Source organism: Amphibalanus amphitrite, unplaced genomic scaffold (assembly GCF_019059575.1).
Source record: "Amphibalanus amphitrite isolate SeventyFive unplaced genomic scaffold, NRLGWU_Aamphi_draft 000772F_arrow, whole genome shotgun sequence".
NCBI classification, from domain to species: domain Eukaryota; kingdom Metazoa; phylum Arthropoda; class Thecostraca; order Balanomorpha; family Balanidae; genus Amphibalanus; species Amphibalanus amphitrite.
The window spans coordinates 232208-301510 of NW_024882266.1; the positions used below are offsets into that span (position 1 = coordinate 232208).

At 48.0% G+C, this 69303-nt stretch overlaps 7 protein-coding genes across 16 annotated transcripts; 5 read left to right on the plus strand and 2 right to left on the minus strand.

The window, feature by feature from the left end:
* The first annotated feature begins 1056 nt into the window (after positions 1–1056).
* On the plus strand, positions 1057–8694 carry LOC122365918. Of its 2 annotated transcripts, none has more exons than XM_043337547.1 (6): positions 1057–1239; positions 3352–3584; positions 4274–4480; positions 4896–4987; positions 5694–5766; positions 7735–8694. In XM_043337547.1, exons 2-5 carry the CDS (start codon positions 3354–3356, stop codon positions 5728–5730), a joined length of 567 nt encoding a protein of 188 aa, XP_043193482.1. In that variant the 5' UTR covers positions 1057–1239; positions 3352–3353; the 3' UTR covers positions 5731–5766; positions 7735–8694. The 2 variants fall into 2 exon arrangements, with proteins under 2 accessions (XP_043193482.1, XP_043193483.1); XM_043337548.1 differs by lacking the exon at positions 1057–1239 and adding an exon at positions 1946–2082.
* Positions 8695–15413: 6719 nt separating this feature from the next.
* LOC122365919 (protein C1orf43 homolog) lies at positions 15414–22216 on the minus strand. Of its 5 annotated transcripts, none has more exons than XM_043337549.1 (5): positions 22128–22216; positions 21049–21296; positions 20485–20623; positions 17391–17607; positions 15414–16022 (listed from the first exon to the last, which is right to left on the minus strand). In XM_043337549.1, exons 2-5 carry the CDS (start codon positions 21211–21213, stop codon positions 15875–15877), a joined length of 669 nt encoding a protein of 222 aa, XP_043193484.1. In that variant the 5' UTR covers positions 21214–21296; positions 22128–22216; the 3' UTR covers positions 15414–15874. The 5 variants fall into 5 exon arrangements, with proteins under 5 accessions (XP_043193484.1, XP_043193485.1, XP_043193486.1 ...); XM_043337550.1 differs by having other exon boundaries at positions 22136–22199; XM_043337551.1 differs by having other exon boundaries at positions 22166–22189.
* Positions 22217–25957: 3741 nt separating this feature from the next.
* On the plus strand, positions 25958–28253 carry LOC122365906 (probable assembly chaperone of rpl4). Of its 2 annotated transcripts, none has more exons than XM_043337522.1 (2): positions 25958–26140; positions 26932–28253. In XM_043337522.1, exon 2 carries the CDS (start codon positions 26972–26974, stop codon positions 28052–28054), a length of 1083 nt encoding a protein of 360 aa, XP_043193457.1. In that variant the 5' UTR covers positions 25958–26140; positions 26932–26971; the 3' UTR covers positions 28055–28253. The 2 variants fall into 2 exon arrangements, with proteins under 2 accessions (XP_043193457.1, XP_043193458.1); XM_043337523.1 differs by having other exon boundaries at positions 26048–26126; positions 26925–28253.
* LOC122365907 (dynactin subunit 6-like) lies at positions 26011–33429 on the plus strand. Of its 2 annotated transcripts, none has more exons than XM_043337524.1 (2): positions 26011–26130; positions 32079–33429. In XM_043337524.1, exon 2 carries the CDS (start codon positions 32086–32088, stop codon positions 32629–32631), a length of 546 nt encoding a protein of 181 aa, XP_043193459.1. In that variant the 5' UTR covers positions 26011–26130; positions 32079–32085; the 3' UTR covers positions 32632–33429. The 2 variants fall into 2 exon arrangements, with proteins under 2 accessions (XP_043193459.1, XP_043193460.1); XM_043337525.1 differs by lacking the exon at positions 26011–26130 and adding an exon at positions 30901–30991 and having other exon boundaries at positions 32082–33429.
* Positions 33430–33559: 130 nt separating this feature from the next.
* On the minus strand, positions 33560–49394 carry LOC122365905 (probable peroxisomal acyl-coenzyme A oxidase 1). Its single transcript, XM_043337521.1, has 13 exons — positions 49199–49394; positions 44637–44800; positions 44332–44479; positions 43660–43828; positions 42842–43085; positions 42289–42413; positions 41842–42002; positions 41341–41503; positions 40484–40674; positions 39793–40042; positions 35752–35898; positions 34986–35149; positions 33560–34691 (listed from the first exon to the last, which is right to left on the minus strand). The coding sequence occupies exons 2-13, from the start codon at positions 44773–44775 to the stop codon at positions 34607–34609; spliced, it is 1986 nt and encodes a 661-aa protein (XP_043193456.1). The 5' UTR covers positions 44776–44800; positions 49199–49394; the 3' UTR covers positions 33560–34606.
* Positions 49395–49796: 402 nt separating this feature from the next.
* LOC122365913 (vacuolar protein sorting-associated protein VTA1 homolog) lies at positions 49797–55549 on the plus strand. 2 transcript variants are annotated; one of them, XM_043337533.1, is made up of 5 exons: positions 49797–50057; positions 52477–52577; positions 52916–53034; positions 53394–53572; positions 54209–55549. In XM_043337533.1, exons 1-5 carry the CDS (start codon positions 49952–49954, stop codon positions 54616–54618), a joined length of 915 nt encoding a protein of 304 aa, XP_043193468.1. In that variant the 5' UTR covers positions 49797–49951; the 3' UTR covers positions 54619–55549. The 2 variants fall into 2 exon arrangements, with proteins under 2 accessions (XP_043193468.1, XP_043193467.1); XM_043337532.1 differs by having other exon boundaries at positions 49806–50057; positions 52916–53082.
* Positions 55550–58326: 2777 nt separating this feature from the next.
* On the plus strand, positions 58327–63355 carry LOC122365912 (polycomb protein EED-like). Of its 2 annotated transcripts, none has more exons than XM_043337531.1 (7): positions 58327–58632; positions 59799–60143; positions 60309–60485; positions 60783–60946; positions 61676–61906; positions 62435–62587; positions 62878–63355. In XM_043337531.1, exons 2-7 carry the CDS (start codon positions 59816–59818, stop codon positions 63073–63075), a joined length of 1251 nt encoding a protein of 416 aa, XP_043193466.1. In that variant the 5' UTR covers positions 58327–58632; positions 59799–59815; the 3' UTR covers positions 63076–63355. The 2 variants fall into 2 exon arrangements, with proteins under 2 accessions (XP_043193466.1, XP_043193465.1); XM_043337530.1 differs by lacking the exon at positions 58327–58632 and adding an exon at positions 59293–59508.
* Positions 63356–69303: the final 5948 nt, after the last annotated feature.

Genomic DNA, 69303 nt, shown 5'->3' on the forward strand with positions numbered 1-69303 from the left:
ATCAGGCTACGCCCAGGCAACACCTTTCGAGACATGGCTGCTAATTCTAGAATCGAATACGTACAGTTGATAACATATGTAATGATGTTCCATTTCTGACAGGCCATCGGTAGCCTGGAATGGTAGGCTGTGCCGCATCACACGGGCTTAGGGATACATCTTGTTCATGTGACCTTTATACGCTCGCCATGCATATATGTATGTAGACATTCCTCATTTCGTGATAAGCGGCGCAACATAGCGCTCTAGTCAACTGATGGCTTGTGAAGGAAGGATCATCACTCTTAAGTCATCAGTCAACTGTGCAGAAAATGAAATATGGGTGGAACTTTGTGCTGAGCTGGCGGTGCCCGGGCACAACAAATCCGCCGCCGCTATTGCAGTGATCTTGACCTCCGCCGTCTGTTGCGGCTCCAATGCCAAGTCGACGTGAAATTGGGAGGGCTCGGGCAACCCCAGCTCGGCACAAACTTCCACTTATGCCTACAGTAATGTGTGGGGAAGTTGTATAGTTCTGTGTCTATATTTGTAATGTGTGGAAATTCTGTGCGGTAGATATGAGAAAAACGTAGCGTAAATTCAGGTCACAAAATGTAACGAATCATCGCGTGGTGCATGGCTGACAGAGCTAAAGCTACAACAATGGAAGGCATCTTAAAAACAACCACTGGACAGGCCTGACTTTTCCATAGCATCACGATTTCCACCGAATAACGGCTTGACTGTGGTCGCAGCGCGAATCACACACATTCCATTAAACCCCACTCACGGGTAACTTCCCTGTCCATGTCGCAGTAATGTGCGTGTCAAACGGGCCTTGGACGACTAGCGGTCATCGGCAGCGACACCATTCGCCTGCAGCTCTCCCTTCTAGCGTGACCCTTCGAGGAAACTAGCACCGATACCACCGTTACATACCTTTCCCAACGGGCGCGGCAGTTCATCAACGGCACTGACAAATGCCGTTAGTTCGATCGGTGCATTTTCAAGAGAAACAAACAGTCGTCGCTTTTCCCCCGGAGCCCCGAGTGCAGCCGCGGCTGGCCGAAGAAGAGTGACCAGTGACCACGGCCCGAGTCGTTACATCATGCGCGCTCGCGTATAAATGCGGCGGGCGCCGGCGGTGGGCATCAGTGCACGCTCAGTGACAGACGAGAGAGAACAGACGCCGACAGCACTCGTACCGAGCGGACTATTGGACCCTGAGGAGAGCGGCACAGCAACAGAAGGCCCATCAAGGTGAGTGAGGGCACCTGGTAACGGCTCCGCCTCACACCGACCGCAGGTGTCGGGTCAGTGTCAGACGGGGACTGGTATCCGTCTGAGCTCACGTTAACAACAGCACACACTGAGGAAGTCGAGAATATACATAGTGCTGTAAATTTGGCTGCGAGCCAGCCGCACTGTCAGTCATGACATATATGTCAAATAGTAAATACTGAGAAATTATGCTGAGACAATCGGCGTTAGATCATGGTGGTTTAATAGCTGGGTTCGATACATATCTCGAACGAGCACAATGTTTGATGTTTTAGCGCAGTGTCTTGCTCTAAATGGAAACACAGTGACAGATCTTGAATAAGAGCGCTGGAGGACAGAAAAAGCCGTTATATTTTGACTTGTTTATAAAGTAGATCGCCGACTGCGGCCAAGGAACCCACGGCCACCGCTGTCACAAAATCCCAAATGTTATGACGTGCGAACGGGTCATTTATCTAAAACGCCACGGTCAATCAGTGGAACCAGTGTAAAACAAACGTCTGTGGCGATAGCATGCCAGCGCCGACCGCGGAAGACAGGGTCGTGGAGCACACTCGTGCCATCAGTCACCAAAAGAAGTGACAGCTACACGTCCCAGCGGTGTCAGGACGAGCGGTGCCCGTCCATGTCCGGTGCTGTGCGGGCGGGGGCGGGGGCGGGGGCGGCTGCGCGGCCGCCGGTGCTCAGCGCTCGGTCGAGCTCGACTCGGGGTCGCTCCGGAGGCGCCGGCCGGCGCGGAGGCACAGCGGCGAGCGCGGAGAGTGAGGAGTGTGAGGAGTGGAGCTGTGTCTGAGTGAGGTGGTGCCGGCCCGGGGGTTTGAGGTGGGTACCACCACGGCTGGTCGTTTGTCCACCCAGTGTTCCACCGTCTCTCAATAATAATTTGAGCCAGGCAAAATAATGGGCTGCAGAGCGACTCGCTTCCGCGTGACTTCGAAAAAAAAAAATGTCACGAAGTTTTTAGCCAGGGACGTCATGATGAGTGAAGCATGTATAAATTTATCAAGCAGCACATTTATAATAATGACCATGTTAACAAGGTTTGATAAGCAGCCGAAATGAAGTGGCTGCGTGCGCGCATGAAGCGCGCACGTTGTTTCAATTAATCTTGCACAGCGGATATCCCACACAGCAAAGGATAAGTTAAGACGGCGGTACTGGAAATAGAAGCGGCGCTTTTACCCTAATCACGTCACGAGCACACTAATTTGCAGTAGTGCTGGGAATAATCAGGGCAGAGTTTGCAACAAAGTTCGCACGTTACCCATTGCAGACAAAAACTGCAAAAAGTATGGCATGTAGAGGACGGTTTGTTTGATAATATCAACACGCTCATTGTCCCTGCGCTCAGACAACGGTCGTCCATTAGTCTAAACAACCCAACTTTATCGCACTAATTCTGAAAATTATTGTCAGAGCGCTAACGAAGCCGTCCTCTTCCCAAACTTTGGCCAGCTGTGTTGCCCGTGCAAAGTGCTCACGCTGCAGGTAATTAATGCGACTGTATATAGTGAAATTGTGTGGAAGCGAGCCCACTGTAAATTCTGCGTACTGTTGACTGTCAGAAGTAAATCGGTATCTGTTTATATAACAGCGCAAAAAGTAATGACCTAGAGGCCCGGGATGTGGTATAAAAATCAACCTTTAGATCAAAGGGTCGAAACAAAAAATGGTATCAGCTACAAATAAGCTTTAAAAAAATAAACCAAATAATTCAAAGCATGAGGTCTAACAAGATCAGAAAATAACCGGACGTATGCAGCTTTGCAATCTTGGTGTTGAAGTATTTTCCTGGCCAACCAATGTTATGATTGAAGGGCGGGACAATAACATGGAGCAATATTGTTCGCCTACGGGCCGGTTTTCACTTGGCATCTCATCACACCGAACCATTAATCCAGCCAGAGTACCGGCAATAGCATGTCGATGGTGGCACTATTTTAAGTCAACAAATAGTCCGACCCCTAGCCATTCTTTCAGCAATAAAACGTGAACAGCCAATAGCGCTGGCAATGACCGGGCGCAGTCGTCTGCATGTGATGAGTTAGCCCAACCCTGCTCTGACTGAAGGTTCGCGCCCTTGTGTTGCAGTAATGCAGACAGTTGCACTGTTGGCGGCAGCGGCAGCGGTAGCGGTCGTGCTGAGGCCCGGCGAGGCTAGCCCCCTGCGGCCGGACGCCGCTGCCGGCCCGGAGCCGGTGTCCATCGAGCACATACCGTCCACCACCACGGCGAGCGGAGGAGAGCGGCGGCCGGCCCCGGCGGACCGGCTGCGGGCCGACACCAGCACCAGCGGCACCAGCGACACCAGCGGCGTGACACAGGTGAGCCCAGCGGCACGGAGCAGACGGGACGGCAGAACGAGCGGTGGAATTAACCGATCAACGTGATATGAAAGGCGAAATATCGAATGTGTTCAATCACAGACCGACCCATTGATTTGTCTCCGATTGTCGTATTCATTGATAAACGAATCTAAAACATATTACAAAGGAAAGCACGGAATGTAAGACATGACATAAAGCAGCACTTAATGCATCCTTAGAAAAATCAAGAGCGATCGATTCGATCCTATAAGAAGTGAAGGATGAGTAACAGGCCTAGCTCATCTACAATCTTCTCGAGGCGACCTTTCAGAAAATATCTTGTTTATTTCCCAAACCAGCCAATTATCAGGGTTGGTAATCAGAGTCTGGTGCCATGTGCCGGCTTTCCCCGTCCGCCCATGGCTGACCAACAATATCCCGGCTGCTGGCAATTAGTGCGTCGAATCAATCGGTTCGCCGCGCTGGTTCATCAATTACCGTCCCTGGTAGAGTAGGTGGTAAGGAGAACCGCGCCCGCCCGCTCTCGGCCTGTGTTCGGCCTCTCCGGGCCTGTGCTCGGCCTCTCCGGGCCTGTGTTCGGCTTCTCCGGGCCTGTGTTCGGCCGCTCCGGGCCTGAGCCTGGCGCTAAACAGCCGCCGGGTGACCCGGAGGACACCCCTGTGACCCTCTCCTTCCTTCCTCGGCAGGTCGGCAGCACCGTGCACAAGCGGGAGGCGCTGCCGTCGCCGTCTGCGGCGCTGGTGATGCGTCTGACGCGCCGGAGCGCTGGTACCCACTCACAGCAGAAGAGGGAGGCGTCGCCTGTGACGGGCGCCAGTCTGTCCATCAACAACCCCATCCGGGTGCTGCGAAACCGCCTCACGCTGCAGATGTACCGCCGCTGGAGGAACAAGGTCAGTCTCACTCACTGAACACGCTGAGCTAATTCACTTAGGAGATCTCAAGAGAAACGCATCTCTCATACGTTCCGTTATTTACTTATAAGACTTTCTTGAAAACTCGACTGATTAGTTGCGGGGGTTTCAAAATGCAGAGGGATTGCATGTTTAAGAGGGATCCTGTAATGTGCCAGTCTAGCCAGCAAACTCGTATTGACTAGAGATGACATGGCAAAATATGAGGAGAGTCTGTCTAAACTAAAACTTACGACAACGAGAGAGACAGCGTCGAAAGTTGGAGCGGATAGTATGATGTATGTAGCGTGATCGGGCGTCGCACACGCTGCGAAAACTTGCTCTTATCTCATCTCATCGATCTCATCGATCACATCGAACGTGTATGCTGACGAAGTATGTCCCCCATTCTCAGGTCATGGAGAACTCTGCCTTCCTGCACTCGATGGGGAAGCGCAGCACGAGAGAACAGCTGGAGCGCCGCGATCGGGGTCTCTCAGATAACAGGCAAGTGTCCGCCGTTCACTGTTCGGTGTCGGACCCTGTGTCCGCGGATGGAGTCAGAGGGATCCATGCAGCCTCGTCACCGCACGGCGGGAGGCAGGGTTCAAATGGGCGCGATAAAGACGGCTGGTGGCTGAATCCACAAACATTAGCGCTTTGTCTTCGGGAGGTTCATCCAGTATGGCAGAGTCGATCATATAACAAAGGAACAACGAAAGACTAAAACTAGCCTTCGCCAATTACCACCGACTAAGTGGAATCCCAAATCGCACAACCAACGATCAACGCACAACTTGATTACAAACGTCCCACAATGCGTGATGTGCCACCCGATAGCCGATACCACTTTGGAGAGAAAACAGTTTCGGGCGCTGCAGCAAAAGGCAGACCCGATGCCATGCTATCGCTCGTCGAAACCGCATATCGTGACAGGACAGATCGACCGATGCGTTCGGCTGTTTTGATATTAATATTATTAATGGCTTGGGAGGTCTCGCATGACCGAATCCCCACTGCAATGCAAATATCGTCGTGGTCGTACCGTTGTTCGAAGCGAGGATTGAAGCCCGAGCCGATAGCAGCTCAGAAAATCGAGATGCTGCGACACAGCGGAATGACAAAGCTTTGAGACTTACGTGTTGCAAAGACGTTCAAATGTGATTGTTGACGTACCTGCCTTTTTGTAATGCTGTGTATTTGTTTCTTACAGGTTTTCCGAGGATGTGAAACAATGGCTGCTCTCCTGACTGTGTCTTTGAAGACAGTAGCAAGCTGAAATGAAGGTGAGATGACATTTTGTCATTTACCCGAGATTAAATTAGCCCATGATTTTATCCTGAAATAAGGCCCTCGGTTGATGGTTAAATAAAAAAGGAATACCTAGAACCAATAAATCTAACGGCCTCCAAATTCTTGGCATACGACTAGTCTAATTGGAGCTTTTAAGGAAATGAATTCCGGCTGTTATACAGCGTGCGTCATCATTCTTATCAAAACATGACAAACATGGCAACGTCATTAGTATAGTTGTAAACAGCAGACTTGTGACAGCTCAAGAAAAAAGTGAGCTCGCTCAGCTCAACTCCGTCTTATCCGCTCCCGCTCAGCTCCCGCTCAGTTTAACGCGGCTCAGCTCAGCTCACGTTCCGCTCAAACCGGCTGCGCTCCGCTCACGCTCAGCTCAGCTCAGCTCAGTTTCCGCTCAGCTCAGCTCAGCTCAGTTTCCGCTCAGCTCAGCTCAGCTCAACTCAGTTCCCGTTCAGCTCAGCTCAGTTTCCGCTCAATTCAGCTCAGCTCAGTTTCCGCTCAGAAAAAAATGTACCGACGAAAAAATGCACGGACGAAAAATTAAAAAATGTACAGACAAAAAAATGCGAGACGAAAAAAAGTCGGACGAAAATCTGCGGACGAAAAATTGTCCGACGAAAATCTTCTAGACGAAAAAAAAACGTCATGGAATCATCTCAACTAGGCGGTGTTTCACGGCCGGGAGCAGCACGCCCACGCGGCCATCCGCTCTTGGCACCCTGCCAGGAGCTGACGTTACATTTTGGGGTAGTGTTGGAACTTGGAGATAAGAGTTTGTTTATATCTCCATGGAAACCCCATTTGACACGTGTGATAGCAGCGTGCTGTTATCAGTGAAACCTATAACACCACCCTGATCTCAACCAAGGCAATGTCAACACTATTAGAATTCATAGTCGGCGTGTGAATAAGGGAGCTTTTCCCATATAATGGACATCATAAGGTGAGAGTCCCAGTTAGCGCCTCTGCCCCACCCCACTTTCAATAGGATATGGTTGCTTAGCCCACATTCAACCAACGAAGAGGAACTTTATTTGCTAATTCCTAATTGTAAATATTTTATGCAGAGGTAAGAACCCTTATTGATAAAATTAATTTAAATAACTGCTTAAATGACAAAGTGAAGAATGCGGAATTGTACATTGCGGAGCAGAGTGTCAAGGCGAAGCATCAAAGCCTGACAGTAGGTATTCATCTTGCAGTCAGACTTGAAACTTGAGACTGGCTGTATTAGCCTGTAAATTGGCCAAGACCCTGGTCTTCCAATTTCCATGCAATCTGGGTGAAAGAAACTAAGCTTGATTAGTGATTACTATTGATTTCTTTAGAGTTTTGATATTTTTAAGTGCGATCACGAGGGCAGTGTAATTGCTCACTCCATAGCTAGCTCATAGCTGAAGCATCAAAGCCTGAGTTAATTTCCAAGCATGAACTGAAAAGAATTAGAACTGGATCAGCTCAGCTCAGCTAAATCAGCTCAGCTCAATCAGCTCAGCTCAGCTCGCTCAGCTCAGCTCAGCTCAATCAGCTCAGCTCAGCTCAGCTCGCTCAGCTCAATCAGCTCAGCTCAGCTCGCTCAGCTCAGCTCAATCAGCTCAGCTCAGCTCAGCTCAGCTCAGCTCAGCTCAATCAGCTCAGCTCAGCTCAGCTCAAGCTCATTCAGCTCAGCTCAGACAGCAGCTCAGCTCAATGCATTACTGAGCTGGCTCAGCTCACAGCTCAACAATTTGGCAAAATGTTGAGCCGGCTCATGAGCTGAGCTGATTTTTGAGCCGGCTCAACTGAGCTGATCACAAGTCTGGTAAACAGCAATTAACTTGCCCAGTAATCTTATCGGTCCCACCGAGGAAATGTTTACTGCCGATCTACAGCCACCACAATTTTGGCCATGTCATACGCAATGCCACAGAACCCCACTAACTGGCCTACTTTCTCCGTTGCAGGCAGGAAGTTGATGATCTCAGCCAAAACGGTCCTCCGGCCGCTGGGCATCGCTGTCCCCCGCGGCTACAGACGACACCGCCTGCGCACGCCGGGGTCGGGCGAGGCAGCCTCAGCACGAGGCCGACCGGCGGGTGGGCTGGTCCCGCCCTCCCTCGCGCCCCGGTACGTCCCCGGTACGCCCCCGGGTACGCCCGGTACGCCCCGGCACGCAGTGGTCGTCTCAGGACCGGCTGGTCGGCGCCCGGCGCACCTCACCGCTGACACCAAATCTTTCACCGGCGGACAGCGTGCTTCAGCTGTCGCTGGACGGTCAGAATCTCGGCGCATCCTTCGCTGCTATCCTGCGCAAGTCGCTTCATTCCCAGTTCGATGTGCACCTATTTATCTGCCATTGTTTTTGTTATTGTTGCGTTGGAGCTCGGTCTCATCTGCCCTCGATGGCAGACTATAGGGATGATGTTTGATAATACCTTGTTTTTAAGGTAGCATGGAATAGGAACCGAAATGATTGTCTGATGCTCATGAGGTCTTAACAATTTGCAACTAATAGAGTCACGATGATGCGATTTAGTACCGTGCTCAACATTGAAATGCATTTACCTATATCAGAACCGAATAGGCTTCTAACGTGCCATATGTTTTATGTAGGTATGTCTCGTGATCGTCGCAATAGGTATTTTTAAGATTGCGGCCTGAAGCCAAAACAATTACTGATATTAGACCATGCCACAAATAATGAAATAAAATATTAAGCATAATATAATGACGTTAGCTCCATATTTTTCATTGTTGTAGTGCTAGCCTACCTACTGCGAACAAATCATATTTATACCATCGTTCATTTGTGCATGCATTTGTTTGCAGCATATTGTATTTATTATATGATTTGTTTGAAGAACAGCCACTGTTCAGAACTGTGGTTTCTGTGCTACATTTTGAGCTGGAATATATGTTATTGTGTGAGAATTTCTTTGCAATTTTGCATCGATTGGTTGGCTATAAGAAAACACGATACACACACAATACTAGTCCCAAACACAGGAGCAAAGTAAATACACACTGCAAACGAATCTGCGCTTGATCATAGTTGTGCTCATGCCTTTAGGTATATTCAAGAAGATTAGAAGAAACAAGGGAATAAATAGAAATGGAGTTAATACTCCTAAGCCTTTCCATTCCAATACATTTAAAACGACTGAGGGACTGACTTTCTAAAAAAGGAATAATTCCATGAAGGTTCAAAAGGAATAACTTCATGTAGGTCCATTCTTACCAAAACGCATCGCAAATGTTTGACGAACAGTTATTCTGATGCAATACGTTTATATAAAAAATATTGCAAGGCAATGCCAGTCATCGCACTGCTAACGCACATCGCCACAGTGCGGGAGTACCGGTCACGGAAGGCCGCTCAATAAACAGAGGACGACTCTCCAAGCCTCCCGTATCAGTGAGCGTTGATGACTGGTGGACGGTACGGACCAGATGGTACCGGACGGCACCAGTCACCGGCACCAGTCACCAGCACCACTGCACCGGCCTGGTGCACCGACCAGCGGGACCGGCACCCATGGTCACCCCACCACCGACTTAAGGACACGATCGGTGTAACGGGAGTCTGTATAAATGGCAAATAAAACATTAATGAGTGGATGTGCTAACACGAGGTCTTCTGAGAAACTGGGGATTAATTACGGACGCCACTAACACCCAGAGTGAATGTAAAAATGGCAATTTCAAGTTGAAGCTTACAGTCTAGCAAACGGTTCAACGCATAACAAAGGTCAAGCTCGTCAAAATTAACAGTATGAATAATCTCGTAAGTGATTGAGTAAGACAGCACAAAAACGTCGAATTTGAGGTTTCAGCTGTAAATCAAACTATCGCTACTTCACAGCAGCGGCAAGCCTTCGAATCAAGCTCACTTGTGTCCGCCCTCGCTCACTGCTGCATAAGCGTAGGAACCATGGGTGCAAGGGTGCAGCTGCACCCACAATATTTCTCCAGTGGGTGCAGACAATGTATTCTGCACCCACAACAATCTGAACCAAAAGCCCCTTTTCTCATCAACACTACTTTCCATGCAGCACGGCAAATTCAGGATGTGTTGCCCACTATCCATCTTTCGAAGCATTTGCTTTTGTGATGGTCTCCAAAACTTACATTTGTGCTGAAGAAAGAAAAGGAAATGGAGCATGTGATTGAACACATACCAAGCCGATGACCCACTGTCAAAATCTTTAGCCCGATATCTTCGAAAATGGCTAAGTTGGCCGCTTTTACTTTTTGCGGTAGTCAATATTGACAAATTAACCCTCGCATGTGTGCGGCGTTTCCAGCTTCTAATGTGTAGGGGGAGGGGGCGGGGGCTGATCGAGCTAGAGCTTCGCGGAAAAAAAACGAGGGTGTTGCCCGTGTCGAGAGGAAGCCGATGATACCCAATTTTAAGGTCATAGGTCATTGGTTGACCTTCCAGGTCAGGTCAATAAAGTCGGGAAAATCAGACCTGCTAGAACTGCGTAAAGTGAAGCTGTTATCGTTTTTTTTTCGGGGAGATGGTCACGAATATCATGTTAGTTTTGATCACAGATGATTTCTTCATGCATTTGGCCAGATCGGGTCAGGTCAGGTCAGGTCAACCATTAGGCGTCCTACCGGCTATCCATATAAGGTGTCAACTACCACTGACGGCGTCGTAGCATGTTACGAAGGCACTAAAACTACTTCGTAAACGTTCAAATGGATGCTAAATTCGAAATCAGCCCGAAAAACTACCCTGGAAACATGTAATACTCGAAAAAGTGAACCGAGGTCATCAAAGGTCAATGACCTGACCTGACCGTCAGGTGACCTTCACACCCACCGTGATGCATGGGACGAACATCATTTCACATGTTTGGACGTCTACAATCACAAAAAGACTGGAAACGCGCGGATAATGTGAGCTGACATAAGCCAAATCGCGAATCCGGCCGAACATGGTCTCGAGAATCAGGTCACAGGTCAAATGTCTTTTGGGTCAGGTCATGAAATTTTCAAAGTAGGTGTAAAACTGATCAACTCGAGGGTACTAAAAGTTTCGTCGCGATCGGCCGCTTTTTGCGCGAGTTATTTGCGAAAAACCATGGGGGGCTCATCAGAACCCCCTACACATGCGAGGGAATTAATGCTTCCAAATGCACTTATCGGTCGGTACCTTTTCGACATGGTATACAGTGTACAGTCTCCTCAAAGCTCGCAACGAGCCTTCGCTCGGGTGTCCCTCCCTACCCCCCCCCCCCCCCCGCTTCACCGGCCATGGCTGGATTTCTGCAACCATGCACCCACAATGTTCCAGCCGTTCCTACGCCCATGCACTGCTGACATAGCCTGGCAGCCCTAAAGGCCAAAGAGCCACTCCTGGTGAAAATAGACTCACCAATGACACTAAAATAATCAATAAATACGGTTAACGTTCCAACACACACTTGGATTGATGGACGTAAAGCCATTATCTAATTCTAAAAATCGGCCAAGACCCTTACAAAATAATAGGTACATTCTAGCACGAAAATAGCACAGAAAAAAAGCAAAGTCGAACTGCTCAGGGACAGCCTACTGCCTGAAAACCACCGGCATGTCGCAGACACACAGACCACAACAAAAGACTGCCGATAAACAACATTTCGTGTGAGAAGAATCTAAGGCGAAAGCTTTTAGGAGCATCAATATGCACGCTAAGCCCCGGTCGAGCGAATGGGGGTAAGGAAAACAGGCCAAATGGACTGCAGAAAAGACCAGGCATTAGCACACTGAACAGGTGACGGAACCTGGAGACCGGGAAAACGGGACACGAATAAACAGACGTGCAAAAGACATTGAACTTTAACTAGAGGCTATTTCTATCAATTCCATTGTTACTACTTTCAACACAAACGCATTAAACTAGTGGCTGAAGAAATTTCACGATTTTTCAATTATCGTTTACCTACGTGTATGCTAATTTATTTGGTATCATTCGCAGCAAGCACTGCTTAGCGTGGCACCTGGGCGCACATCCGCTCACTCACCCATTCAGGCGAAATTTCTATACAAAAAAAAAAAAAAAAAATACAACCGTCACGAGCAGGAAGCATGCCTCGCTGACTGAGCATGCCCAGAGGAACGTCTCTCGCGGTAACACGGACGCCGACACGCTAACGAGTACTTCCTGGTGCGAGGAACAAAGTAAATAAGCGACACATCCCAGAGGAGCAAGAATGATAACAGAACGTGCCCTGATCTCGCATACCCGAGGATGATGTGTCAGGCGAAAGGTTTCGAGCTGATGAAATACCTAGATAATAAAAAATTATTTAAAAAGAAATAATGAGAAACCAAAGTGGCAAAGGATCCTTACTAACAAGCAACAACCGTCCACTGTCCAGTGTATTTCATGCCATCCTGACAATGATGATCACAGCGAAACGATCACAAGCATCCAATGGAGTGCAACCGCCGGGGTAGAGGCTTTAAACTATTTTACACCCAATGACCAAAATTTTACCACATGGCGTAGCATGATGCGTAAAACAATAAACGAACACCTCTTTGCTGTACTGAAAAGTCATGATCGACTTTTTCAAATAAATCATGTGGGAATGGTTGAATCCAAAGAAGTATGGAAATTCATTTGCTAATTGTGGCTAACTACGCAGTAAGCCTAACCAAACAGGGTACTGAATAGTTACCATGCCAACCGTCCCAAAAGTAGGAACCAATACGCGTATTGCCTGTACGCCACTTGACGCAAGTCACTGCTAAACTCAACTTTTTTAGCATCACTGTTATGCATGCTCATAAGCATAATGACCACCTTTCCATCTCAGCGGTTCCACAACGCAAAGCGTTGCGATGCCATCGATCGCGTTAACACGTCTGCCTTTCTCGTGGGACTGCATAGATCTTGTGAGTTTATTCAGACTCTAATCCAAACAGCGGTTAATCATCCCCGTCCCAGGGCTCATAAAAGCGCGGTGCAGCGTATCACCGGGTGGGCAAAAGTCGGCCCTGCCTCGCCCTGTCCTTCCACGGCACGTAATTTCTCAGTCGGGTCGATGACCAATGGAGGGAGAACTTGTGATGCAAATTTCATCCCCGCATGCCCGGGGCATGAATCAAATTCGGCCCCGCTAGCCAAGTTCCAACACGGCTATGAATTGCGAGATCAAGTAAGCCGAAACAAAAAATAATGGCATACTGGGCTGGGTCCGGCTAGTATGCAGTTTTTTGCATTTCTTTTAACGTCTTGTGTAAGTGAGTCTTTGTTTACACTTCTTCGCACACACATCCGCAATGGTTGTGCTGGGTCGTCAGTTGGACAGGGCGGATCTCAAGGTTCCCAGAAAGCAAAAACAATAAGCTGCCTAAGTTCCTCTTACCTCATTGTATCCAACTCGGTGTGGGTTGACACGTAATCGCACCGTACAATCAAAACAGAATTGATCCAAACACCACCAATTCACTAAACGTACCACAACAATGAACGCAAATTACAACCAATGTTTGCAACGTTACTACCGTGCTTCCTACAAGTCTCCCACGACACCGAACGCTTCGAAGGGCCGTCACCGGAAACAACATCCCAGAGGAGTCATCCGACGGCTCCGTTCCACAACTCCGCCAGGTAAGTTAATGTCAAAAGCGGGATTTGTTCAAATGTCAAACGTCCGGGTCACGTAAACCTATATAGGATTCATCAGCGGTATATAATCCAGTATGTAATCAAACACCTTGCTCGCCAATAAGCTCGCGCTGGGAGCGGACGAGGGCTGGATTGACATCGGATTAGGTACTGCAAAAATGGACTCAAGAGTAGGCTAAAACGCGGACTGAGAGGGGATTGAAAACCTCAGACGTACATCCTACGCTTTCCATCACTTACGACGACTAAAACAGACAAGAATACGCGGGCTGAGAGGGTGCTGGAGTGGAGGACTGGAGGCAGCCAATGGACATCTTGTATAGGCATCGCTACAAGTCAGGCCTCAGTTAACGGTGGTACTTCAACGCCAGATTTCCATAACACATCGCTATTTTCACATGAGTTTATTTGTTCATTTATCATGCAACGCTCACAAACATCTCGCATGTGAAAAAAAAAACAGATCGGCATGATGAAATCAACTTAAATATATGTTCTCTTCTAGAGAGTGATATACAAATAAATAATAAATTGACTAGTGGTTATCATTCGTGATTCGTCATTCATTGCGACATTGTCCCAATTATGTTTTACCCTCACCGTATCATTTTGATTCCCTATTACACTATGTCCAATAAGAGTCCTTAGCTGAGGATCCGTGCAACTAACCCACTTCCCTACCATTCACCCAGCTGTAACAACATTCCTCCAGGCACACCGCAAGTCACCCATCCCGAACGACCCCTCAGATCTACAGATGAGCCCAGTTTACATCATTAACCCTATTAGTGGCAGGCTCCTGGCTACCCCATATTAGTGGCAGGGGGGGGGGCTGTTTACGACCCCCCCCCCTTGATATCTCGAGATCTAACCGGCCGATTTTCAAAATTCAAACGGCATTCGATTTAGCTCAACGAGATCTACATTTCTAAAAAAAATAAAATGAAAAAATGTCAATAGGGGGGTAGAGGGGGGTAAAAACGGGCAAATTGCAGATACATTTTAGACTGTTTATCACGGCCAGGTTTCTGAACCAATCTTAACGCAACTTTTGCCGATCGATAGAGAATGAACCAGGAATTCACATGGATCCTAAAAATATGCATTTTCAAAAATCATAGGCGGATACAGATCATTGAGATTGGGGGTACACAAAAAGTATAGTAAATAAGGTTTTTGTCGGTACTGTTTCTAAAAAGGGTGGCAATGGTCTTGTTATGTTACAATTTTCTTATGAGAGAACGACTAAAATTGTATTGGTCATGCATAGGCGGTGTCAGGGCACCTATGTTGGGAGGTAAAAAATAACCCCCCTTTTTGGACGCCTGGATCCGCCTATTATAGCAAAAACGTGTCAAAAGAGGATGCACAATAACTTTGTATATGTTATCACATGATACCTTTCATTCACTGTTCGTAAAACTGGTGCAGCATCGTGATCTTCGCCCAAATGACTCGCTTCACGAATAGGACCCCCCAATTCCCAGTGCTCTGGAGCCGCCCCTGGTAAAGTTATGAACTTGAAATTTTCAGGGAATGTGCCCAATTTAGTTTTAGGAAGTCAGAAAATTTCAGCATCGTAGCTTCAGCGGTTTCGGAGATATTCCCGAAAAACCTGAGGAGTGGATAAAAACAACCCCCCCCCCCTGCCACTAATAGGGTTAAAGCGTTCATGAGTTGGTCGCGGTCGGCGCAGCCGCCCTGCCTGGCACGCGTGTCACGTGCTGTATCCTAAAACGAGCGGGCGGATCCGACGCGGAGGGACACCAGGAAATCCTGACGGGCGGAATCGCGGCGGACCCGCGAACGCGCGGCCCCGGCACCTCGGCACCTCATACACTCCGCCCTTCAGCCCCACGGCGAGTGCGCAGTCACGCGCCAACCAAAATATGGCCGTGTTAAAACGGAGAACAGCGACACATCACGCGCCGTACGCTAGATGAGTTATGCTGACTTATTGCGAAACGCAACTACACGATGTGTTTACTACTGGCGAATCACTGGAAAGAAGTAAAAACAATCTGGAACGTTGGCGAAATGATTTTGAAACATGCTATGATATCATCGCACTGACTTATAAACACAAATGGCGGAAAATTTTGACCTTGAATAAAGGGTTGGAATTTCGGGCAACAGCAAATGGCGAATAAACATATTGGGTTAACCAATGACGCATTGACCGTAAAGTTTGAAGAAGCAACGGCACGACAGCCAAACAGAAATTGAGAAAAGGTCAGTCGTAAACATACGCCCACCCGTCATCGAGCGTTTACCTACAGCAATCACAGTAAGCTGCACCTTCGCCAAAGCTACTCATTCTGTCTGCATCCAAGCACAGATCACAGTACACACCTCGCCTCGCAGCGGCCCCGGGCTCTCAGTTTCTTCACCTAGCACAGTCTGGCGACGATAGCCGACACTAGCGCTGTACCAGACAGACGTCAGGCCGCGGCGCTGCAGTGTAACTGTATAACCCGTTAGACGGGGGTCTCTGAGCCCCTTTTGTTGACGGAGAGCGAGTGGGGCCGTCGGTGCCCGGCGCCACGGACCTCTGTGAGCTCCGGGTCGGTCCTGGTCCGCGGAGTGGAGCGCTGCGAACTGCCAATGTTGCTGTGCGAGTGCAGGCTGCGGGGGAGGGAAGGGGTGGTTAGGTGTGGCACGGCGAACCAACGAAACGGAAAACCCAACGAACGGGCAAAAGAAGCGGGTTGTATGTACGTCTGAATACGATAACTATTAAACAGTGCTTCGAGAAATATGACTTACTAGGTAAACACTAAAATGTCAACATCTTTGAGCTTGCTAACGCTAGCAAACCGAAATATCACTGTAGTATGCAACCAGCTTATACTGAATCGTTAGTAGCTGGTTATTAGCAGTTTTCAGAACACAACGGCACCTCAGCTCAGTCTTACCAAGTGGCTTAAATACGATTTGGCAGCAGCAATTGAAGCTACCGAGAACCGGCTATAAAAGTTATACCGGCATTTATATAAATTTTAGCATGGCAGTGCCATGCTAAAATTGATAAAACACCTACTGTTTGTAAGAAAACCGGTATCATTAAAGGTGTAATTTCAAATGGTTTGATCGGCAAAACAAGCCACTTGGTGAGACTGAGCACAGCTGCGAACACACACCATTTTCTTACGGCTTACCTTGTATTTGTTCGCGCAGTATCAAAAGCCAGCGTCTCCAAAGCACCTTCACCGTACAAACCAAACAAATATATGCAAAAAAAAAAAATACATACAAAACTTTCAACAAAAAGCAAATGCCATCCATCCGTAAGCCAAGACATTCCGTAAGTCCCGAAATATTGTACATCAACTACCATTCAAAATAAATTCTGGTTACGTAAGCTCAATAACACGGCGTAAAACCAAAGTAAACCAAAGCGTCATCTTCATTCCCGCAGAAGTGCATCACGTGTACCAGTACCAGTGAGGGCTCAACCAGCAACCTATGCATCAGTCATGCGGTAAATGTCCAGCAAGTCCAAAACCACCACCAGCGGCCCACACAGCAAGCATCCACACCACTGCCAAACGAGCCAGCAAGTCATCTGCCAGCCTGGCTGACTTGTCCAGCTGCATTCCGACCAAAGGCCGCCGTCCACCGGTTGAGTATGCGCTGAATTTAACATTGCAGTCTATTGGCGGCGCGCCAATGCGGTTCCGCGCCGAATGCGCGATGAATCGTATTGAGTCGAATATTCGGCGGCTGTTGGGCGTCAAATTTTGCGCTGACGACTCAAGATTACTCCTGACGAAGTGAAATACTTACTTTTCAGCGCGCTATAGGTATTGGACGATTACACGCAACATGCGCGCCAAACCAGTGGACGGCGGTCTTTACCCGTACGGCAGGTCTGCTGGTATGGCTGAGCCATCCCGCAGCAGGCCTGCTGGTCGCACGGACCTTTCCAGCAGCACGGCTTGGCCAGATCCCATTCCCTCTGACCTGTCCAGCATGTCCCCCATTTGCACTCACCTGTCCAGCAACACGGCGTGTCGGCTGGCCAGCTGCTCGTACTGCCGCTGCCCGAACTCAGCCGGATCGTACCGCGCCAGCTCGTAGTGGTCACAGAACTCATGTATGACCCGCGGACCGGCGCGCGACAGGAGGGTGCCGCACAGCGACATCAGGAAGCGGCGAACCGTGTCGGTGGGAGGCCGGCGCACGCCGCTCCACTCTGCCACCTCCAGCTCTGGAGAGCAGGGGGAAGGGTCAGATCAGGTTAGGAATGCAAACCTGCCGTCGTGAGGAAAAAAGCCGTATCTGGGGCACTTTTTCGAATTGAAAATTGTTCAGGAGAGGCAAAAACGCGTTTTTTGTTATAAAATTCGTAAACTTTGCTCAATAACGAATCAAAACATAGTGCAGTGATCGGATATAAATTTTACATCCAATGAAAGTGGTTATAAAAGGGAAATTATTTTAACCTAAAAGCAAAAGGCGAAAAACTTTTTTGCTTCCAATTCAACCCCGAGTTTGCGGAATCTTTCTTTCACGAAAAAAGCCGTATCGTGGAAGAAAGCCGCATCGTACGATACACCTGAGCAATACTGTCAATGAAAAAGCCGTATGTCTGATACATTGGTTAACCGATCGGGAATAAAGCCGTATCGCCATTTTTGTTTAACCATATGTCGTCAAAAAGCAGTATCATCGGTGCATTTCTATTGACAGCATATTAGTTCATAAAAGTACTAAAGCAGTTTCGCTGCTGGTTCCGTTCCACTGGTTCAGGTCTCGAGTATGGATATTTAATTGAACGTTCGATACAAAAACAAACATGATACCCATTTTAAAACTACATCATACATGCATAATCGCATTATTGTCGTAACTTTATTGGATTCTGATTGCGCGGGGTGCCATCAAAAGGCAGCTTGACCAACCGACCAGGGACGTAGCCAGGGGGGGGGGGGCACAGGGGCCATGCCCCCTCTAAAGGCGAAAAATAAAATAAAATTTAATAAGCTGCACCACACCCCAAAAGATAGTGGGCCAAATCCGAGGAGTTCTCCTTTTCTGGAGGGGCACGACACTAGGCCGCGACCTGTGGCCCCTCCCTGAGCAAAATCCTGGCTACGTGCCTGCAACCGACAAGGGGAATCACGAATGCTGTCTTTGTACGGTGCTTCAATTTTCGATTACACTGGACTCCAGAGTTTCTTAAATTCTGAGCCACTGATATATTCGGAGATGAGTGTGCCGGTCTGCCGCTGCGCCGGAGCCACGGCGACAATGTCGAGAGAACCGAGATAGTGTATTTTCCCATTGTCGATCTGCAGACCTCAAAGCACTTCAAGGGGGCAAGAGACGATGAGTGGGAATGTTGCTGATTAGCTGGACACAAGGTTCCCGGAAAAGGGACGCTGTCACGTGGTGTGCAGCTACAAGCACGGAACCGCCCGGCTCCTGAATCAAAATAGAGGATGCAAGAACTTCAGGAATTCCCGTAAAGAAACTGCATCTACAAAGTCTGTGCGAAACATCTAGGGCGACAGCACTGTGCCGCGGCTGAGGGTGTAAGCAAATGCCGCCTCATTGTCGGAGATCGCTAGACTGCTGAGAGCTCCACACGTCTGCGGGAACGCCCTTTAGAGTGCGCACCCTCAAAAGGCCCCCCAATGTGCACTCGTATTCACAGGGCTCTGATTATATACTGTAACAGAGCACAGGGCTATTCAGTACGTCTTGCTGCATCCTCCACCGGCCACAGCTGTGCTAGTAGGCTCTGGGCAGCTGCCCGTAAAATATGACAATGTTGTGGGTGCTTGTGTGGGTGCTACAAGAAAGCCTAAATTTCCAATATGATTTAGCATCATGGGTATGAGGGAGACGGAAAGAAGACGGTAAAGTCATTGACCAGGAATGGAAGTGACAGGGGATGACGGTCCCAAAGATACATGGGCGTGGTCACAATTATCACAATGAATGTGACGAGGTTGGCAATAGCAATCGACCTTTCACGGTATTCAACTATATCTTCAACGGTTTTACGACAAAGATTGTAGGTCGTCGTACTAAGCTCGCCGGCTGCGAGCTGCATGTCTGTGATTATTACCGGGTCGAACTTAACATGATGCTATTTTGGTTGTAGGGTGGGGTGGGGACAGGGAGGCCAAATTAATCATGGGGGAGGCTAGGTCGGGTATTTTTTATTGGGATTTTAAACGAAGCTGGGGAAAAGAACGGTCGGATTATACTGGCGCTCCCGGCTGGTTAGCACATACAAATTCTGAATGCCCGGCACCCTGCTGACACCACCGAGTTGGCAAAGTTCTGTTGGCTTCAAACTTCTCAAGTTCACTCCCTATTTTATTTCAATTAAAATACCCCTATAAATGGTCACATATTGCTACGATCACGTAGCATGTTTGTGTAAATGTTCAACTGTTCCGTCCAGGATATGCCGAAGCCATGCTTAATGAGTAGATACGGCTTTCTTCCAAACTGCCTGGACCAACGATTCGGCTCATATTTCACAGGCCACCATCAAATAAAGGCCGTATCTACAAGATACGGCTTTCTTCCTGACTTATCAGTTCCACATTCTTTGTTTGAAATTTTGTATAAATGCCGTATCTGCCGAATTTAAGGATACGGCCTTCTTCCTGCATGTTTTGCTATCCCTGATGTAACAAATCCGTTTTTGAATTTTTATATTATATATAATATTTTCATTTTTGAGTGTACACACATTTGAGCAGTACCATTAAACGCATCATGAAAAGAGCTTTCCAACGATATCAAAAACGAAAAATCGATAAAAATGCGACTTACGGCTTTTTTTCCTCCCGACGGCAGAAACGATCAGGTTGGGCGCAAACGTTACTTGATTGGATATACCCAAACAGTACTGAATACTGATGCCACTGCGAACACGATGACTCGCAGTAACGAATACATGAATCATTTCACATGAGCTGCGAACAATCATCCCTTTCCCATCAGCATACAAGAAAAAGAAGAGCTTTTATACCGGACATTGCTACCCTGCTACCCTTCCCCGTCCCTCTGTCGTTCGTCCGTCGCGGCGGCCACCAGCGCCCCTGGCGGCCGGAGAGCGAATTACCGAGTCGACGCGCGTCGTCCACAGCCTTCATGCGATAGTAGAACGGCTCACTGGGCGACACGGCTGGACAGAGCAGCAGCGGCTCCGACACCACGTCGGCGGTGCGGTCCAGGCGCCGCTCGATCTCGCGCTTCAACGTCTGAGGAATGCGGACAGAGAGGGCATGTGTGTGTGTTGTTGGAAATATTGGGTGGGCGCTAGAGCACAGGTAGGCTATCAAGCGCCCTTGGACAGAGAGGGCACAATCGGTCAGATGTGTGTATGGGGATAGATATCCTAATTGAATAACCGTGTGAATAGGTGAGTGCTGGTATCAGTTATTGAGAAATGCCTTAGGAATAGGCTTGAATACTATGTGAGCTGTGAAACAGGCATATACCTGAGGTAAATATAGGTATAAATACACCCATGATTATATAGATGAGGCTACAGGTTAATATAAATATGTAAAATGAAACCCAAAAACCAACTATGTTTAAACTTTAATCTAGCCAACGACTGTGCTTTTGATATCTAAATAAAAAACACCTAGAAAAACTGTAACAACTTAAAATATTGTCTTACCTTCTTGGCATCTACTCCAACTGGTACATGAGGACCTTTTTGATTTTTCAAAGCAAACCTCTGAATTTGCCTTTTTCCAAAAATAAACACAACCAAGAATGCCAGAACACCCCCAGCAATAAAAATAACAACCAAAACTCCAGGAAGCTCCTTGGTGTCTGCCATACTTTATTCAGCTTGATCCTGACACTTCAGATATAATTTCTTTTATAACCTGGCATATTGAGTGTCATGTCAATTGCCATCACCTATGAACAAAAAGAAATGTAGGGCTGGTTAGCTTTCATTTCAGTTGTATAGCTGGGTACATTGACATTTGACAGGCATGAAGGGTGTAAGTTGCATCAAATGGGCATTGCCTGTGTGTGGCTTATCTTTAATACAATACAATACAATACAATACAATGCAATACAATGCAAAATGTGGCATGATAATGACAACATTAACATTCTACTTAAATGATGCACACTTCCCTAAAATACCTCTCAGTAGATACCTACACAAGGCACTAGGCAGAGCCTGTCTGTACACAGGGGAAGTTATGAGGGTACCTATAATGTTCAAGCATAAGTTATGGACGGGTGATCTATCACAACGGAGGATGTGGCTGCCGCCACTAGGAGTTAGGACACTATAACACTCAGCAGTAGTTCAGACTGCTACCAATTAACATAGTGGAGCTTCCTGCTCTGGTCAACAGATAAAACCAGTCACAGTCAGCAGCAGGTTGAGGTAGGAAGGTAGGAATGCACCAAATCTGGCAGAGCTGCAGTGCACGGAGACCATATGCAGAAATAATCGATGGGCATAAAATCATTATTATTTGCAGAATGTTGTCTCACCTTGATCTGCACATTGCACATTGTTATTCGCAGTTCAAAATCGATTTAAAATCTCTATTAATCGTCAGCTTTTCTATATAGCTGATACCTAACTTATTTTAATTTCACAAACTTGAACTGAATTTCTAGTTGCCATACCCAAAAATGTGTGACTGGTGTCTGTCAAAGCATAAACAATTAACACATTAATGGAAACGCCACCTGTAAGGCTCCTGTATAATCAAGCTTTATCTCACATTTTTACCAAGAAAATCCCAAAATAAATCCATCTTTCCTTGCATCTGTCACTATACATATATTCAGACTGCTCCGAATCTGACGCGTCTGTTACATTTACTTTAGGATACGCAACCGAAGTCGTGACGTCACGATAAGTGGCTGGGGCATAATCAGCTGACGGCCCCGTGCTAAAGCAATGGGGCAATATTTTGCCGATCTTTCCCAAGAAAACTGGACCTAGTTAGATAGTTTTAGTAGCTGAATTTAGGACAACGATGTATGATCTATTTTTCTATGAAAAAATATTGCAAAATCTAACAACGCAAAGCACAAAATTGCGTGAAAACCTAATTGGCGGCGAAGTTGACGCAGAAATACAAAACATTTTAGATCAAGAGGTTTAAAATAATGGATTTAAAATAAAAAAGATTTTCAAAATAACTTATATGGTGAATTTTTTCCTTTGCTTTTTACAAACAAATTTTTTTATCCAGCTCAAACTCAAATATGTCAAACCTTACGCATCAAAATCCTCCCGACGCGGTCACAGTTCGCATCTCAAGGTTATGTATTTGGTGCGTCAAGTTCGCCGCCCGTAACAATTTCGCGAAATTCGGTCCTTTCCGCTTTGAAACATAGCATTTTTTTGGGCGTAGAAAAATAGAATATACTCAGTTTACCTAGAAACTGGCCCCCAAACTATCTAACTAGGTCCAGTTTGTTCTAAAAATGCTGATAAAATTTCGTCCCATTGCTTTAACACAGGGCCGTCAGCTGATTATGCCCCAGCCAGTAGTCATGTCGTCACACTTCGGTTGCGTATGGTGGGCGATTTTGATTATCATAAACGAAATAAATGACGTAGTTGATAAAAGAAATAAAACAATTATTTTCTATGAAAAAGAAAAATGGTACCTGATTTTTTAAAATATTTTGAGAACTATTACGAATATTTAATCGTTTTTCGCAAAGCTTTTAGCACAGATTCTTTTCCTTCGTGATTTATCACCAACTTCATAATATCTTTAGTCGAAAGCTTATGACGTCATTTTTTTTCCATTCAAGAGGATAAAATGCTTTGAAGTAGTTTGCTTCACCTTGACGTGATGCACAGGAGCCCCGTTTACATAGGAGTTGCCAGATTCACATGCCAGCTCGATCTACTTTCAGGTGTTCGGCCTCCGCCATGTCGACAAATGCTGCGCAGCAAATACAAAATCCAGAAATGTGGTAATGGAGTTCTGGCTACCAAATAGAAAAAGCCTGCCAAGTTTATGATGCTCTTCATGTTATGTAGTTTTGATAATAAACGACGCATGGGCTTCAAATGAATTGTATGTCGTACATTTGGGCATCATATGAGTGGAATATTGCCAAGTTTTTACCGAACATTTAAGCATAAGACTAAGTTGTTTCCATGAAAGCGATGAAAATAAAGCTGATTGTTGAGTTCGATGCACTCCTTGCAGCTTATATTTAGCGGATTGCATTTATTCTTATTCTACATTCATTTATAGAAAGATCAAATATGTAACACCCCTTTTCCCGCTTACCTTCAACCTCTGAGCAGTGACATTTTCTTGATCGATTCAAAAGGCATGGAAACACCAAGCAGAAACTGAGTGCGTAAGATATTTGGTAGCAAGTATCACATACGCTCTAAATGACTTTCTTAGCAGATTCGAGAGTCAGTAATTACCTATTTAATCACGTTGCGCTCATTCATCATGTCAAACAAATACCTAAACCGATTGGTAGCGTCATCTAGGCGATCATAAGTACCAAACTGCTAGTTGAAGACTTCTATTATAGATGGCACTGCTAGACAAGCCAGAGCATAAGCCAGAGGATTTTTACCACCGCCGTGAAAAATTCCTAACCAAAGGCGCACTCCGGTCCCCTCAACATAAAACTCTCGATATTTCTCTGACCAATCACCTTTCCGTGCTTCTATCCTCAGGATACTGAAATCCTTCTCCTCCACGCCGCAACCCCCTCCGGGCTGGACAGGCAACTTTATCTCATGCGGGCTGCTCCCTTGGAGCGGCACCGCTGCTCCTGAGGGAGCGCACCCCGTAGCCGGGTGCAGTGAGTGCCTTGGGGCTGGGTGGCCTGTCCTCTGGACGGGCTCAGCCCCGGCGACTCACTAGGGTGCCTGCCCAGACCAATGTCTCCCCCTAATTCCTATCATCCTTCCGGCTCTGCAATGGTCTTGTCGACCGAAAGGGCCTAACCCAACAAAACAAAAAACAAACAATCTGACCAATCAGAGAAAGCCTTGCTCGGCGCTGATTTGCTAATCAGAAAATGACGTCATTAGGGAGTCACGGCGTTCAAGCTATTTTGTGGCGGCTCAGGTGATCCACTTAATTTTGATGTTTTTAGAAAAGTCTGATGAATGCTTTTATATTTTCAGAAAAGAACCCTTAATATTGTTGTTGATAAACCCAACTTCGCTATTTTTGCTAAAAGTAATAAGACAGGAAATCATCTGTTGGTGGGTCTTCACGCTAAATCTACCACCCCCAACTACGTCATCATCGTTCATAAGCATGCTGTACTTGGTCATAACTTCGTTGCCCAGCACTAGTTAGCCTTGATTTCCGCCAATCAGAGTGCAGAGCTGTCTGCCGAGAGACAGCAGTACTCGATATTAGTGGTGGGCCAAATACTTGTTTTCTAAGATGTTTTTCTTTAGAGCCTTTTATATCTTACTTTTGTTTATATTATATATCGCTTTATATTTTGTTTTTGTAAAGAATATCTGCATATATTGTGATTTATTTAGCTTGATTTAGCTAATATGGCAAAGTGTTTACGAAGGGGTGCAGGGAGATATGGCAGCAGATATGGTGCTTGCAAATAGTCTTTGTACGCATGAAATAGTACCCTTTTTTCGAGCCGAAAATAACCTATTTATTGCAACTTATTGATGTATTATGCCTGAATTCCGAGAAAGTGCTCTTCGTAGCATTGAATACAGTCACTTGTGTAGTTGCAAAAGGTCACTGGCCAGTTTTGTGATATCTCTAAGCCAGCTAGGGAAATATCTAAATGCTATGTAAACAGGGTTAGGGTGTCATTGGGGATCCATTGGATCTTGATTGGATCCAGGGTTACCGCTGCTAGGGAAATTTCCCTTTTCTATGGAAATCAGCGAAGATCTAGGGATATATGGATTTCACACGAAATCTAGGGAAATGCCACCAGCCCGAAAAATTGTTGTTTTTGCCTGCAGTTCTGCGTTGTTCCATTTCGGGTGCGGCTAATTTTTTACATCGAAGTTTTTGTTTTGGCGCAATTTATACAATGTCTAGCGCATATCACTCCCATTCGGTCAAACTGACGGTGCAAAATAATGCATCGACTCGTCTCTTACGCCAGCACTACCGCTACCCATACGGCAGTTTCCCGCGTCCTGCAACACACCACAATTTGCGATATATCACGCAATTATATTATACCACATACAGTAATTTGTTATATGCCAGCAATTTCATCAGAATCTCTTACGTTAACGTAACAGATTGTAGTTAATCGCTGTTTTAGGACGCCGACTATAACCATAAGCGGCGGAACGGGGAAGGCACCGGAGCACCGTGCCCCCTTTGATTTTGGCATTTTAACATTAGCCCTATGGGTGTTGCATGGAAAGATGGGACCAAAAGTCGTCAGTGCCCCCCCCCCTTAATTGAAGGTGTTCCGCCGCTACTGACTATAACACGAATGGTTAAAATGAGGAAAGTACATCAAATTCCATGAAAATAACCGCATCTAGGGAAATGATTTTTAAAAAAGGGAAATTTTCGTGAGAATCTGGGGAAACCAGCGAGACGCCAGCGGTAACGCTGATTGGATCCCACGCGTGAAAATTGAAATACAAAAAGAGAGTTGAGACGCGTTCCTAGGTCCAGTTAAATCTATTATTATTTATAGCTTTGCCCAACCAATTGTAAAAATTGTCACCAAATTGACACCACAGAAAGAAGTCGCTGCAAATTATACCGTCGGTCTTTCTTTCAGCCTTCAGGTGAGTTTTGTCCAAGTTTTGTCCAAGCCAGAGAACCAAGGCAAGGGCGTTTTTTTCGTCATCCCTTCAACAGGCTAATGTGCCCACTAGGTAACAGTAAGGCTCCTGCTCCTCCTCCATACCCCTCCGCCTGGGCTACGACTAATGCGGGAGCTTCCACCCCACACTGACACCTAGTGACACAGCTGGGGATGAACCCAGAGGCCAGAACCACTCGCTACTCGCATTGCTAGTCGAGACTTTAACCAACTGCACCATCAGAGCTGCAATTGGTTAATTTTCTGAGTTTTAACAGAAACCAGTAACATAAGTTTCTGGTAAAGTTTCTGATAGATGATGGTCAAAACCCATTTGCATTATATACCTATTGACTGTTTTCCAAGTTAGTGCCTCACATGATTAATATTTATGTGCTGTGATTGCAACATTCTGGGTCTGTATGGTAAAGAACCCGAGTCACTGGTCAAAGCAGCAAAGGTACAGTAGGTTTAGCTACTCAACTAGCACCTGGAGGCTGGAACTGGAAGAGATTATTATGGTGTGTTGCTACATGCCTTTCCTGAACCAAGAAGCACTTCTGCAGCAATTACATTCAGAAAGGATGACACCTCATTGCCAGAGCAACTGTGCTGGGTGCTCCTTTGAGCAGGATCCTCTGCAACAACTGCGATTGGCAGCAGTAACGGCCAACTGGCTTTGTGACGTGGCGTCACGTTACAACTGATGTTACCGACGTCTCGGCATGTGACGTTTTCCGCCGCCCGGTGACGCAAGACTTTCGCGCCTTTCAGACGACTTACGACTGGCCGGGCGGCGGCGGCAGCACGCGCCATGGGCAAGACCAAGGCCAAGACACAGCACCGCGGCCGGCGGCGGCCGGGCGTGGCGGCGCCGGTGCGCATGACGCTTGAGCAGACGCTGGAAGCGGCACAGTCGGAGCTGGAGCAGTTCCACCTGGAGGAGGCGCGTCAGCTGCTCAGTCGCGCGCTGGACATGGACCCGGACTGTGTGCGCGCGCTGGAGATGTCTGCCGGCCTGCTGCTGGACCTCGACGAGATGGAGTCTGCGCGCACCCTACTGCAGCGCGCCGTGCAGCTGGAACCGCTCACGGGACCGACCAAGTTTCTCAGCCTGGCGCAGCTGCTGCAGGGCAGGGAGGCCGCCGACTGCTACGAGAAGGCCGTCCAGCTGCTGACTGCGGAGGCGGAGGCCGCTCCGGCGGCAGCGGCGGCCTCCGGTGACGGTCCGTCCCCGGCGCGGAGGCTATCGTGCGCGTTCTGCGCGCTAGCCGAACTCCACATGACCGACTTGTGCGACGAGCCTGATGCAGAGACGCGCTGTCGCAACTACGTGTCTCGCGCCGTGTCTGCCGACCCGTCCAACCCAGAGGCGCACCAGACTGAGGCGGGCCTGCTGCTGGTCACGGGCGACACGGACGGCGCGCGTGCCGCTCTCCGGCGCTCTACCGACCTGTGGCTGCCGGCGTTCCAGGCGGCGCGCGCCGGAGCCGCGGCCGGTGATCCACTGGAGGTGTGCCCGCTCAGCTACGACCTGCGGCTGGCGGCGGCGCGCTCTCTGATCGAGGTCAAGGACTGGGAGACGGCCGAGCAGGTGCTCGACGGACTGGCGGAGGAGGACGATCAGGTGGTGGACACGTGGTACCTGCTGGCGCTGGCCGCGTTCGAGCAGGGCGGCGAGGCACGCGCCGGCGCTCGGCCGTACCTGGAGCGCGCGCGGCAGGCGGCCGAGCAGCAGCCGGAGCAGCAGGACCCCGAGATGACGGAGCACGTGCGCCAGATGCTGGAGGAGCTCGGTCCGGCGCCGGAGGGCGAGCAGGAGGACGAGGATGAGGGCGGGGAGGACGAGTGGACCGATGATGAGGAGGACGTGGAGATGGACGCAGCCAACGGATGAACGGCGGCCGGCCGGCGGGCGGCAGTGCGCGCCGCGCGGGGCTGATGCCGCGCTGCGGGCTGGATTTGGTGCTGCCAAGTTTCGGGTGCTCTGGGATTTGATGGCTCTCAGGGCAGTGTTTGTGAGCTGCCAGGGATTTTGATCCGATTTGTTATATGTTTGGGACATACAGTTTTGAATATATCTATTGATGACAGGTGCGGCTTCTTTTGGTTTTATTGATTATTCCATGCATTATATACTCTGCTAAAAACACGCATTGTATCGACTATCGAGCAAAGCTGTAGCCAGGACAATTTTTTCCTGTCTTTAATTTCGTTCTGAATGAAGTTCGATGTAGCTTATTTACAGATCAAATAGGTCACTCGCAAGGCTTCGAATGCTGAGCTCAGAGAGTGCACTTCTTTTTTTACATTGTTTAAGAGGTCACAGTACCACTTCCAGCCTATTGACCGGAACACAATTTGCCGTGATTGCACTGTAAAAGTAAGGAAAATATTTAATAGCTGACCATAAAACACACACCTTTTCATAACTTGTTATATCCTTTCTCTCCGGGCAAGCATCCATTTGCTAACTTATTCCAGTCCTCTCCGATCGACCTTTTGGATTTTCTTAGATGTGTCATCAAATCATCATCGAAACTCCGACAGAGGATATCAAGAGTTTGTGCCAGTGATCCATTGGCTTCGGGAAGCCTGTTTCAAATTTCAATGGGAGCATGCTAGTTTTGTATTTGATACCGTAAGGTGGGGCTATTTGAGACAGTGGGGCTATTTGAGACAGTATTTAAAATTGCTATAAAATAAAAACCACTTAAAATGTATGCTTGATTTTTTGCTCAGGCGATTTACTGCTCGATTCCACACCTCCCTAAGCAAAAATATCACAAAAAAATCAAACGATCTTCATTTTATAGCGATTTTAAATACTGTCTCAAATAGCCCCACTGTCTCAAATAGCCCCACTTTACGGTACTACAAGGTCATTGGTTACGAAACGGTAACCGATAGAGTAGCTGCTTCGGACGGAGGCCGTGAACCTTCGATGAACGCCTGCATGATGCATCTAGCCATGCTCTAGTTAGGTACTGCAAAATTTTGCTTTTGTACCACAAAGCCTCGATATCGAATCCAGTCCATAAATAACGTTAGTGGCGAACGCCTTATTAAGGCCTGGCTACACTATGCGTTTTCTTCGTGCGTTTTTTGCGAGTTTGCGTGATTTGCGGAATATCGTTCTAGAAAGGAACGACAATACGTTTTTGTTATATGGTTTTTATATATAAACGTTTAATTAATATAAACGTTTTAATAACTTTTATATAATAAATATAAGGAGTTATATTAATTAACACTTTTTCACTAGAACGATATTACGCAAAACACGCAAACTCGCAAAAAACGCACGCAGAAAACGCATAGTGTAGCCATGCTGTGCCGCAGCGCTTCATTGATATGAAATTACGTCCCTAGATGGCACTGGTGACTGACGCCTGTTGCTTGGCTATGCCGCAGCGCTTCATTGATACGAAACTGCGTCCAGCACTAGTGACGAACGCCTGTCACTTAGGCTGTGCCGCAGCGCTTAATTGATACGAAACTGCGTCGCTAGATGGCACCAGTGACGAGCGCCTGTCGTTGGGCTGTGCCGCAGCGCTTCATTGATACGAAACTGTGTCCCTAGACGGCACTAGTGACAAACGCCTGTCGCTTAGGCTGTGCCGCAGCACTTAATTGATACGAAACTGCGTCGCTAGATGGCACCAGTGACGCACGCCTGTCGTTAGACTGTGCCGCAGCGCTTCGTTGATACGAAACTTCGTCCCTAGATGGCGCTAGTGACGAACGCCTGTCGTTAGGCTGTGCCGCAGCGCTTACGTGCTACGAGTTACGACCATTGTCACTGAATGGCTGTGGTTGTGATTTGTGAGTTGTGACTGATAAAAACTACGTTTTGATCCAATGCTATGAGGCAATCTATGGAAGACGAACGTCATTTCTATGCATGTAATGTACGCTAGCGGATACAGAGGGAGGGTTATTGGGAGATTTGCCCTCCCCGTAGCGTCCGAACTCCGAAATTGCTGAAATGTGTTGAAAGGAAACTATCAAATTAAGTTGTAAAAAGTTCATATTGCACAACATTATGCATATAAATAAGTGAAATCCGAGTTTGCCTTTAATTTTTTCCCAAGAGTGGAGTGCCCCCTTCCCGCAACATCCAGTCACATTTCTGAATTCTCCAGTGATATTATATGCATAGTTTTTTTTTATATAGTATTCAAAAAGTAGGTATGCATGATATTTTAGTATTTTTATGGGTACCCTGTGGTCTGGATAGTACATGCTTGCATCATAAATATATTATGTAGGGGAGAACGGGGTCATTTGGCCGCCCGGGTCACTTTGGCCGCCCCATGCCTACGCGTTTTGACGGTCCCGAGCGATTATTTTTGAACATGGCACCATCCGCCATCATAAGAACTGCTTTGGATAGAAACTAAGGATAAAAAAAAATAGATAAAAGCGAACATTAGCAAACAATAGGTACGAATGAGCAACTCCGATAGGAGGGGACTGAATTCAAAACTTTTTCATAGTCCTCGTATTGGTGGTTTATTTTAAGATATTTGCTCGTGCACGTGGTGTTTTATTTTGATTTGGAAACTTTTTGCACGTGCGTTTATCAACAATTGTATTTGTTTTCATACAATTGTTTCGTGATGTTCATTAGGGACTTCATATTACGACACCAACGATTGCTTTAGAATGAGGCGCTTTTTATTGCACTGAAATGGCCAGTCTCTCGCTCTCGCATCCCGCTTACTTCTCGAGACATCCAAGAGCGAACCCCGGTGCCCTGATCCCCAGTGAAGACATTGATCGTATGTACCGGTGGTTTGAAACGGTGACTCCGATCAGTCTCATCTACAAGGTGTGGTTTGACGTAACCTACTACTTCATGCTGACAGAATCAGATATTCCAAGCATGCTTGAAATGCGACGTGATAGCTTTATTATGTGTGTGGACGAGAATCAACGCCGCTATATTGCTTTGAAGAATCAGCAGATGTTCAACAGCCTGGCGGACATGACGGACGGCAGCAGGATGCAGCTGCGTATGTATGAGATGAAGGGCAGCCCGCGCTGCCCCGTGGCCAGCCTCCTGAAGTACATGCGGCATATTCACCCGGCGTTGCTGCGCATCTGGCAGCGGCCGCGAGAGGCGTACCGGCCGTCCGAGCCGGGGGTCTGGTACGACATGTTCCCGCTGGGACTGACCCGCCTCGGCAGGATGATGCCGCAGCTCTCCCGGCTGGCCGGCCTCTCGGTGACCTACCGTGCCTGCCACGTGCACAACACAGCACTGCGGCACCTGGAGCTGGGTGGTGTGCCGCCGCTCCTGCTCAGAGAGCTGCGAGGCAGGCGCGGCCCAAACGCAGAGCGCGCAGAGCGGGGCGCGTGTAGGTCGGACGGCCGGCCCTGCGGTGCGACTGCCAACTGCCGACGTGGAGCGGAACAGGCCAGGAAGAGGGCGGCCTCCGAGATGGAAGCGTGATCGTGCTCGAAGGACGGATGACTCGGCTCGGCATGCCTCGATGTGATGACTCGACATGCGTGTATACTGCGTGTATGACCTGTGTCTGTGACCCTGTCTGTTACGTTTTAACTGTGTGCTGGACGATTTTACTCGTCGCTGCTGAGTCGTATATGTTACGTTGTCATGGTATGCTATGTCGAATGGCACATCAGCGTCATATGAACAACAAATATAGGCATATTTTTCTCGAAATGATGGGTTTGAAATACAAAAGGCACCCAGTACATACCTGCCCTCCCAGAATTTCTGCATCTAAGCAGACATTTTTATTTTTGGTTGATTTTGCGAGTTGTCCCAGCACTCTTGTTTATCCAATGCACATTATTTTCAGTGTGACGCTGCATGTCAACCCCATGACTTTCATTCCTATTTATGAGCCCAGTTGTTGAGCGCTCCTAACGTGCCCCGTCTCGGCTGTTCCCAGAGCTATGGCCCGCCTGGTGGAGAACAACCCTCAGTTGCGGATCGCGCCGGACGCGGTGGTCTGCTCTGAGTGTGAGCTGGTCGGCGACGTCACCATCGGGCCTCGCTCAGTGGTCCACACTCGGGCACGCATCGTGGCCGAGGGCGGCCCGATAGTGCTCGGCTCCGCCAACCTTGTGGAGGAGCAGGCGCAGATCATCAACCGACTGCCTCCCGGCGAGACCTACTCGGCCGAGCGAGTGATGCGCATTGGCAGTAACAACGTGTTCGAGGTGGACTGCCGCTGCGAGGCGCTCTCGGTCGGTGATAACAACGTGCTGGAGTGTAAGAGCCAGGTGGGTACCGAGACGGCCATCAGTAATGGCTGCGTGGTGGGCGCCATGTGCCGGCTCTCCAACCAAGAGACGCTGCCGGAGAACACGGTAGTGTTTGGTCAGGATAACAGACGCCGCGTGCAGGCCGAGCGACCCGCGCCCCAGGCGCTGCAGCTCGACTTTCTCAAGAAGGTGCTGCCCAACTACCACTACCTGGCCGTCACGAGCAACAAGTAGTGGGAGTGAGGCGGTAGGTGGCTCGCGCTCTGCCTGCCTCCTGGACGGGCAGAGAATAGGGAGCAGGGAACTATCTGCGACTGATATTTATCGGCTAATGGCATGGCGAAGACTGGATTTATTTTTATTTAGGCGTTGCACCCCTTCCAAACGCTTCCATTGCAACGTGAAGATGTGATCCAGGACGAGGAATTACGATTTCCTGGGATTTTATCTTTCCGTAGTTCGGTATCTATTGCAAACCAGTGCACTGCTTCGTGAACTATGGGTGAGTGATACTACCAAAAATGTTTCCACGTGACCGCGCACCGGCACCATGTATGCCACGCAAGTCAGCCTGAGACACTGCCCATGTGGCCTGACTGCTTCCACGCGGTTATGGTAGGACCTCGGTTGTGTTTCGCGATTCGTCAACTGCTTGTCGATGGGCCCGCATCAAATGCGTGCCTGCTTCTTCTAGGGATGTGATGTGTTAACTTATGAATGGTTGAGATGAATGTCCTCTACAGAAAGGCTCTTATCTATTATTGCTCCGCATCGTCAAAGAAGACTTCGACAAAGAATCGATAAAAGAGCGTTTTTGGATGGCGTTCTTGTGACCGTAGCATTATCATCTGCCTGTGGGGGATATGTTGCGTGCACCAATCAGTCGAATACGATACAGTAAAAGTTTGTGACGTTTTGCGCTTCTTCAATGGATTACTAGTTTGCTAAGATATGTGCACTGTGCAGTTATGTTCACTGTATGTGTTTGCAAACGCTGGTGCGTTTTGAATAATACACGTGACGATATAGGTATTACAAAATGAGTAGTGTCGCTGTATCATTTTTTTTTTGCGATTACCCGAAGCATGAAATGATGAAAGTGAAGGAATGTGTCCATTATCTGCAGCAGCTTTCCCATCACCCCTCCGCCACATGCACTACAAAATGTTTTTATTATATTCACATGTGTAATGTATTCAAAGCATCCAGCTTGTAGGCATCTGTCCAATCACGTTATGACTGCACGAATTAACCACTTTTATCTGCATAGAACATGCATCACGATTCACGGACCAGCTCGCCCAGACAACGACAGTTCACGGTTCACGGCATGGACGTGGGGCGGCCGGTGCAGTATTATTACTAAGATGCCTACAGACAGTAGTGTACACTGTGCAGGCAGCTATTATTATCGTCTGCCTTGACAATTACGCACTCGCCTCGGTACATCGTCATGGATGTGCTTGGACAAAGCTCGCTCAGCAATCACGGAAGTCCATCAAAGTTGGTACAAGATAGGATCTAACAACATAATTTACTAATCACGCATTAATCTTACGTGGTGATCAACATTGCGGGATCTTTTATTCCAATATGATCAACCACCCAGCCAATATTTAAAGCCATCATCTTGGCCTCACTTCTATATAGGGTATGACATTCCGCGGCCGAGAGAAAGCTGGGGAATGACCACAGTTCATCCCAAAATTAGCACTATTTCAGCCCTCAGTCACAGGCATCCAGCGTATTTGATTTCACGTGTGATGCATTACAATTATCCACGCAAACTTGGTAAATGAGCCCGTGGTCCAACCTCCCCGTATAAATGCGTGCCACCCCTCGCACATAGTGCCTCAGTAATTCATCAAACAGCTTTGTATCAAAGGCTGCGGCTATCACATATTGCACACCACGATGCTATCATTTCCAGGCGTCTTGCCTTGATCCCCGCCAGCACCAATATGCGCACACAGAACAAATAACATCTCTGCGCTATTCTACCGCATAAATAACCATTATACCTCCAAGGCTGTATCTCATCCTTTTATCCTAGAAGATAGACTTTCTCCCCAGAGCTCGGTAAAAAACGCACCTGGGTACTGCTCCCACGCCCGCACGCTACTTGTGGCACTGCCTGAGCAGCCGTCTCAGAAGACATAAGGTTGTTGGCAACCAGCAGTGGCTACACCTTGGCCGCCAGAGGCGGCTACTACAGCTTGGACCGCATGGCCTGGTGGAAAGAGGCGGGCACCTCGTCTGTGTTCAGGGGACTGTGACTCGCCTGCTCGAACATCCTGCCGGGCACAGACGCCAACAGTCAGTCAACGTGATTAGACCCCGACCAAAAAGGTGACTTCAGTCAAACACATACCTACGTACACCGTGAGCTGTTGGGCTGCGGCGCACGTCCCAATTCACCGTAGAGTTATACCTGTCATATGAACCATAATATATCTGATGAACTACTGCGGTAAACGACACATATTTTGACCAGCCGTACACCATATATCAGCTGTCCCGCGACTGCGGTACATGACGCTTTCCTTTACCACACAATACAACAGCTGTCCTGTACCACAGTCACTAACCTGCGGTAGACGTCGCCGTCCCACGCTCCCAGTGTGGAGTTGATGAGCCGGTCGGGCAGGTCGAACGCGTCCGTCAGAGGTATCATGTGGGGCCGCAGCTCGGCCAGCAGTCGCAGCAGGTGGCGGCGGTTCAGGCGGATGTCGGACGGCGTCAGACCGCCGTACTGCGGAGGATAGACATGGTTAGATACTGGGACAGACGGCCAGATAGACACAGACGGACACGGTTAGACAGCAAGATAGACAAATATCGGACGGCGTCAGACCGTCGTACCGCGGACCAATGGAGACGGTTAGAAGGATAGACGGTTGGACAGACACGATCAGAAGGATATCAGACGGCGTGACGCCGCCGTAATGTGTACGGAAGGACATGGGTAGGTGGACAGTAAAGACCGGTCAGATGGGACAGGGATTTACGGATATCTACCGCCGTTACTGCGGGCAGACGGACAGTGGACACGTTCAGCCAGAAAATCTTTGGCAGCAACATAGTGAGACCGATAGAGTGTGATAAACAAAGTCCGGTGATTATATCGTACCCCTTTTCTCTGATTGCGATATCCTGAGATATTGAGACATTGATTCTCTTCACCAATGACCAATGTCTCTTTCAGCCCAATGACCAAAAATGTGTCAGTGGTCAACGGATCGCAAAGCCCCCGTACATACATCCTGTCCGTGATGACGCCTCTCAGTCCCCACTAACCGTGATAAAGTCTCCCTCTGCCCGGCTGACGGCGTGCGCCTCTCAATCCCCACTAACCGTGATGAAGTCTCCCTCTGCTCGGCTGACGGCGTGCGCCAGGTACACACTGAACAGCAGCTCCAGCATCTGCTGAATGGCCCGGCTGCTGCTCTGCTGGCTCACCACCTCGGCAAACTCGCGCACCACGAAATAGCGGCCGTGCGCCTGCGAAACACAGAAAGAGTGAACCAGGCGTCAGACGAGGAATGTGTTATTGGAACAGTATTGATGGGAATTACCTTAGACAATAGGCTCTTGACACACAGTAAAATTAAGACAGAGCAGATCTGCCGTCGGGAGGAAAAAAGCCGTATCTGGGGCACTTTTTCGAATTGAAAATTGTTCAGGAGAGGCAAAAACGCGTTTTTTGTTATAAAATTCGTTAACTTTGCTCAATAACGAAACAAAACATACTGCAGTGATCGGAAAGAAATTTTACATCCAATGAAAGTGGTTATAAAAGGGAAATTATTTTAACCTAAAAACAAAAGGCGAAAAACTTTTTTGCTTCCAATTCAACCCCGAGTTTGCGGAATCTTTCCTACATGCCGGGGCATGTCTTAAGCACAGCACGAGCCGGGCAGTAAAACTATGACCAAGAAACTGTCGGTGTCAAAATGCCATGTTATTTGATAGGCCGGGCAGGAAACAAAAGTTTACTGCCCGAGTTTACTGCCCAGGGCAATGACCTCTAAACTACAGTTTATCGCATTAGCCCAGAGGTATAATTGATAGGGAATGTATAATTGACATCATTTTTGCATGATATTTGCCGCGTAAAATTAGAAAACTAACATTTTTTTGGTAAAAAAAAAAATATCTGCTCTGTTTATCAAGGGTTTTGAAATACTTAGTATTGGTTACAAGATATGCTCCTATTAATCGAAATCCGTTATCGCTTGTTTCTTATCTTCGTTTGATATGTCCACTGATACCTTGGGCCTAAGTTATTGCGTTATTATTTGACAGTTGTAGTCCTTTCCTCGAAACAAACATGTAAAATATGGAAAATATAATGTATTTCACGAAAGTTTAGCCATAGGTCATCAACAAAGTACGATTACATAAATAAAGAAAAGATTCTTGCAAGAGCACCGGAAAATTCACGTTTAATCACTAGGAATATTATACCTTCTACCTTCATCTTGTTCTTATGTCGTGGCAAATTATTCATGCATCATGTTCCTTGGATATCCAATTGTTGTGCCATTCTGAGTTGATATTTTCAGACGCGATTCTTTTTGAAGTGAGGTATTTTGATGCATTTTCTTCTATAAATTTCCTTTAAAGCTTTATCCACAGCAGTAGCGCAATCACTGTTCGGAAATTATGGACAAAACAATTGTATAAAAGTGTCAACAAAACCTGTCGAAACTACTTAGCATGTATGCGACATGTAGGAAAAATCTTACTGACCTCAGCCGTACGAAATTATTTGGAAACTCGGCTTGCAAAATTTGACTCCGGCCCTCGTGCTTCGCACTCGGGCCTACGTCAATTTTGCAAACCTCGTTTCCAAATAATTTCGTCGGCCCGGTCAGTAATATATATTCTTTCACGAAAAAAGCCGTATCGTGGAAGAAAGCCGCATCGTACGCGACACCTGAGCAATACTGTCATGCAAAAAGCCGTATGTCTGATACATTGGTTAACCGATCGGGAATAAAGCCGTATCGCCACTTTTGTTTAATCATATTGTCGTCAAAAAGCAGCATCATCGGTGCATTTGTATTGACAGCGTATTGGTTCATAAAAGTACTAAATCAGTTCCGCTACTGGTTCCGTTCCACTGCTTCAGCTCTTAAGTATGGATACGTATTTAATTGAACGTTCGATACAAAAACAAACATGATACCCATTTTAAACTACATCATCCATGCATAATCGCATTATTGTCGTAACTTTAGGCTCTTGGATTCTGATTGCGCAGGGTGCCATCAAAAGACAGCTTGACCAACCGACCAGAGACGTAGCCAAGGGGGGGGGGGCACAGGGGCCATGCCCCCCTCTAAAGGCGAAAACTAAATAAAACTTAAGAAAAAAATAACCACAGCTGCACCACACCCCAAGAGATAGTGGGCCAAATCCGAGGAGTTTTCCTTTTCTGGAGGGGCACGACACTAGGCCGCGACCTGTGGCCCCTCCCTGAGCAAAATCCTGGCTACGTGCCTGCAACCGACAAGGGGAATCACGAATGCTGTCTTTGTACGGTGCTTCAATTTTCTATTACACCGGACTCCAGAGTTATTCTGAGCCACCGATATATTCGGAGAGATGAGTGTGCCGGTCTGCCGCTGCGCCGGAGCCACGGCGACAATGTCGAGAGAACCGAGATAGTGTAGTTTCCCATCGTCGATCTGCAGACCTCAAAGCACTTCAAGGGGGCAAGAGACGATGAGTGGGAATGTTGCTTATTAGCTGGACACAAGGTTCCCGGAAAAGGGACGCTGTTAAGTCACGTGGTGTGCAGCTGCAAGCACGGAACCGCCCGGCTCCTGAACCAAAATAGAGGATGGTGTAAGAACTTCAGGAATTTCCCTAAAGAAACTGCATCTACAAAGCCTGTGCGAAACATCTAGGGCGACAGCACTGTGCCGCGGCTGAGGGTGTAAGCAAATGCCGCCTCATTGTCGGAGATCGCTAGACTGCTGAGAGCTCCACACGTCTGCGGGAACGCCCTTTAGAGGGCGCACCCTCAAAAGGCCCCCCAATGTGCACTCGTATTCACAGGGCTCTGATTATAGCGCCTACTGCAACAGAGCAGAGGGCTATTAAGTACGCCTTGCTGCATCCTCCACCGGCCACAGCTCTGTGCTGGTAGGCTCTGGACACTGCTGCCCGTAGAATATGACAATGTTGGGCTTGTTTGGGTGCTACAAGGTAGCCTAAATTTCCAATATGATTGAGCATCATGGTATGAGGGAGCCGGAAAGAAGACGGTAAAGTCATTGACCAGGAATGGAAGTGACAGGGGATGACGTCCCAAAGATACATGGGCGTAGTCACAATTATCACAATGAATGTGACGAGGTTGGCAATAGCAATCGTCCGACCTTTCACGGTATTCAACTATATCTTTAACGATTTTACGACAAAGATTGCAGGTCGTCGTACTAAGCGTGCCGGCTACGAGCTGCATGTCTATGATGATTACCGGGTCGAACTTAACATGATGCTATTTTGGTTGTGGGGTGGGGTGGGGACAGGGAGGCCAAATTAATCATGGGGGAGGCTAAGTCGGGTATTTTTTATTGGAATTTTAAACGAAGCTGGGGAAAAGAACGGTCGGATTATACTGGCGATCCCGGCTGGTAAGCACATCAAAATACTGAATGCCCGGCACCCTGCTGACACCACCGAGCTGGCAAAGTTATGTTGGCTTCAAACTTCTCAAGTTCACTCCCTATTTTATTTCAATTAAAATTCCCCTATGAATGGTCACATATTGCTACGATCACGTAGCATGTTTGTGTAAATGTTCAACTGTTCCGTCCAGGATATGCCGAAGCCATGCTAAATGAGTAGATACGGCTTTCTTCCAAACTGCCTGGGCCAACGATTCGGCTCATATTTCACAGGCCACCATCAAATAAAAGCCGTATCTACAAGATACGGCTTTCTTCCTGACTTATCAGTTCCACATTCTTTGTTTGAAATTTTGTATAAATGCCGTATCTGCCAAATTTAAGGATACGGCTTTCTTCCTGCGTGTTTTGCTATCCCTGATGTAACAAATCCGTTTTTGAATTTTTATATTATATACAATATTTTCATTTTTGAGTGTACACACGTTTGAGCAGTACCATTAAACGCATCATGAAAAGAGCTTTCCAACGATATCAAAAACGAAAAATCGATAAAAATGCGACTTACGGCTTTTTTCCTCCCGACGGCAGAGATATTCAACATAACTATGTATGCAGACACGTAAACAATCGGTAGATCGTTAACAGAGTTGAGACAGTCGATCGTGACATCTGATCGGTCAGCGCACGTGCCGAACTGATCCAATTAAACATCTCCCCCTTAAATTCCCCACCAAAATCCCACCCATCTCACCAGGGCCGCGGCCACCAGCTGTACGAGCGACTGGTTCCAGGCGTCCGGCTCGGGCATCGTCTGCCGGTCAGCCTGCAGGGCGGCGGCCACCTCAGTGACACGTCCGCGCGCCACGCGTCCCACCGCCGCCACGTACGCCGCCGGCGAGCCGACCGCGAACGGCGTGTCGTCGGCCGGTCGCGAGAGGTAGGTGACGGCGCTGCCGGCGGCTGGTGGCGCGTGGCTGCCTCCCGCCTGTTTCACCAGGTACCTGAGGAGTAGCGAGGTAAGTCGGCGTTAACGTGTGGGGACAGTGTGAGATGAAGAACGTGGGACACCACAGGTTCTAGAGAACTCACTAATTAGCATAACAACAAATACCATTTTTAATACGTGTTTGGGCCTTGGAACAATCGATCTATAGCGTTTATGCAGTAACATCATATAGGACAGAATTACACACTTCATAGTCAGCCCGGACGCGACCTGCAGCACTCAGCTTAGGTCAGTCTCCGGTGTTTAGACCGGACCAGATGTTAAGACCGGTGTTTAGACTGGTTGGAACGTCTCGAGTTTTAGATCATTTTTAGACCAGAGGATTAGACCAGCCTTTATACGTCCGGCACGGACCGCGCTGCTGCTGCAGCGCCCCCCCCCCCCCCCCCCACCACCACCACCACCCGCCCGTCACCGACGCCCCGCCGCCACTAACCTGGCCGTCTGCAGCAGCAGCACCGTGTTCTCGCCCTCGTACGTGGCGCCGGCCGTGGCGTAGGCGTACAGCGCCGGCAGCCGAGAGGCGGTCATGTAGCCGTGTCCGCCGCACGAGAGGCGCAGCGCCTCGATGGCCTCACTGCAGTCCTGGGTGACGAGCGCCTTCAGGCAGCAGGCCGTGGCATGCAGCTGACGAATACGGACCTATGTCAGACATATTCTGCAGAACGCAGACATATTCAGGCAGATGCCGAATGCAGACAAAAGTAGCTGCCACCCACAGGCACAAGTCAGCCAGCTGTGAGATACACAGCACACAGCTGAAGAATACAACCAAGAGTAAGGCCAGCGTGTCACACGTCATGCAGCCGTTACGGGCAGGCAGGGCTGTTACAGGTTGTCACACATATAAATTCCCAGTAGGTGACAAAAAAAAAACACGCGACGGTCCGATCACCCTTGGCACGGCACTGGCGTCTTACTTTAGTCAGTTTCTTATCATGGCTCTGGCAGCAATCTTTATATACCTATTATTTACCATTCCCTCACAGGGGCGGAGCTTCCTTTTCAGTTGGCTGCCCAACAAACTTGCCATTTTGCCCCACCAATAAGCGTTTTGCTCTACCAGCTTTAGCTGGTTTGTAGGACTTTGATGCTAAGCAAACCAATCTTCTTCGCTTTGAGGAGCTTTGAAATGTCTGTGTAATGCAAAATATTATCTCTGTAATGAATATAATTGCTTCAGTGTTGCACTGAATATTGGATATTGAAGGTTTAACGACTTTTTGCCCCACAACTTCCCTGGAAAAGCTCCACCCATGTTCCCTCACCTTATCCAGTGTCTCTCGCTCTCACCTCGGGCAGCAGGGCGGTGTCACCACCGCGCACCTCGCTCGTCACGTGAGTGTGGTGCTCCCAGAGGCGGGCGGTGGACGCACGCAGCACGTAACACGCGGCAATGTGCGGCAGAACCTTCAGCTGCTGCGTCTGGTAGTCGATAATCTGCGGCTCCTGACCGCTGCGGACGATGGGATAAGTCAGTACAGGGAAACAATCAAGAGGAGATGCAGTACCACTGACTGGATCTGGCCGTCTCATACGCAGGCAACAGCGGATAGTATCAGAGGGTGGCCGAAGGATATACATCCGAATACCCCGCCGTGCCGCCAGACACTCATAGTTTCTCTACAAAACCACTCTGCATGACAATCTATAACTCAGTCTGGAATTAGGAGCTCAGTCTGGAACTAGGAGTGACTCACATATCGCCTACACTTACAAAACACGACCCGTTTCCGAACGAATAACGCTCACCAAAGGTAGCGACCCACCACCACCGTATCGGGCGCCACTCACTCGTCTCGCGGCTCGCCCTGCCTCCGGACGATGCTGTAGCGGGCGGCGATGGTGGCAGCGATCTGCAGGGCGTCCACCGTGTCCAGAGCGATGGCCACCCGGGTGAACACCATCGTGCCGTAGCTGGCCTTCTGGTGGGACGGCTTCGTGTAGGAGCCGTCCTGGGGTGGGAGGACAACAGCGGCAGAGAGCGTCAGGTACAGCCGACAGTCGGCAGAAAAGGTGTCGCAAGCAGTTAACGGTACACTTCATAGAGCAACGGGCTACTAGAGCAGTCTAGCTGAAACTCTAATATTATATGAAGTTCACGATTTTGAGTAACAGTTTTGATGAGTAACAAGCGTCCAGCTCATCACCTAGCAATGTCCAAATAAGCCTCTGTATCGTCCGCCCTGAATCGGTACGGTAGGTATACATTGTAGCGGTAGCAACTCCGGGCGATCTCACCTCATTCACTCGCGCGTTCCTCATGAGCATGTTCTCCCGGGGCACCTTGACGTGGTCGAACAAGAGGTAGCCGTTGTTGAGCGTGTTCTGTCCCAGCTTCGGTCCAATCTCGCCCACAGTGATGCCTGATAAATACCGTAGACGTTAACAGGGTGTCACCTCGCAGCGATTAACCGCTACCGCATCTACCGCATCGCACAACTGCTGTGTAGTCCGGTGACTGGTGTGCCCTAGTGAAACCTGAGGAGCCGTCATGTCCGCCACAAACTCACGGTAGCATTCGGGGTTGATCTGAACGGAGATGACACGGAAGCTTGATGACCTGACCGCGGTCGGTAGCTGTGTCTGATACCTGGCCGCGTGGCTTACAGTGTGTTCGATGGCCGGTTGTCTGACATATAACGGTTACTGCATCTGACGGTACCCCAGACGATTTGACGACCACCGCAGCATCATAGCGCCAATATCTCACACCCATCCACCAGTCAGCGGTCGGGGGTCTCACATTCTCCCACACCCTCTCACAGCGGCCGTTGCGTCTCCCTCTACTCACCAGGTAGCGGCCGGTGCGTCTCGCGATCTCGTATGGCCACCATGAAGGGGTGGATACCGCGCGGCTGGCCGTCCGTATACAGCTGCGCCATCACCACGGCATGGTTGGCCGTGGTGCCCAGCCCTCCGGGCCACCATTTGGCGGCACTGACGTCGGGTGTGTGCAGGTCGAACGTGCGGCTGGCCGGGTCGTAGGTGGCCGTGGTCCGCAGGCCGCGGACAAACGTGCCGTGACTCAGCTCCGTCTGAGAGGGACACGGGACGCGGTGATACATGCTGATACGCAGTGATATAAGATGATACATTGTGATAAACAGTGGCTGGTGGCATCAGCTGTCCGTGATACAAGTTCATGCGCGGAGCACCGGGGATACGCAGTGATGCATGTTGACAAGGAGTGATACACGGTCTCAAATATACCCGGCCGGTCCGGAACATGACTCAATCTCTCGTTCATGTCGATGTGACAATGTCACACTTTGCGGGCGTTATCTAAAGCTGGCCGAACCCGACCTCACACACTAAACGCCTGATCATCCTTCCAGTTCTGACTGACTGACTGAATGACTGAGACTGACTGACCCATGACCGACCGTTCATCCCCCGTCAAACCGACTGACCAGAAACCGTCCTTCTGAATGACTGACTGACAGTGATTACGCCCTCATAGCCGCCCGACCAGTCGCCGTCCTCGTGACTGACTGAACGTTCTTCCAAGCAATCCAATCGACCCACAGTCCTTTCGACCGGCCTTCCAAACGATCGACTGTCCTTTAGACCGATCGTCCGTCCGCCCAGCCGCCCGCGCGTCCAACTGACCTGCGCGTACGTGCCGACGATGGTGCCGTTGAAGACGTCGCCGAGCCAGCGGGACACCTGCTCGTCGTCTGCCTGGTTCATCAGCGTGGGCACGAACATCACCTGGTGTACGGCCAGAGGGTTTCCGTCCGGCGTGGTGAAGCCCGAGACCGTGTGACTCATCACCTTACTGGGAGAGAGGCGGGGGAGGCAGGGCAGGTCAATAAAGACACCGTGTGAACCATCACTTTACTGGGGAGAGACGGGGGAGGGCAGGGCATGTCAACAACGACATGCCCTGTGACCCATCACCTTACTGGAACAGGATGGGGAAGGCAGGCCTCGTGTGACCCACCATCGTGACTCCCACCACCTTAGTGGGAGAGGGGCGGGAAGGGCAGGGCAGCTTGAACAGTGAGGCTCCCCAGCTTATTGAAAGGTGACAGGGGAGGGCAGGTCAACCCAGACATTGGTGGTCCCACGTCTTATTGGACGGGAGCACACATCAGGTCAGGCCAAACAAACACAACGACAAATGGCAATCAACTGCAACAACTGTACTGATGGGCACCATCAGACGTGGCAATTCTCACTCTAGGCCATACGCACCATGCATGCTATGATGACACATTATGTAGCCCTTCTGGAAACCGCAATACTGCCTGTTATAAGCCAAGATCAGTCCCATCATACCTGATCTCGTTAACGTCCATGCCCTCCTCGTCGATGAGTTTCAGCATGGCGGTGGCTCGCGACAGGTTGTAGCGGTACTTTTCCTCGTGGCTCATATACTCTGTGGCCTTTGTGTTACGCAGCTCCGGATGGTTCAGCACCTTGGACCCTGACGGGCGAAACACTGAGCTAAGAGTCTCATCCTGCATTATAGCATTATGAATATATAATAATGATGCGCAGCTATGCAAATAAATCAACTCTTTCACCAGGACAATCATAAGGAAACGCATGAATGTGAGTAAGACGTTCAAGCAAATACTTACATGTATTTCTTTTCATTTCTGTTTTATCTTTTCCTCCGTCGACAAAGTTGGTCATCTCCTCGATGTCGAAGGCCGGAGATGCCCTCTCGACGGCCAGGTCGGGGTGCTGCCATTTTCGGTCCGAGCAAATGACAGACATGGCGAGCTGAGCTTCGCCTCACAACCTGAAAAAAATGCCGGCAGTCATCATACTGATGATTGATCGCTAATGTAGAGCAGAGGAAGGCAACGTATATTATCTTAAAAAAACACCCAATAGTAAGACGCATTAAGGCAAAAAAAAAACGGCGTGGTATCTTCCCTAGCAGCACTGACAAGGGAAGTTTTTGTGCATCTTTTTTACACCAGACTATCCACAACACGACGATCGTTACAGATATGTGATCCAAGACCGTGTTGGGGCCAAGGGCGTGGTATCTTCCTGCCACGTCCTAAAAAGGCTATAGTGAATGGAACAAACTCCATTTGCCCGATCACTAACCAGCGCAAAGTCAAAATGGCATTGTGATTTTTACCTCAGATACGTGCGTTGACATTGTGATTTTTACCTCAGATACGTGCGTGAACAAAGTAAATGCGCTTACGAAGAGGATCTGAGGCCGATGCTCAATAAAAAGGCGTTAAAAATGCGAACTTTATTTTTTATGCACCAGCAGTTCATATAACACATACAAAAACTTCATTAAATAGGTCCTAGCATTTTAATCGGCGTATCACAGTCATTGGCATCCACGTCGAGTTTCAACGTTGTATCGGTCTTCAGCTGATTTTCATCATTCTTATGTTGTAAAAATCTGACAGGGGACAGGTATGCTAATCGGGAGCTGAAAATTTGAGAGTATACTAACATTGTGATGCTGAAAGGACAAGAATACTGGAACAAGCAGGATACAATGCTTTCGAGGGGTTACGCGTAAAGACAAACAACGAGTAAAACGAAAAAAACAAAACGAGTGAAGGAGTAATATATAATACTGAACGAGGCCGGTGTAAATAAATTTTCAAGACCGAGGTCCTTACTGGATTTTTGAACGAGGCCGAAGGCCGAGTTCAAAAATCAGTAAGGACTGAGGTCTTGAAAATTTATCACCGGCCGAGTTTGGTATGTATTTTACTGTATGCCAACGATAAATTTATTTTCTGGACCGAAGCTCTTAGCCGACTTAGGAACGAGACCATCCAAAAATGTTGGCTTAAGTGCATTCTGGTAATGCATTTTTGACCGTGGTCAATTTGCTTACACCAGTTATTACCACACCTCTCTGGCTAATGTATTTGAATAGGCCAGGCATACAGTAAAACATTAAACAGGCATGAGCATTCATGCTGCCAGAAGTGGGCCAGCTGTAAAAGGGATAAGGTATGCCGATTGGCAATTACCACGGTCACGCCAATCTCATCAGCCCCGTTATACAGCTAACATAGAAGTGCCGACTATCGTGGCTTGATCGGAGGCTCGACAGCGGTTACCAAAATACTGTGACGTAACCTTCCGATATGAGGAGTCAAGGTTTGGGTCCCGGTCTCAGGTACCGTCGGCGGTCGTGGCTCAGCGCTCTCCACTCTCAGACAGCCGATATAGACTGGGCCGGCCGTCACATATCACACATCGCCGATCGTCACAGGACGAGCCGCAGGCTATGTCCATCGATTGGAAAGGACTACCGCCGAACATACCCCGCCCACTATCAGCCGTCGCGCATATCCCTACCCGCATTTCTTTGAATCCGCACATCGTCGCCGCCTTTTTATCCCACCATCCTTCGCAAAATCCTTCGGGAAACATTGACCTAGCGACTGGTAGGACTAGGTAAAATGTTTGTATACGATATACGTACATCCCTTGATGAAATCCGTGTTTCTTGTTTAAACCTGGGTATACAGAAACAACCACGGGTTTTCACGAGGCTCGTTCGCACCGCTCGCTCGGCGCTGGCTGTGTCGGTAACCCAATTGCAGCATCTCGAGTGGGGGAGAGGGGGAGGGTCCACGCCCCACGGCCCTCTTCACACAAATTGTAACACGAAATAACACAGTAAGCACAAGATACATTTAACCTTCGCACTTATGGGGAGGGGTCGAACGGACTCCCCTCGGTTTTTCGCGAATAGCTCGCGCAAAAAGCGGCTGATCGTGACAAACTTTCAGTACCCTCGAGTTATTCAAATTTACAAATACCCTGAAAAGTTCATGAGTCATGACCCTCACCCAAATGACCTTTGACCTGTGACCTATTTCTCGAGACCATGGCCCTGTTTCACCGGTGATAGCAGCACGCTGCTTTTACACGTGTCAAATTGGGTTTCTATGGAAACATCAACAGGCTCATTGCTCCAACACTACCACAAGTGTGACGTCAGCTCGCGCAATTTGATAGCAGCGTGGTAGCAGCGTCTCGTGAAACACCGCCCATGTTTGGCCGAAATCGCGATCCGGCGTAGGTATGTCGGACAGTTATCGGTTCACATTCCGAGCGCCTGCAGTCTTTTGTGGTTTTAAACGTTCAAATATGCGAAATGATGTTGGTTTCATGCAGTATGGTGGGTGTCAAGGTCACGTGATGGTCAGGTCAAGGTCATTGACTTTTAATGGCCTTGGATCACGTTTTCGAGTTTTACATGTTTCTAGGGTAGTTTTTATAGCTGATTTCGAATTTAGCAAAAAATTGAATGTTTAAGAAGCAGTTTTGGTGCCTTCCTAATATGTTACAAAGCTGTAATGGTGGTTGCACTGGTTGACAAATACTTTAAATAAGGCAGGATGCCTACTGGTTAATCTGAGCTGACCTGATCCGACCTGGCCTTCCAAACTAAATGCATGAAGACATCATCTGTGATCAGAACCAAAATGAGATTTGTGATCAGCACTCTGAAAAAATAACCTCTAACATCATTTTGCCAAGTCCTATCAGGTCCCAGCCTTCCAAACTTTTGGGTCGCTGACAGGAGCGGAGAATTGTCATAATCCCAGGAGGTGCTTTTCAGCACCTGGCGAATGGAAGCGTCAAATTTTTTAGTAGAAAAGCACATAGAAGTACGCTTTCCCGACAGCATCACTCTTATCGTGACTTATGCAAAGCAGTTTGTGTCTCAGAAGTAATTTAAGCAACCACTGGAGCACTATTATATGGTGACCTTTGAATTTCAGGGGGTGCTCGAGCACCCCCAAAACCTCTAATTCTCCACCCGTGGTCGCTGACCTGATCTGGAAGGTCAACCAATGACCTAAGACCTTAATATCGGGTATCATCGACTTCCTCTGGTCACGAGCAGCATGCTCATTTTTTCCACGAAGCTCTAGCTCAATCAGGGGCCGAACAGCGGGGGTCCAATCGTCCCCCACCCCTGGCAAAACTGGCAAAACACCAATACAGGCTGGCAAGAGTTTAAATGCAATTTGGTAATAAGAATGAAAAGGGAATTTTGATATCTGTGATCTAAGTTCAGGTCAATTTTACGACCTCTCTGTTGCAAGACAATGGGAAAAATTGAAATGCGCCTCTTATAGACGAACAACGCTCTCAACATGCTCAAATATCAGTTTACAGTAAAACATGACACTGAATCAGAAAATGTCACACATGACCCCTCTTTATCCCCCTTCGTGGTCCCTATTGGTTTAAAAGCTATGCACTGGTTTGTCAAAAATTGTCATTACAGCCAAAATCTGAATTTTAAAAACCTCTGGGTCCTGTTTCTCAGTACCGCGCAGCAGCATGCTGTGCACAGCGGTGTATGGGATTTCCATGGAAACATCAACAAACTCAGACGGTCGCAGCAGCGCTGGAGCATCAAGCCAAATTTGTCTAAAATGTCGCATCAATACATCAGTGCACCGTCTGACAGACATGTGCATTGATCCGAGAAAATGGACCTGGGATCTGATCCCACGGATCCTGATCTCGGATCCGACGGGATCAAAGATCCAGCTCTGTAATTTTTCGAGAGATCCGTATGGATCACAGATACGAGTCTCATTTTTTGCTTGAGATCCAGTGAGATCATAGATCCTCACTTATCTTTTGTCAACACATATATCCCAAAAAAGCACTTGCTACAACTCACAAACATTCTGCTTTAGTGATTTTATGTGATCGCACGTCATAATCCATAGTTTTTGTGTCACTAATTGGCATAGAAACCCTTTAAAACGTGGTTTCAAATGTGGTGCCTGATGGGATCCACTCAGATCATAGATCCATGTTCTTAATTTGTCAGATCATATGAGATCATAGATCCAAGAAGTATTTTTCACGCCGGATCCTGTGGGATCATAGATCCCAACCTGTACTTTGCTTCGAGATCCACTGAGATCATAGATCCATCACTCGGATCCATGCACATGTCTGCCGTCTGAAGTACCAGGCCACAAAACAGGGACCTGGACGGTGACCTATTAACCGGACCTAAAAACGACTGAAGCATTATCTTCATTATTTCATGCTCTTTCGAATGCCACTTATCGCCTGTCAAAACCTTCCTTGCTTACTTCAACTTACTTATCTTTCACCTTCCCCCTATATATAGGTATATAGGGCCTTGACTTTCACTTTGTTCACAAACCTTTTCCTCCTTGTTCCGGGACTTAGGGCCTTAGTCAGGAAGCCTTGCACGGTATATAGAAGACGTTGCCGGCTGCCGCACCCTGTTATGATGTATAACCAATTTCAATTACAGCGCTCAGAATTATTACGATGCTTTGCGATAACCAAAAACGCAGTTGTCGGAAAATGAAACGAGCGCAATCCAAGCGCAAGCATGAGTACATATTTATAGTCACCGTGAGCATGAGAAGACGTGTAAGAGAAATTTGGTAACAACAAAATGTTGCAGCTGAGACGCATTTGAGACATTCATGGCAGAGTAAATTGTTCTGCATTCTTCCCCCAAAGGCCAAAAAAGGCATTTTTGAATGAAATATCCCCCAAATCATTCTATGCAAATCATCATTTGAGATAGCATTTTTTAATTTGACATGAGCATTGGAACTAAAAAGTTGTAGTTTTGAGCGATTGACGAGTTCGTAAGGTAGTCTCCAAATTTGCCTGAACCCTGGTGAAAGGAAAACTTCACAGTGATATGACGTCATTTTAATTTGCTACCAAAAAACCCTTCCAATATCGTCATAAATTGATCCTTGATGTTTGCTTGTTTACTGCAAGTTGACTGCAAGGGGCATTTGCATTTGGATTTCGGAGAACGCGCTGTGATAAAATAATCGTCTAGAGTCCAGATTGATATATATAATAGTCCAATATTTTTTGGACATAAAGCTTTAAAAATTTACTTTACCTTCGTTCTCTGTTTCAATGTAAAATGGCTTTAAACTTGCCACCAGTTCCTGCTATATTGAAACCTATTCAACATTTTCTGAAAGTTGCCTCAGAACATGAAAAAAGGGATCCTGTCATCACTTACTGGTGTGAGTTTTTGTTGTGTTTTGCATGCATGGTATTTTTGTCACTGTTGAGCTTTTTCATGTGATCATTTTATTTTAAAGAGACCCTAAATAGATCACAATTCACAGACAGGCAACCACCCCAAAGATTAATATTTTATACCAGGGCGGTGTTTCACTGCAGAGTGCTGCAGTGTGCTGCGCGTGTCCACGCATTGGGTTTCCATGGCAATATCAACAAACTTCACCCTGACCCTCAGCTATAACCATTGCAAAATGCTAGTGCGCCGTGCCGGCAGCGCCAGCAGCATGCTAGCAGCATTCACACTCAACCCTCGGTTCTCTTTGTACTTGTTTTTTTAGGACCTCTGTTCCTAACTCGATTCATCATAAGCTAACGAATCGCACACAACGTTATTCGAGTGACAACAGGGCTCCCAGCGCGCTGCAGAGCACGCAGCGTCAGGCAGTGAAACAGGGCCCAGGGCTGCAAAGTTGAGTCAGTTTGAGTCGGAGTCGGCAGTACTGACAAGTCAGAGTCAATTTTGGAAAATAGAGTTGGAGTCAGTCATTGATAATCCATGAACTGCAGAGCTAGCAGGGCTGTGGAGTCTGAGTTTGAGTTACAGTCCAGTCTGCAAAGCATGGCAATTTTGGCAGGAACTTGTCAGTGCGGGCTTGTTCGGCTGGTGCGGACTTAGTGCGGTGTGGTGCGGAGTTGGTGGGTGCCGATTCTGGCTTGGTGCGGTACAGATTTGGCTCAGCAACGGACATGACAGACCAGATGAGATATATAAGGAAAATCAAAGAGTTGGATCTTGAACAATGAACATGTAATTCAGTATGCTCTCGTGTCTAATTGAGTGTGGGGTGGTCAGAACGGACTATGCACGTGGGTCGCCCGCAAGTCGCACTGTTATTACACGAACCGCACCCAACGGTAGAGTGACAGGGATGAGCAGGGCGATGGCAGGGACTCGAGATGTGCACCATGCACGGCCGATGGCAGGAGTAGACCCCCCCCCCCCCCCCACCTTTCCACCGTTACAAGCAGTCAAATGCGAACGATTTATTGTGTTGTGTATGATTCACGCAGCCAATAAGTTGCATGGAAAGAATCTGAGGCTGTTGCATTCTGCAGCATTGTAAACGAGATGCGCTCGGCTTATGTGAGTTTGGTGTTGTCGCTCGGTGGTAGGGCGAGATGCACATGGCTGATGACAGGCCTTGAGGACCACCACATAACCGCGGCTAAGTAGTCAAATCGGCTGTGAATGACTTGCCGATCAGATTTGTTGAACAAGACAGCTGTTGACCCAACGATAGTTGTAAAAAAAATGCATGCATGAGATGATCCCACATTTAGCCGTTCATACCTATCTTTATTTCTATAACTGGGTATATGTTGTCAAGCCGTTTAGTTAAATGGCGTAGGTATTTCTCCTTTCGTTTCCAATCCATACTACTGAGAGTGCAGGCTGGTGGCTCATATCACTAATTTAGGTCAGTGCGGATCAAGATTACTTTACTAAAGTGCGGATGTAAACTGGTCATTTTTTGGGTTCAGGGCGTTTTTTTGTACTCAAGGCCACCCCACATTGGACCTCGCATGCGGGTTGCGAGTTTTTGGGTTTTCGGGTTTCTTCCAAATAAAAGAATATATGTTGGCAATTCCGACTCGCTAACTCTATTTCATCAGGAGGCGAGAAACTCTTACGACCCTAGTGACCATGCAGGGTCAACAATGCAAAAGTGAAGCATCAAAACTTGCAAGGATTGCATGAAATCACGATTTACGTGTGGTTGAGATAGTTAAAGATCGTTCCTGGCGCCAAAATAGCAGTTTCATTTTCTCCCATTGACTTATAATGGTGAGGTCACGAAAATGACCTGACCTCATATGACCTTTAGGAAAACTCTGAGATAGACAGGACGTTGTGAGACTCCTAGTCCTAATGGATACTAATTACTAGCTTTTGAAAGTTTCATCTCCCTGGGATAGCTCCTCTGGTACTGAAGGCGTTGCGAAGTGGAGACATCTGAAGACCATGCAGAGGTTCACTTATGAAATCATAGGTCAGTGACCTGACCTGACCCTAAAATACGGTTGGTGTCAAAAGATCCGGCTTGAATCAAAGGTCATGTATGCCAAATTTCAGCTCTCCATCGCCAGCGTGTTCGGAGCTATCACGAAAAAAAAACAGTGGGGAGTGGCACCCCCCCCCCCCTCCCTCGGGCAGCGAGGGTTAACTCAATGGTCAGTTATGCCGCAATTCAGCTGTTTATCTCTTAAGCTTTCCAAGCAATCGCACCAAATCGCCCATAGGTTGGCACCACCCCTACCTCGCACCAGCCCAGTCAGCAAGGGAGGTTTGAGGCCGAATAAACAAACAAATAAATAAAGCTGTTGATTGACGCATTGTTGTTGCCTTCTCTGTTTCAGGTCGTTTGTATGCTCTCCAGACGGGTATGGGAATTGACAAGTCCAATGAGTCGCTAGCCATTCTCATTCCCTTGATGGATTGGCTGGAAAATACCAAAAAGGTACGTTATTCGTCAATAATGGCCTTTGTGTGCTCTGGTTGAACTCGGTATATACCTCGGTACCTCTGACCTTGGTATACAGAGGTTCTATGCGTCAATATAATTATTTTTGCAGTTGTTTGATTCGTTTTGATCGTATTTCCACCATAAAGTCTATTGTTGGATAATTAAAGAACGTAAAACACATGTGTCTTATATTTCCGTATCCGCCACTGATCGATATAAACATAAATGACTGACTTCAGTCGTTTGTGTCAGGCAGTGCACACACGACAGTTATTCAAGTGACTCGACCACTGCTGACCTGTACCCCCCCGTCCCCGCGCAAACACCCATAGGCCAGTACCGCCAATGAGGCTATCGTCCAGGATGTGGTGGCGCAGGCGCACGTGGAAAACTACGCCAACCGTCTGTTCCTCTGGGCAGATAAGGAGGATCGGGCAGCGCGCTTCAACAAGTCGGTGAACGACCTCAGGCTGACCTGGCTTGCCCGAGCAGCTCGCTGGTATTAGGTCGCTTGATATTGATAGTTGATTGATTCTCATTATCGTTGCTCACTCTGATTGTGGGTTTCAACTTTCAATAGACAGTTGATTTGAATTGTAAAATAAGTCGAGATGAAGAAAAATCAATTCAGCATTGAGTTCCCTGGAGTCATGATACAAATCGATAGCCTGGTGAAAAAAGAAAAGCACAGCTGATGTGAGTGGACTTCGCTTCGATATTATTTTTTAGAATGATTTATAGTGTCGTACGTTCGAGACAACTCAACACAACTATCTACAAGTTCTAACTTCGCCACTCCCTCTGTCCTAGGAACGTGGTGAAGGCCTTCTACACAGCGGGCGTCATCTTCGACGTGTGTGAGACGTTCGGCGAGCTCTCTGTGGAGGTGCAGGAGCAGCGCAAGTACGCCAAGTGGAAGGCGGCGTATATCCACAACTGCCTGAAGAACGGCGAGCAGCCGCAGCCGGGGCCCGCCGGCGGCGGAGACGGTAGGTGGCACGGGGTCGACCCAGAGGCAGATCTGTAAAAGTTGCTAGTGGTGACTGGTAAGACCTGTAAATCGTTGTTAGGGTCAAGATTCTTGGGGTGAGAAATGGATCGAAGTAAAGGCGAAACTGATTTTACATGGTGTGCGACGCCCGACGGCGACGCGATTGTTTCCTTTTTCTATTATTGTATTCATATTTTATTATTATTATTATGTTTTTTTATTTTTTTAATTCATCGCATACATCGTAATTTATTCAACAAGGTACCTACTTGCATCATCCTGCTTTTTGTCTCTGTTATATCGACAGTTCCCAGCAAGAACATCCTAAGTGTCAATTTCGAAAAATTTGACACTTTCTTGCTGGGAACTGTCGATATTTACCTTAAGTATTTACCTTAAGTAAAGGTCATTAGGTACCCTTTCGAGTAATCAGACTCGAAAGGGTACCTAATGACTAGAACATTCGAGATATGTTCTAGATACACAGGCGTTATCGATATATCAAGCTGAAGTATTGAATGTCATAATGGGTTCAGCCAATGCGAAGATTCGTTGACCAATGATATTGAGAATCGATGACTTAATTGCCAGTGAGCCGATTCTGCTGACGTCTTATTCGTCTTGTATTTGGCAGACGAAGCAGAAGGCGACGTTTCGCTGTCGGTGCCGTCACAGCCGCAGGAACCGGGCCCCTCGGAGCCTCACCCAGTGGGTTTCCACCAGCCGCAGGACCCGGCACACAGCGCCTACCAGCCCCCGGCGGCTCCCGGCCCCTACCAGCCGGCTCCGACCCCCTACCAGCCGGCTCCGACCCCGCACCACCCTCCCCCGGCGGCACAGACGCCCACACCCGCCCCGCCGGCCCCGGCGCCGCGCGCCGCCGCTGCGAGCGGCTCGGCCGTCTCACTCAACTTTGATCAGATCGCCAAGGCACAGAAATACAGCAAGCTGGCGTACAGCGCACTGAACTACGAGGATGTGCCGACAGCAGTGGCGAACCTGCAGAAGGCACTGACGCTCCTACAGACCGGCCAGGACTCTTAGGCGGTAGGCGGAGGGGCGGATAGCAGAACGGGGAGGAGGGGGAGGTTGGTACGAGATGGGCGGGGAGACAAGGAGGGGGGTAAGAGGCGGGCGGGTGGCACCGGAGATTGATCCAGGTATGGATAGTGAGTGCCTGGGAGGGACGCGCTTTGGGCGATCGCAACACCTGCGTAAGTGATAGCTTTTGTCGCTGCCGAGATGTGTGAATGATGCTGGTAGATATCGATTGGTGAATGTTTCACCAGGTATTATGCTATGAAAGTGTGAGTTTTCAACTTCATCTACACTCGCCATTTTGCACATGGTAGATTTGAGTGTGCACCGTATTTGGTAGTACGTGTGTGCTCACATGGAATGAAGTGGCCATTTTCGTGTGCTAGCTTAACCAAGTCAAGTTGAATCGGCTAAATGCATCCCGTCATATAATCAACCAGTGAGTTTCATTTCGTCTTGCTAATTGAACAAAATGGAACGGATGGATAAGTGAAAGCATAGTTTTGTCTCGGTAAGCAGGAATGCCTTTGAGATGCTTCTTTGTCTGATGAAAATAACTGCGCTGTTCAGCAGTGTTCGGTCCAGATTAAATGAGATTTGATAGTTGCTACGCTACTGAACTGAAAGTATTCAAGAAACTCGGGATAGCTCAAGTTGATAGGGCTTATCCGGAAACATTTGATGTTAGCGCAGATGGACGTTTTGTGGCCATTTACTTTTTCTTTCAGCGCATTTGAAAGGCATTGTCTTCAGTGTGTTTTGCGCCTCACCGGGAATTGCTTAGGAGGCTGAATGACGTTCTTTGTCGGCATATATATGTTGTTTATTGTCGCGTCAGTGATGATATCTTCCCAGTCATGTTTCTTGCAAGGAGTGATATCGGCGGCCTCCACTGCTTGTGCTTGACTGCACCAATATACTGGCCTCGATCCACCAATTGCATTTTTTGTGAAAGGGCTCGCTTCTCGGCGATGCATTCGATGGAGAATCAGCCTGCGCTAACTTCAGCGACATACGTCAATCAAAGCTGAAGGTATGTTGTAAATGTTGCTCGAACAGACATTGGACTAACGTATAGTCTGTAATTAACCAAAATCACCTACTCGCGTATAACGTATTTTGGCAAAGGATTACAATCTCCATTCTCCACATTCAATGAGAGTATGATGTGGCTGTGAATTGTGATTATTTGCTCCACTGACGTCAGATCATGTGGCGGGCATGTCAAAAATAAGCTAGGGCTGTCAAGCTGCGTAAGTGGAAACCTGTTCGGGACATGCCACTGTTCCTGCTTTCTCAGGTTTCCCAGCAAATGAAAAGCCGTTTTGGGGGAATTTCTTCTCTCGGTCACTTCTGATTTGTTAACAGCTACTTCTACCAGCAGTGAAATATCACGTTTTGAACAGAACAGTTCAGAAAGTCTTGTTTACCGACAAAAATGGCGCAAAATATTCGAAGCGCGAATGACAAGTAAAAAGCTGAGGCGCGCCAGTGCAGAAGTGTGGAGGAAGTGATAAGTTGTAACCTGGGCCCTGTTCAAGTGTCTGCGGCCGCCGCGGCTCCCGCGGCCAAAAAGGCGGAGCTTAGCTGGCGGCCAATCAGGCGAGAGCAGCATTCTGGGTAATGCGTAGCTCTTCCTGCGGCTCCCGCGGTCGCTCGGGAGGCGTATATTCGGTTGCAGTATGAGCAGAGCATGGGTCCCGAAAAATTCCTCAGAAACTAGAGAAATTCTCGGACACACACGACGGACCACCATATGAATGCGGGTGAGACTAAATGCTTACTTCGAAATTTAAGCTGCGTTGCGGCATTGGCGGTTATGTGCGGCGTGTATGCCGCATGATTAGTAAGCGGCGACCACTAAATTAAAAACTCAATAGCTTTGACCTGTTTTCAATGGATAACACTGCATACCAAAAATGTCCATCGCTCTCGTCATAGGATATTTAGATTTAAATAACTAACTTATCTACATCATCGTTTTGAACCAAATTAATGCTTTCAACTTGACGCTCGCCCGTATAGGCGTTTTTTTTTCAGCCGCGAACGTATAAGGTATAACCCCTTGCCGTTTCGCTCCTGATCAAGCTAGAGCTTCGCGGAAAAAAAACCAGCGTGTTGCCCGTGACGAGAGGAAGCCGATGATACCCAATTTTAAGGTCCTAGGTCATCGGTTGACCTTCCAGGTCAGGTCAATGACCCAAAAGGCAGGAAAATTGGGACCTGTTAGAACGTTGGACGTGGTGAACGTGGGACCTGAAAAAGTTGCACCTCTATGTAATATGTGGGTTCGATTATTCGATATACTGTGTGACGTTCCAAGAACTATTTGGGAAAAGTTGCACCTCCGGAGAGACGGACGGACGGACGGAGAGACGGATGGACGGACGAAGAGACTGATGACGGACGGACGGAGAGAGTGACACTGATGGACGGACGGATGGAGAAACGGACGGACGGATGGACGGACTGAGAGACGGAAGGGCGGACGGACGGACGGACGGACTGAGAGACGGAAGGGCGGGCGAACGGACGGAGAGACGGACAAAGAGATGGACAGACGGACGAGAGAGAGAGAGAGAGAGAGAGAGAGAGAGAGAGAGAGAGAGAGAGAGAGAGAGAGAGAGAGAGAGAGAGAGAGAGAGAGAGAGAGAGAAGGGTGGTGAGAGAGAGAGAGAGAGAGAGAGAGAGAGAGAGAGAGAGAGAGAGAGAGAGAGAGAGAGAGAGAGAGAGAGAGAGAGAGAGAGAGAGAGAGAGAGAGAGAGAGAGAGAGAAGGGTGGTGAGAGAAAGGAGGATCAGATGAAGGAAAAGACTTAGAGATATGGATATTAGGTACTTGTCAGAGACTCGGGGAGGACGGGAAGGAGACTGATACCTAAAGAGAGGAAAGATGATCGTGAGCAAGGGGTTTGGGAGATAGGTAAGGAGACAGGGGAAAATGAGATTTTATTGCTCCGGTCCCAATAACACTTCCCAAAATAAAATATAATTGGTCGTAATTATCGAATAAGAATCGGAAATTGTCAATTGAACGTCTGATTTGCTTACATCGATCCGCCCTATACCCTGTTTGACATGTTTGCACCAAAGCCAACTTGCAGGCTATACATCGAGCCAGTGGTATATACTATACAATAAATACATCTCTCCCGGTGGTATACCTGCATAGAGCCGAGACCTCCGGCTGTATTTTCCCACGATCAGCCGGATTGCAAAGCCGTGTATTTTTCGTCCGTTGCAGGCGGCCGGCGCAATCTCCGTGAAAGAAGCGCTCCAGTGACAAAAGCACGAGCAGATCGCCTAAATGCCGGTGGCCGCGAGAATTTCTCTAGTTTCTGAAGAATTTTTCGGGACCCATGCTCTACTCATACTGCATCCGAATATACGCGCTCGGGAGCGACCGCAGGGAAACTTCGACATAAACTGCGCGCGTGAGACAAAACATTGCGGATTTCGCGCTTTGTTTCGGTTAATTTTATTATGTTGTTAAGGAATAATTGCTTCAAAAAGGTACTAATTGAAGTAATAAAGCCGTTATAGAGCCATTACACACAAAATTTTGATCAGCATCTCCTTTCAAAACAACCGTGCCATTCTCGTCGCCGGCCGCAGCGGCCGCAGCCGCGAGGGTGTTCAACCTAACCGAAATTAGGCTCCGCCTCCCGGCCGCGGGAGCCGCGGCGGCCGCAGAGCACTTGAACAGGGCTCTGAAGAGGTTGGTCGCATTTTTATTTTGTATTTATTTTAAGTTCCATTATATTGTTTTTATTGATGATTATAGCGACATGATATTTTAGATAGAATTGCTCATAAGTCCAAAACCACTTCAGTGAATCTGGAATCATGAATGTGACTATTCCCATTGGATTTTTGCTTGTCTATCTCATTCTCAAATTTTTTGTTTATTAGCCATTATAATAAGCCATTTTGCCGCAACCTGCTTATTGGTCATGACCAATTTGGTCGCTGTGTGCAGAGGGGTGTTCACGGGCACCGCAAACTGCTGAGTGCGGTCACCGCCACCGGTGTGTGCTGTGTGTGCAGCAGGGCCCTAGCGCTGTTCGGCGGCCGGCCAGCGCGCTAGCCCGCGCACATATACGTGCACGTTGCCTTGGCAACGGGCTATTGACCAATGAGAAACGCGCTACAGGGGGCACAGGTATATGAAAAATCACAGTGACGTTGCACTTTCCTCGCTTCTCATTGGTCAATAGGTAGCCCGTTGCCGGGGCAACCAGCACGTATGTGAGCACTGGCAAGAGTACTAGCCGGCCGCCGATCAGGGCCCCTGTTTCACCGGTGATAGCAGCATGTTACTATCAAATTGCGCGAGCTGACGTAATGTGATGACGTCACACTAATGACGTTTTGTGTAATCCGTGAGCTTTTTCATGGCTACGTTTGGAACAGAGTTGCTGTCTCGTTAAATGCGTTTGATACATTCGCACGGCCGTGAAGATGTTAGCAGCAATATTTGATGACATCACACAGATTGACGACGGCATGGTTTGTTGATGTTTCCATGGAAACCCAATTTGACACGTGTGATAGCAGCATGCTGCTATCACCGGTGAAACAGGGCCCTTGTGTGGGGTGGGGAATGGGTAGGCGGTTCTGACGTCACGGCTGTGTGCGGTGGGTGGTCCGCTGTGGCCAGTCCCAACCGGCCACAGCGGTCGCTGTGTGCAGTGAAGGAAGGCTGACGTAGGGAGTAGGGACCCATTGGGCGGAGCTTGGAGGCTGTGTACGGTCCGACCACTTACAGGGCCCGTGAACAGCCCTCAGGCATCCAGCGCTTGTAAGAGTGAGACGCCTGCTATATGAATACCACTTCTGGTGCTGGCTGCAGAAGTGTAGGGCTGCCACAGATGTTAGGTCCTTCTGTTCCTGAAGCAGTAAGGTTTTATGACATGCTCCTATTTTTCATTGTTGTGTACAATTTAACCCCATGTTCTGATCTATTATGCAATTCTTTTGTTTCTTATTTTTATCTTATTTTACCATCAATGGAACAAGATAATTAGGCTATGACTGTGATTTTAGCATATTTTTAAGCAATTGGTAGCACTCCTTTATATTTTTAATTGCTTTTATTTTCAGCAAAAGTGTCATATGGCTTGCTAATATCCAAAGCTGCCCCTTCAGTTGTCTCTCAGTCCGGGTTTTCTCATTGGCACCTCCGCACCACAGCACCCACTCCGTATGTCCGAGATGAAGGAGACGGCGCCGGCCCGCGCCGCCGAGGCGGACGACTCGGACGAGCCGCAGGACGACTCGTCCAGCGTGTGCAGCACGTCCACGGCCGACGTCTCGTCGCGCGGAGACACGCCCACACAGCGGCGCCGGCGGCGGCGCGGCCGCAAGCCTGCGCCGGCCCACTGCAAGGTGGAGTACCGGTACACGGCGCACGCGCGCGAGGAGCACGGCCAGCCGCTGTTTGGCGTCCAGTTCAACCCGCACCTGCGCTCCTGCAGCCAGCAGGCGGTGGCCACGTGCGGCGGCCAGCGACTCTCCATCTATGAGCTCACAGGTGCGTGGCAGACTTTGTTAGAACTTCCTGCCCATGTAACCTGGATATCTGGATATCAATTTTGGATTAGCTGCAATGAACGATGACTGTCTTTTGCTGTGTGCAATATTTTGTTGAACTAGAACTAGATAATGACCCCATATTCCATCCTGCCGCCATCGCCAGACAACTCACTGAAGCTGGTCCAGTGCTACTCGGACCCGGACCCGGACGAGAATTTCTACACGTGCGCCTGGAGCTACGAGCCGTCTTCTGGCCGGCCGCTGCTGGCGGTGGCTGGCGCGCGGGGCCTCATCCGCATCATCAGTACAGCCACCATGACCTGCACCAGACACTTTATCGGTCAGTCAACTGGGGGCGGTGTGTGCATCCAGTCCCTCAAAGTCGTTCGATTTGATTAATTGTAGACCAGGTGTTGCATTGCCTTTCTGAATACTATCAATTCATGTGCATTTTGTGCATTCTTTTAGCAGACGTGACAGCCTTCAGAGGTCAGTGAGTGCTGTAACAGGTTTGGGCGCAAATGACTTTGCAGTCGATTTACCCGAAAACTTATAAGCTTATCATTCCGCCGCTGCCAAAACCCGAACCCCAACTCCTGCCCCCCGACCTGACTGCTGACCCGTTCCTCCGCCGCAGGTCACGGTCACGCGGTGAACGAGGTGAAGTTTCACCCGCAGCAGCCGGCTCTGCTGCTCTCGGTCAGCAAGGACCACACGCTGCGACTGTGGAACGTTTCCACTGACGCGTGTGTGGCCATCCTGGGTGGAGTGGACGGCCACCGGGACGAGGCGCTCAGTGCTGTGAGTACCGGCTGTGGCACGGGGCTAGAGATGGCAAAATGTGGACCCGAGGACCCGGTCCAAAGAACCAGTCTGGACCCATATGGGTCCAGACCGGTTCCTGGAAATTTTCTGACGGGTCCAACTGGGTCCTACCAATTATCATAAACTATACATCTTGCACACTACACATTATTGCAAAATATGAAGTGAATGAAGTGAATGTTTCTTCACACACAGTAGCTCATGAGTATTCTCAGTGGGAAAAGGCTGTTTTACATTATGCACCTAATGATACCTACAAGTAATTTGTATTAATTGACTTTTTGGGAACGGGTCCAAATGGTTCCGATTCAAACTTAGACCGGATCCGACTGGTTCCAGAAATGTCCAGTCGGGTCTGGTTCGAGTCTGGTTCCCAAAATTTTCATCTTTTGCCACCTCTACACGGGGCTGCCCGGTATCCTCAGCAGGGGACACTCCGCTGGCCAGAGATGCTGACTGAATGTGCTCACTTTGTAACTCGATAGCCGGACTGTTGGATGTTTTTTTTTTTTAATGAAAACAAAGATGTTGCATATTCATCCTGGTGAAGATTTATGATAGATATCTGCGTATTCGTTATAACGAGGTCTATGAATGTATGCATGAATGCTGCGAAAAGTTTGAAAGGATGTTTACGTTACCAGGGGACCTCCCTGCTGGTCTCAGGTCTCAGACTGACCCCCTTCTCCCTCCTGCCCGCCACAGGACTTCAACCTGATGGGTGACCAGGTGATCTCGTGCGGCATGGACCACTCTCTGAAGCTGTGGAACCTGGCCGATCCGGAGGTGGTGCGTGCCATCGAAGCGTCCTACACGCACGAGCCGGGCCGCTCGGGCTGCACGGCCGAGGTGCACTTCCCCGAGTTCTCCACACGCGACATACACAGGAACTATGTGGACTGCGTGCGATGGTTTGGGAAGTTCGTCCTATCGAAGGTGAGGAGTGCTAACTTGCGGCAGGGTCGGAGGCAGAGGGCGGCACGGTGAGCTGTTTCGGAACGTAATTGGGAAAAGGAAGGAACAAGTGTCCGGCTCAGATTCTGAAATGTCAAAGAATTCCGGGAAGATGTTTGTATGTCGAGTTTATGTTCCATTTCTGATCGCTGTGTAACGCGTAATCTATTGGTGAAAATGAATTCACTGGCGCACGGCTTTTACCGATGGCTCTGAATACGTGAATGCTGAACCTAATTTTAAATCAGTACACAACTAAATAGTGGTTCCGGGAAGTATTGCGTTGCATCGTAAATGCGGATGGGGAGTGCCCGGTGCAGTCCTGGCGCTACTTACTATACCGCCCCAGCCTCTCTGCCCTCCCCGCCTCTGCGTGCGCCGTGCTTTAACCCGCTGTAACCGTGTGACTACTTACTATACCGCCCCAGGCTCTCTGCCCTCCCCTCCTCTGCGAGCTTTCACCGACTATGATCGACCGACATTCTGACCGTCACCGTGTCGCTCCACCAGTCGTGTGAGAACTCGATCGTGTGCTGGAAGCCGGGACTGCTCACCCAGTCCGGTGTCAGCCACACGGATACTAACGTCACCGTCATACACATGTTCGACTACAAGGACTGCGACATCTGGTTCATGCGCTTCTCCATGGACTTCTGGCAGCGGGTGAGACTAGACTTTTGACGTTGGTTGTGTGGGTTGATGATTGAAGGGAACAGTGGTGTTTGTTGATATTGTTAGTTGTTTTGTTACTGAGCTGGCCAACCATCTTGGACAATGGACATCATTGATCTTCGTCCTGCTTCACCATTAGTAAACCAATCGTGGCCCCTGAGGATCCCTTGAATCAGATGTCCCTCTTGGAGACGTCCTGGAAGTGGCGACTCTGCTGTCCCTGTGAACGCTGTCGGTGCGTTTGCGGCATTAACTGACCGGGTGCACTGTCCTGTCGACAGATTCTGGCGCTGGGTAACCAGGTGGGCCGCACCTACGTGTGGGACCTGGCCGTGACAGACCCCACGCACTCGAGGTGCACGGTTCTGAGCCATCCAAAGTGCACCACGGCAGTCCGACAGACCGCCGTCTCACCAGACGGCGCCACCATCATATGTGTGTGTGATGATGCCACGGTGTGGCGCTGGGACCGTGTATAGGTGGCGCTAGTGTTTTGTTTATAGGTGGCGCTCGTGTAACTGGTCCGACCGGGGAATCGTGATCTCGGCTTTGTGTGAGGCCACAAGAGCCTCTGGTTGTGACTGGTGGGAGTGCGGTTCAGTTCGCGACCGTGATAGGAACTTCTAAATGACATTGCTCATCTGTATCTGCCCATCAGTTAGCGATTGTATCCGGTGAACCAAGCCGACTGTTTCGTGAATCATGCATCATTCCTGTTGGGCGCGAAACTCATATGCGAAATATACTTGGTGAACCGTTTGTTACATGACTTGCTGCTCGATTTCCAGTTCATGTAAAGCTCGTGAACATTAGCCAGGACAATTGTAGAAAACTGATTGCAATTGCTTCGTAGGAGCATTGTAGGTGCACCGAGGGTAAGGTACATAGCACATCCTCAGATTGGACGTTGTGAACTTTAGAGGTCAATTTAATGCCCGACCGTCATAATTGACGTTTTTTTTTACTGATATTATGCCTGTGCATATTCTTTTTATGCGAAATGTTACGAAAAACGTTTTACCCGCGTCATGTGAGACGCGTTGAATCACAGACCACTATATAGACCGATATATAGTGGCTATGGTTGAATGATTTATAACTAACCGATGATCAACTTACCCGCGCCCTATTGGGCTGATCGTCAAAATTCAAAAAGCGTCTGATAGCCCCGGAAAAACTGTCGAGCGAAACCTAATTTCATTGACCTCGAGGTCACCGATGACGTCACAGGTCAGGTCAAAGTAAAAATTATTAGAATTTTGGCTTGTTCACATTTTGGGCTCTGGCCGCCGTCTTACAAGTCAGATCAGGCTCATTTTTTGTTTACACAATCGTGAACAGATGCTCTAGATACCTTGAGGGTACCAAACTTGTACTTTGATTTTCAGGTCAGGGTCAGGTCATCACAGGTCACGAAATATTATATCATACGTCGGTCACGTGACAAATGTTTTATGGTCCATTTAGGCCATAGATTTCGAATTCGATGTTGTCTGCGTCATTCGATGTCATTTTGAGTCGAATTTAGCTTAGGTCAGGTCATTTTCAGGTAAAAAAAGGTCAAATTTTGAAGTTTAAATTTTTCAACAAAAAAGGTGTCTATTGGATGCAGTTTGAGCTCAGGAACACGGTGGTGCTATTTATATTGGTGTACGATGTCAAATACGTACTGAAAATTGATTTGAAAAATTAAGAACTGTGAATTTTTTTGCAATAATGCGTATAACTTGGCCATTTTTGAAGATATTTAGCTAAAACTTGCTAGAGTTAGTCATAAGCATGCGTTCTGTCACATATATTCCGTTTTTTTCGAAAAGTCGAAAACTTTTTGAAAAAAATATTTTGAATAGGGGAGAACGGGGCCAGTTGAACCACTTTTTATATATTGACATGCACAGCGAGATCTAGCTGTCATATCGAAAAATGCACAATGCCATGAAAAAATATGCTCTTTTGGCTTTATTTTAAGATATGTAAAATTATGTTTCAAACATATTTTGCTGCCAAACGCATGCTTATAAAACAGCTCTACGCCCGTTTCAAATGACCCCGATGCGAGGGTCAATTGAACCAGCCCATGGGGTCAATTCCACCTATCCTTAACAATGGGATGTTTTCCTCTTTAAGGCCACTTTCTTAAGGAGATATTTTGTCCGGTTTACTTTTCCAAATGCTACATTCAATAGGTCTTTGGAAAGCTAAAAGTGCAAAGTTCCTCATAATAGGTGACATAAAGTACATAGACTATGGTAAAATGGGCGAATGAGAAAAATGAGAAATATCTCAGGCTATAGTGTGCTTTCAAGCAAAAGGCTGGAGAAAAAGGGGTCAAAAATTGAGCTCTATTAAACTACTATTTCAGTTTAACCCTCGCCCATGTAGGGGGGGGGGTTGGTGCAACCCCCCCCCCTGAGGTTTTTCGGAAATAGTGCAAAAACGGCGGCGCGCAGCGCCGCCAAATTTTGGGTACCTGATGGGGCAAACCTTGCGCATCTTTTGATAAAAAAAAATTTGACCGGGTCATGTCAGGTCACGGAGTTATGACGTCACAAAGGGAACAGCCTCCGGCCGGATTTTCACAAACTGAGTGCCAACGCCCGAGGTTTCCTGCCGGTGGTACGGACATCGGTAGATGGATCGTGATGAAACTTCCCATGCATGTTGGGGCAAGTATTGGCTATCATATGGTATAAGAAACTTGACCGGGTCAGGTCAGGTCACGGAGCTATGACGTCACAAGAGGAACAGCGTCCGGTACTATTTTTGAAAAGCGCCCGAACCACTATTTTGCTAATTCTTGTCACCTCAATGGGAATATGCAGCAATATTAGCTTCTATAGGGAGCACATGGACCTCCCAAATCCAAAAATACAATCAGATTTCAAAAATTTAAATTTTGATTTTTCGAATTTCTGCCGCCGACTGTGACCTTGCCGACTTCCGGCGCTCCCAACGCGCCATTTTTAGAGCTAGGGAAACGAAATACATACCAAACGATAGAGAATTGATCAAGGAACACGATAGTGAAGGTTTCAAGTCGATATCTCCCACCGTTTTGCCGCAATCGCCGCGGAAAGTTGAAAAAAGTCTATTTTTCCGAAAATTTGACCTTTGACCGGTCAAAAGTAGGTCAAATGTTGACCTAGGACCAAAAAATATACCACCAATCGCGAGATCTCGTTGAGAGCAATCCGTTGGTTTTTTCCGCTAAGCTCTACGACGCTCCGTTTTCAAACGCCAAGGGGGGGTCGCACCAACCCCCCCCCCCTGCATGGGCGAAGGTGGCAGATCGCCGTTTACGGGCGAGGGTTAAAAGCTCATTTCAAAGGTGGACTATTCCCTTTAATGTTTACAGCCCCTGAACAATAACCATTGCAAAGGTCACCGGGGTCCATTGAAACGGCCTGTGGTCCTGTTTCAACTGACCCTCAGAGAAGCGTTTCAATTGACCCCATCCGCTCCCGCCATCTCGCACGCGCCGTAAAGCACATGTCAAACGAGCTGGAGGGACGGCATCATGCTGAATGAAGGGCCAAATAAGGTGTTATTCCGGAGCCAGGAGTTTTTCTTTCAGCAAACAAAGGTATATGAGATATCACAAAATATTCATAAAAACGATTTCTCCCAAACGCCCCTCAAAAACACAAAAACAAGTGTCAAATCAAAATAACCGTCCGTTTGCCGCCCAAACGCCGTTGACAAAGGAAGTGGTCGAGCGCGGATGCGCAGTGGTGTCGGCAACGCCATATGTTGCATACTGTTGAAAATAAAGCCATGTTTCATCTGACCCCGTGTTTCAACTGGCCCCGCTCTCCCCTATTATTATATAACATTTTCGAATTTTTCAAAATTTTGAAAATCCGAGATAGCAGTTTGATAGCGCAGTCAATTCTGAGTCTTTTCATGCAAAGAAATTGGATCTAGCTTGAAAACTGAGCTCTTTGGAGCGATTGCCGTGGTTCAATGTTTTGCGTCGAAATCGGCCGAAAATGACGTCACTCTGACGTCATTTCCGGCCGACCTATGGTAGCTACGAAGTTAAAATTTTGACACAAGGTGTCAAATTGATGCAGCCGAAGGTACTGAAAGTTTGGCGTCGATACGTCAAGTGGTTTGGAAGTTATTGCAGAAAAACGGGAGGGGGCTATGAATAGCCCCCCCCCCCCCAGTGGGGCGCAGGTTAAAACGGCATTCGGAAAAGCTCGAAAATAAGTACGGAAATACTTCGGTTATTTTTTAGGTCACGTTAAAGGTTAGGTCGCCAGAGGTCATCAAATGTCTAATTTTGTCTTTCAATTTTTGAAACAACCGATGCATTACTCGGGAACCAATAGAGCTGCAGCAAGGCGACGAAGCGAATTCGACATCTCTTTTACAGGCTTTTCTGAGCTTTGTTCTCAGATTTGACCTCAGGTCAACGGTTTAGCCTCCAGAGAGCAATAAGCAAAAACCCTACAAATAGCCGTTTTTATGAAATATGTTTTTCGGTAATAACTTTTGACTCAAGAGAGCCACGACATTAAATTTGCCAGCGTCGTGTTCCTCTCGTCGAGACGCGTCGAATGAACTATACGTTGACCTTAAACGGTCATTTTGAAATTTTATCTCAAGTCAAAGGTTATGACCTGACCGTAAAGGGTCATACTGCATATCAGTTGATCCGTATCGTCGAATTGAACACATCTGACGTGTTTTCACCGCACTAGCACGTCTCTATAAAAAGTTGTAAAAAACTGCTGATGGCCTATCGTGACCTGAGATGAGCTCAAAGGCACACAAATGGGTCACGGGTGCAATTTTCCGATTCACTGTGTTACGTTTCCCGATAAATCTATGCTTGAGAGTGTTTAGAACGACATTCGTCCAAAAGAGGCGCATTTCAATTTTCTCCCATTTCGACTTAAAATGGAGAGGTCGCACAATTGACCTGGCTTCAGGTCACAGTAATCAAAATTCCAAAATAACTTTTTTTACATCCTGTTACTCTTACCAACCGCTGAAAGTTTCAAAGCGATCGTTCAGCCAGTGTAGCTTCAGTGAGCCTTCGAACTTTTTCTGAGGTAAAATCACTTGACGTGACCTGCAGACCCTGATGACCTGACCTTGAACGACCCGGATCTGAAATTTTCACAAGATATGTAGAAAAGATTTATGAACAGGTGTACTAAAAAAACGGTGGCGCTGCGTGTCGCCGTTTTGAGATATTCGCGAGAAAAAAAAAACAGAGGGTGGCGCGAAAATGCCCCAAGCACGGCGCGGGTTAATGAAAATATATCGCAAAAACCTGTACTCTAGTGACCTTAAAATGACGAAACGATATACGTGGAAACCAGAAACCCCCTTCTTTTTGTCTGTACATACTACATAGTAATGTCACACGAAATGCCACATTTTACGTGATGCCACCCCAAGCCTGGTGACAGTTGCCCGTCATACGGGGACTGTTACTTGTCAGGGTGACAGTTACTGACTCAGAGCGTGACGTGTCAAATGACAGGACAGCAAGCGATTGGTGGTGTGCTTTAGTTGGGGCTCACTCCGCCCGGATTTCAGTAGGTGAGTTTTGCCAGCCGGAGAACATCGTAGAAAAAAAGCAAGAGGACGTCGAAAGGTGTTACAAAGATGAGTCGTTTTACATTGATGGTACGAGTAAGTTTTACTGTCACGGAAATTAACCGATACTGAGTATGCTTTTACAATGGTGGTTGTCTATTCGTTGGCCATTCCATTTCCTACATACATCATACACCAATGTGTTTTACATTTCTGATGTAGTCGGTAAATGCGATCGATGAGTTACGGCGGCTTTTCTGTATAAGATAGCGGCTATTCTGCTCATCCCAGCAAGTTCGTCAATCGTCAGTAAGTACCCGCTCCTAGTGACTTGAACCGTTTTCCGCCCGCAGCTGCTGCTGGCCGGCCTTCTGGTTCTGACGGTGTCAGTACCTCTGGCGGACGGACACCCACTGCAGATCCATCCGTCGCGGTGGACCTCGTGCGTGTGTCGCCATTGCTGTCCCTTCTGTAGCGCCTGGTGTCGCAGCTGCTGCTATTTTGTACCAAAGCTGAAGTGGTAAAGATTCGCAATGTCTTCGCAGTTACACTACACAGGGAGACAAGGTGAAGTTTCTGTGGTGCACCCAGGGGCGTCGCCACAGATTTTTGAGTGGGGGGGTCGGGTTTCTAGTCTTCACCCGATGGGTAGGGGCGTTTTTTTGCCACACTTCCCAGTTTTGTGCGTGCGATGTGTGTGTGTGTGCGCGTGTAACAAATCGGCGCGCAGCGCCGCGAAATTTGGTATAACCTTTAAGGTAGGTATACCTACCTACATCACTTGTGTAAAAATTATCACTGGTCACTTAAGGTCAGGCTCAGGTCGCCATGTCAAGGTCAGTTATACGGTATACCTCTATCAAACTTTCCCCTCTCGCCATTCTTGTAGCTTTTCTCCCATAACTTCGAAATTTGGTACACTGTATACCTAATGTATGGGGTTATATGTGTCAGCAATTCATGATTCTGAGGATTTACATCTATGATCTGGAGGCAGGTCAAATACGTGACCTCATCATTAGAAAAAGCACGAACGCCTCCTGCTTTGAAAAAGTTCGTCAGAAACGCAAAATATCTTTGGAGCCATGACAAATCAGCTCATCATTGCCAGGGACAGGGTGCAACTTATGGCGAGTGATGACTCGAAAGGTCAT

Coding starts and splice junctions, on each gene's coding strand:
- LOC122365918 (XM_043337547.1), top strand. CDS start 3,354: ATGCAGACAGTTGCACTGTTGGCGGCAGCGGCAGCGGTAGCGGTCGTG. Junction 3,585..4,273: donor ACACCAGCGGCGTGACACAG/GTGAGCCCAGCG, acceptor CTTCCTCGGCAG/GTCGGCAGCACCGTGCACAA. Junction 4,481..4,895: donor ACCGCCGCTGGAGGAACAAG/GTCAGTCTCACT, acceptor CCCCATTCTCAG/GTCATGGAGAACTCTGCCTT.
- LOC122365919 (XM_043337549.1), bottom strand. CDS start 21,213: ATGGCAGACACCAAGGAGCTTCCTGGAGTTTTGGTTGTTATTTTTATT. Junction 17,608..20,484: donor GGACGACGCGCGTCGACTCG/GTAATTCGCTCT, acceptor CCTGCTCTCCAG/AGCTGGAGGTGGCAGAGTGG. Junction 16,023..17,390: donor CACGCCGTGTTGCTGGACAG/GTGAGTGCAAAT, acceptor CCTCCCCCGCAG/CCTGCACTCGCACAGCAACA.
- LOC122365906 (XM_043337522.1), top strand. CDS start 26,972: ATGGGCAAGACCAAGGCCAAGACACAGCACCGCGGCCGGCGGCGGCCG.
- LOC122365907 (XM_043337524.1), top strand. CDS start 32,086: ATGGCCCGCCTGGTGGAGAACAACCCTCAGTTGCGGATCGCGCCGGAC.
- LOC122365905 (XM_043337521.1), bottom strand. CDS start 44,775: ATGTCTGTCATTTGCTCGGACCGAAAATGGCAGCACCCCGACCTGGCC. Junction 44,480..44,636: donor AGAAATGAAAAGAAATACAT/GTAAGTATTTGC, acceptor TTCGCCCGTCAG/GGTCCAAGGTGCTGAACCAT. Junction 35,899..39,792: donor AGCTGGTGGCCGCGGCCCTG/GTGAGATGGGTG, acceptor TGTGTTTCGCAG/GCGCACGGCCGCTATTTCGT.
- LOC122365913 (XM_043337532.1), top strand. CDS start 49,952: ATGGCTTTAAACTTGCCACCAGTTCCTGCTATATTGAAACCTATTCAA. Junction 52,578..52,915: donor GGCTGGAAAATACCAAAAAG/GTACGTTATTCG, acceptor AAACACCCATAG/GCCAGTACCGCCAATGAGGC. Junction 53,573..54,208: donor GCCCGCCGGCGGCGGAGACG/GTAGGTGGCACG, acceptor TGTATTTGGCAG/ACGAAGCAGAAGGCGACGTT.
- LOC122365912 (XM_043337531.1), top strand. CDS start 59,816: ATGTCCGAGATGAAGGAGACGGCGCCGGCCCGCGCCGCCGAGGCGGAC. Junction 60,947..61,675: donor GGGACGAGGCGCTCAGTGCT/GTGAGTACCGGC, acceptor TGCCCGCCACAG/GACTTCAACCTGATGGGTGA. Junction 61,907..62,434: donor GGAAGTTCGTCCTATCGAAG/GTGAGGAGTGCT, acceptor TCGCTCCACCAG/TCGTGTGAGAACTCGATCGT.